Raw genomic sequence first — 58,985 nt, forward strand, 5'->3', positions numbered from 1 at the left:
TTGGATTTGTTTTAAGGTCAGTCACTGATTTTGATATAAATATAAATCAACAATGAAAGTTCTGAATTTGTTTAAACATTATCACGAAAGGATCACTATTATCTATTTGTTTACCTATTATTGGTGAATCACTCCCTGTAAATTAATACTGTATTGACTTTTCCTCTGACAAGAGTGGATCATGACTGATTGAAGGAGTCACAGTGGCAAAGTAATGTTGTGATCATAGAACCTCTAAATTATTATCGTCTAAACTGAATTAGTTTTCCCCATTTACATTGGCAATTGAGAATCCCTTTTACCCTCTATCGATATAGGTTTTAATGATTTTGCATAAAGATTTGTTAATAGTGGAAACCAAGTCGAGTTAAAATAATTGCAATAGTCAATGTTGTCTATTAATCCTATCATCAGTTAAATTTTCAATTACTCTGAATGATTTATTTGCTATATATTTGATGATACTGTTAGGGATAGATTGAAGGTTGTTATTTTAAAGAAAAATAAGTTACGATTTTAAAGAATAGTACTAACATGCAAGTACGATGTTCAAATGGTAAATGTTTTCCACTTATTGCCCTAATGAACTTTTGAAGTGTTAATAATATGATTATAATGATATTTTTCTTACTAAATTGGAACTCACCCCAATTCATCCCCCAGATGATGTTGAAGAAGATGATCTGCCTCTTGACCTGCCCTTTGATGCTTGTCTAGATCCATTCGTGGATCCTTATATTGTTAAGTGCAAAAGTGCGCCTTGTTCTAGAAGATAAATATTTTGTAATTATAAAAGTAGCTTGAACATTGTTTTGTATATGTAGATGCATGCTTAGGTTTATATGCTTAAATAAAATTATTATGGGTTAATGCATGTTTATGTGGACGTATATAAACTGATTATTTGCATGATTAACTAGATGATTAATTTATATATGATAAATGTTGATGCATGATATATTGAATGATGATGAAGTAACAAGCAGATGTTATACTTTAAGCATGAGAAAATGTATCGGTATTGGCATGCATGGTTCATAAAATATTTTTGTTAGACTTTTTATCTATGAGGGGTTTCTGTTTCTCCCCCATCTACTTTGAAAAGACGTAAGAGGACCACTCTATGTGGATGACGACTTACCCTCTAATGAGAGTGGTGATGCGATATGATTGTAGGGGTCACTTTTTACAAAGTACGACTGTGACTATAGTTTACATATAGGACCACTGTAGTTGGCACGGTTATAGATCGTATCATAGTTTGGCAAGTCGTAAATGTATTGTTCGTTTGGCAAGCCACAAATTATTGATATAATATAAAATAAATTAGTTATTCTACATGAGTAATTAGGAATCTGTATTACCCATAGTAAATAAAAGTCGGAATGACTTCACGCAAAAAATAAAATGAAAAAATAGCATATCATGATTTGTTTAATTTTATCCATTTTTCGCATGATTGATTTGTTTGACATGATATGACTATGACATAATGGATTTGATAATTATTTTAATAAAATAAATATTTTTATAATCATTGAATGGACCGCTGACATGATGGTAAGTAATTATGACATTTTATTTTAATTTAAATTATCTTTAAAATCTTGGTGATATTATTTAAATACTGCTTTCTTTATTGAGTATATGGAACACATCTTTTTCCATGCTCCCCTTAGATGAGGAAGACAGTGAGGAACCAATTATTGATCTACCCCTTAAAGCCTTTGATGATCCCATGGATCCATGAACCCTTATGAGTGCTTATTTTGTTTCGTACTTTGATGAGTCCATCTTTTATAGAGACTTGTAATTAATTTTTATTTCTACTTCAATGTTGTATGGAACTCAATTATTATTATTTTTTAAAGGATTGTAATTATTTACTCTACTGCATATATTTATCTTATATGCACTAGTATTTTTTTCTGTATCTGATACCCTTATACTTTAATTAGCATTTAGGATGTCACAGAGACTCTACCCACCCCTATCACTTGGGACCAATTTCTTAATGTGTTCCTTAAGAGTTTCTCCCCAAAGTATGTTCGTGAGAAAAAAGGAGAAAGAATTTCAAGACCTTTGTTAGAAAAGCATGTCAATAAATCATTGTGCTTATAGATTCATCTAGTTGTCCTATTTCGCCTCGGAATCGAGAGCCACTGAGAGTAAGAAGGTTTAGAAACTTTTGAAGGGCCTGAGGGCTGACATCTTTGACCGGGTAGCCATGATGAAAACAGCTACCTATGTTAAGGCTTTAGAAACTACTCAGCTAGTTGAAGAACTCTTTGCTACCCGTTACCTGCATATCGATCATGATAGGACACAGAATCAATAGAAGTGGAAATAGATTGATCAGGGTCGTGCTGATAAATGACCTAGAGTGGCCCCCTAATGTGGCAATATTTTCGCCTCTATCCTCACACTCAGGTAATAACTCTAATCCTGCTCAGGTGTGTTGACATTGCGGCATAAATCACGATAATTTCCCTTATTACAGGCTGAACAACACTTGCTTTAAATGCAGGAACACCCAATATTTTGTGAAGAACTGCCTTCAAAAGTTAAAGGATGTTGCCAAACCCATCATTAGAGGAAGAGCTTTTCACCTTGACGAGGCCAATGCCATGCCAACACCAGCCGTCATTTAAGATATGTTTTCTATACATGATTCCTTAACCCGTGCTTGATTGATGTTAGTGCTACTCATTTCTTTGTATCATGTAAGTTTGCTAAAAATTTGTTGGCAAAACCTGACCCCTTAGAGCAATCTTTAATTGTAGAAATCTCTTCCAAATTCATCTTAAAAGCCTATATTATACATAAGTCGTGCAAGGTAGATATTTCAGGAATAAAGCTAGCCACAGATCACATATTGTTAAACTTTCAGGGCTTCGATGTGATATTAAGTATGGATTGACTAAAATTTTATCGTGCTATCATAAACTAATACGATAAAATAATGATTCGTCACCTCCCTGAGAGGAGACTCTTTCATTAATGTATTGTATGAACCTTTCTTATGTTATTAAAACATGTATTTTGAATAATATTTATTTTTTAAATTTTATTCTATGCATATGTATTAAAATCTTAAAATAAAATAATTATTTTTTTAATGTCTTTTCTCCATATTAGACATCATGGATTCTGAAAATGTCATACGGTCAATTTTAATTGTTTGTGACTACCCAAATGTTTTTCTAGAAGAGCTTTTGGGTATGCCACCCAGGCGGAAGATTGAGTTCTTTATTGACTTGCTTTCAGGTACCCTTTTGACCTCCAAGACTCTTTACCGTATGAGTCGGGTGGAACTCAAAAAATTGAATTGTCAATTGACAGCACTACGAATTAAGAAGTTGATTAGGCCCAGTAGTTCCTCGTGGGGTGTACTTGTGTTATTTGTTAAAAAAAAGGATGAAACCCTTAGAGTGCGCATTGATTATCGAGAATTGAACCAGTTGACTATTAAGAACAAGTATTCTCTGCCCCGTCTTGATGACCTATTCGACCAGCTCTAGGGTGCAACTGTCCTTTTTAAGAGTAACTTTCAATTTGGTTATCTTCAGTTAAGGGTTAGAGGCGAAGACATTCCCAAGACGACACTCTGATGCAAGTATGGCCATTATGAACTTTGGGTTATACTTTCAGCTAACCAATACTCCTGTAGTCTTTATGGATCTTATGAACAGAATATTCAAGCCTGTACTGGACAAATATGTTATTGTCTTCATTGATGATATACTCATGTATTTGAAAGAACATAAAACATACTACCCACTTAGCACATGTTCTAGAAACCCTCCAACAGTATAAACTGTATGCCAATTTCAGTAAGTTTACTTTTGTTTAGATCGGATCTCTTTCCTTGGCCACATTATCTTCGATGAAGGTATTTCTGTAGATCCTTTTAAGGCAGAGATTGTGATCAATTGAAGACGACCAAATAATATTTTTGAAGTCCGTAGCTTCTTGAGTCTAGTGAGGTATTACTGCCGATTTGTTGAAGGTTTCTCAAACATCATTGCCCCACTGACCAAACTCATTAGGAAAGATACAAAATTTCTTTGGGGTCTAAAATATAAAGAAATTTTTTTCAAGCTCAAACAACGTTTAACCTCTACTCCGGTATTAGTTATTCCCAACAATACAGTAAATTTCAAGTTTACTATGATGCATCGTGCCTTGGTCTAGGATGCGTGCTTATGCAACATGGGAGAGTGTTAGCCTATGGTTCATGCAGTTAAATCCCATAAACAGAACAATCCCGCTCATGATCTTGAGTTGGCGGCCATTGTCTTTGCTATCAAAATTTGGCGACATTACTTGTACGATGAAACTTTTGAAATCTATATTGATCACAAAAGTTTGAAGTACTTGTTCACCCAAAACAAACTCAACATGAGATAGAGACATTGGATAGATCTCTTAAAGGATTATGACTACAAGATCCTATACCATCCCGATAAGTATAATGTGGTTGTCAATGCTCTTAGTAGGAAGGACTTGGCCTTATTAGCACATTTGATGATTTCTAGGTGGAAGATACTTGAAGTAACTCAGAATCTTCTCTTAAATCATTAAGGCAAAGGCAACTATCTTGCCCAGATTTAGATCCAACACACTCTCATTCAAAGAATCATAGAGGCCCAATTTATGGATCCTAGTATGGAAAGACATAAGGAAAATTTAGAAACAGGATATCAATCTAATTTAAAATGTATGATGATTGAACTCTTAACTTTTGAGACCGTTTATGGGTACCTAATGACCCCAAACTCAAATAGGATATTATGAAAGAATCTCATGCATCTAAGTTAGCTATCAGTCCCTATAGCACTAAGATATATTGATATTTAAGGCTCCATTTCTGGTGGCTGAGTATGAAGCGTGACATTGTTAACTATGTTTCTAGGTGTCTTACTTGTCAACAGATTAAGGTGAAACATTAGAGACTCAATGGTCTTTTATAGTATATCTTCGTCCCGTAATAGATCCGCATATAATAGAATTTAGGTAGTTAATAGACTAACTAAGTCGGCCTATTTCTTAGTAGCAAAGACCATTGATTCTGTCAGTAAATTAGCAATATTGTATGTATAAGAGATTTTCAGACTCTATGATATCCTAGTTTTTGTGGTGTCCAACTAAGATCCTCGTTTACCTTTTAATTTTCGACAATCTTTCAAGAAGCTCTAGGCGTCTTTCCTTTAATACTGCGTATCATCCCAAAATTGATGGTCAGTCTGAAAGAACTATTTAGACGTTGGAAGATATGCTAAAGGATTGTGTACTAGATTTTAGTGGTAGCTGGGATAGATATTTACCACTTGTGGAATTCACTTATAACAACAGTTATCACTCAAGTATCGAGATGATCCTTTATGAAGCACGTTATGGTAGGCCTTGCCGATTCCCAACCTGTTAGAGTGAAGTCAGAAATAAACATCTTCTTGAAGCAGACCTTATTCACGACATAATGGACAAGATTACCATTATCTGCAAGAATCTCATCACCACTCAGAGCCGACAAAAGAGCTATGCTTATAATTGAAGGAAGGACCTAGAATTCGTAATGGGTGACCATATCTTTCTCAAAGTCTTTATGGACAAAGAAAACATGTGATTTAAGAAGAGAGGGTAAATTGAGTCCTTGTTTTGGGGAACCCTTCAAAGTACTGAAATGTGTTGATCCTGTAGCTTACCGTCTTGCGCTACCTCTCAAGTTCTATGGTCTTCATGATCTCTTTCATGTCTTAATGTTCAGAAAGTACTATTATGACCTTCCCACACCATTTTTTATCCAGTCGAGATCACTGATAGGCAAAAGAGAGTTCTTAGATTAGAATGATCACCATTGTGACATCCTAGGTGCCAATTAAGGCAAATGGGCGTTAGGTACAGATTCAAAATAGCGAGTGCATGATAATATTTATGCAGCATAATCAAACCTTAATAAATCCCTTACAAATATATATAATATTTTAAATACATATATCACTGAGGCCAGAAGTGGCAACAAAAATACAAAATATGGGGGCCACTTCTTTCACTATACTACTGGAATTTATCAGAGTGTGGGAACAGTCATGCACTCAGACTTGTAGATTCACAGGATCTTGATAGACTTTCAAGGGTAGGTCTGCCTGATGTTCCTCATTTTTTTCCTCATTTGAGGGGGAGGAATGGAAAAAGTGAGTTTCATATGCTCAGTAAGGAAAACAGTATTAAATTAATATTGTAAGATTTCAAAAGTTTATTATTTTATCTCACTGTCTAGCTTCCTTGTTGACCTAACTCATTATTAGAAAAGAAAACTATTTATTTGAATATCAAAATAATACATTAGCATAGAATATCAAATATACACATATCATACCAAATAATAAAGAAAATCAAATAAATAATGAAATACACAGATATTTCATGTCATGCTTCACAAAGTCGTTATAAACTTCAATTTTTGAGGGTAGATACATATTTCTAACTACCTAAGTAGAATAACCAGATTAGATACAGATATGACAATTTGCTCATGCCCATTTTTGGCTGGCCAAACCATAACACGATATATGACCACGGCCATACCAATCATAGTGATCCTAACAAATATCTATAGTCATGATATTACTTAGCTATGAGTGACCCCTACAAATAATGCGATACCACTCTCGTTAGACGGCATGCCATCATCTATTGGGAGCGGTTCTCTTACAACTTTACAGACCAGATAGAGGAGGGAGAAACAGATACCTCGAAAAGTAAGGGGAATAGAAATCCCTAAGAGATAAAAAACCTAATGAGATACTTAATGCAATATGCATGTCAATACAAACATACTTCGAACGACACAAGCTTCATTCCACTTTTTTCTTTTTTTTTCTTTTACTATTACAGACTACATTTTATATTTATTATATGCAAATTCATCATGTGTCAATAATTCACATAACATGCTTGAAAATCAGAATAATTCGACTCATTTGAGCACAGAAGCATGCTAAACAGAAAAAATAACAATCATATTAAATTTACTTATCTAGAAATACTCCTTAAGATGTTAAAAGTAATACTAGATTCCTTACTGAAACCTTTATATTTTCTTCTTTGCAGTTTTTCTTTCTTTATCTTCTTCTCTCACTATTTTACTATCTCTCTCTCTCTAAATCTTTAAAAAATGGAAGAAATAGAAGTATGGAGAGGAAGGGAAGGGGAAGGGAAATTATAGAATTTTAGAACCGTTGGATTCGCACTAAGTAGCGAAATCTAATGAAAAGATAAGAGAAAAAGATTCTTGGCACGAAAAAAGAGGAAGAAAAATTTCCTCCACTAGTAGCGGCAGTGCGCCGCCCAAGGCAACAACGGTGCACTACCCAAGGTGGCAGTGCTCGGCCAGTGTGCTGCAGACTAGCCTGTTGGCGCACAGGGGCTAATTGGCGCACGTGCAGGGCTTAGGTGTATTGGGCACCGCATACGCAGGCCTACTGTGCGAAGGCCCCAATCACACAGGGCCTATCCGCAAAGGCCTACTGCGTCTACACACACTGTACGATGCCAGTCCATGAGTGAAGTGCCGCGTGAACAACCCACATGCGCGCGATAGGACATGCGCACAAGTCCTGACCCTGCACCATGTGCACGAACGAGATCTACGCGCGGTACTTATCTCGTGCGTGCGTGCGAGTGGAGGGAACATGCACGCTGTGCGCACATCCTATACGTGCATGCGGAGGAGACGTGTGTGCTGTGCGCATGTCCCGTGTGTGCTAGCGTGCAGATGGGACGTGCGCACTGTCTGCACGCCCCACGGCCACCGTTGGTGCATGTGCGCTGTACAGTGCTCACCACCCGCGCGAGCAAACAGTTTTCTCGCGAAATTTTTCCCGCAAGCTAGTTTTCTCTTATTTTATCCTTTTTTTATTTTTTTTCTAAATTTTTTCTTTGAAATAAAACGAATTAATTTAAAATATTTTAAAATAAAAATAATAAAATAAATAAAAATAAAAATATATCAAAAATTACGAATATCGAGAAATGTTAAACAATGTAAATTAACTTAAGTTTAAAGCGACCAAATGCCTAAATAAATAGAGTTTCCTAATCATTTTAGCAAAGTGATTGGGAGGGTGTTACAGTCCTCCCACCTAAAAAAATATGGTCTTTAAATTAGTCTCAAATAAGTCTGGATACTTTTTCCTCATTTCATTGTCCAATTCTCACATCGCTTCTTCCGAGGTGTGATGTTGCCAATCATACCTTCACCATGGGAGTCATCTTGTTACGCAAGACCTTATCAATCTACCCAAAAATTTTCACAAGAACCTCTTCATAGGTCATATCGGCCTATACCTGTACATCATCATAAGAAATAACATGAGAAAGATTAGGGTGGTACTTCTTGAGCATCAAGACGTGAAAGACATCATATAAACCTGCGAATTCTTAAGATAGAGTGAGGCGGTAAGCCACGAGTCAAATACGCTCGACAATAAAAAAAATCCCATATAACAAGGGCTCAATTTCCCTCTCTTTCAAAACTGCATCTTACCTTTGTAGGGGTAGACTTTAAGAAAAACTTGATATTTCACGGCAAACTCCAAGGCCTACGATTATCGACGTAGCTCTTTTGGCAGCTGCCAAATTTTTACAGATAATTGTGACATTTTTTATGGTCTCCTTAATGAAGTCTAGTCCTAAGTGGCGCTGGTTCCCGACTTCACTCCAGTAAGTAGGGGAACGACAAGGCCTTCGATATAAAGCTTCATACGGGGTCATACCGATGCTGTAATGATAACTGTTATTATAAGCAAATTCACAAAGAGAAAGATACTCATACTAGTTATCACCAAAGTCAAGAACGCAAGCACGTAACATATCTTCCAATGTCTAGATCGTATGCTCAGACTGACTATCCGTCTGCGGATGATAAGCGGTGCTGAAGTACAACCCAGACCCCAAAGCTTCTTGGAAGCTGTCCCAAAAATGAGAGGTGAACCAAGGGTCGTAGTCAGATACAATAGATGAGGGAACTCCATGAAGTTGAACAATCTTATCCACATATAAGCGGGCTAACTTACTAGTGGAGTCCGTGGTTCGAATAGGCAGGAACTTATTATCCGCAATGGCCCAAATGATATTTCGACTAGAATAGGTCCTGGTAAATTCAGTTACAAAATCCGTAGTCACATTCTCCCATTTTCATTCAGGAATTGAAAGACCCTGTAGCAAGCCACTGGGTCTTTAATATTCTACCTTTATCCATTAACAAGTATGGCATTAGGAGATACAGTCAGTTATATCCTTCTTCATTCCTGGCCATCAATATTGTTGTTTTAAGTTCCAGTACATCTTGGTACTTCTGGGATGATGGATAACTTGGAAGCATGGGCGGTCTTGAGTACATTAGTGCGTACTGCATTGGGGACCAAAATTCGGTTCTAAAATTTGAACAATCTGTCATCAGAGGTCCTGAAATAAGGAGATTCATTTGAAGTGAACTTATCCAGGTTCTTGATGAGTTCCAGGTCTATGGCTTATGCTTCCCAGATCTTCACAAAGAGATCCGGCAGGGCTTGAATCTGGGCGAGGTAGGTGCCTTTGCCATAATAGTTAAGCTGGAGTGATTGCACAATGTCCATCATCTTCCAACTGTAGGCCATGGTTTGGGCTAACATAATAGGTCCTCGTCGACTTAGAGCATCGGCGACTACATTCCCTTTTCCAGAGTGATAAATGATTTGATAATCATAATCCTTCAGAAGATCCATCCAGCATTTTTGCCTTATGTTTAATTCTTGTTATGAAAAGATATATTTGAGACTCTTATGATTAGTGTAGATTTTAAAACTTTGACCATACAGGTAATGCTGTTATATCTTCAGGGCAAAGACAATGGCTGCCAACTCCAGGTCGTGGGTAGGGCAATTCTGCTCATGAACTTTGAGTTGTCGAGATCCAAAGACGACTATTCTGTCATGCTGCATTAAGACACATCCCAAACCAATATGAGATGCATCATAGTAAACTTAGAATCTCCCTTCATTATTCAGGAGGATCAACACAGGGGCGGAGGTGATACGGTACTTTAGTTCCATGAAACTTTGATTACATGCATAATTCCAAACGAATGGTACACCCTTTTTGGTGAGTTGAGTAATGGGGGCAGCAATCATGGTGAATTCGTCAATGAATCATCAATAGTAGCTTGCCAAGTCAAGAAAACTACGCACCTCGACCATATTTGTGGGTGAACTCTAATTGGTTATTGATTCTACCTTCGATGGGTCTATAGAAACTCCTTCATTTGATATTACATGACAAAGAAAAAAAACTCGATCTAGTCAAAAGGGGCAATTGCTTAGTTTCGCATACAGTTGGTTTTGGTGGAGAGTCTCCAATAGTTCAATCAAATACACCACGTTTTTCCCGTGCCTTTCGGAATACACTAGAATGCCATCAATAAAAACGATGATGTATTGATCTAGTGCGTGTCAGAAAACTCGATTCATTGAGTCCATGAAAGTTGCTGGGGCATTGGTCAATCCGAACGACATCACCCTAAACTCGTACAATCAATATCTATACCGAAAGTAGTTTTTGGAATATCTTCCTCTTTAACCCTCAACTGGTGGTACCCGGTTATGAGATCAATCTTAGAGAAGACCGTGACTCTTTACAATTGATTGAAGATATCATCAATCCGAAGTAAGGGATACTTGTTTTTAATTATCACTCGATTGAGTTCCCTATAGTCCACGTACAGTTGGAGGGTACCATTCTTTTTCCTTACGAACAACACTAAAGAGCCTTAAGGAGAATGGCTAGGGTGAATGAATTTCAGGGTAATAAGATTAGAAAGCTAATTTTCCAGCTCTGTTAGCTCAGTGCGACTCATACGATACGCGAGCTTGGAGATCAGCTGGGTTCTAGGCAGTAATTCAATGATGACAACTACCTTACGTGGGGGAGATAAACTAGGGAATTCGATGGGAAAGACATTAGGAAAATTGCAAATAATGGGTATGAAACACACAACAGGATCAACGTCCATATTCCTGTTCATTCATCTATTAGAAAAAAAAATGGTAACAACTTTTATTTCTTTTTCGAGGTTCGTAAGGTTACAATTTTACTTTCACAGTCTATTATAGCTCTATACTTTTCCAACCAATCCATTTCTAATATTACATCAAATCCTACAAAATCTAATAGTATCAAGTTTACACATATTTCTATCCCTAAAATTTTTATCCTACAGTCCTTATATACATAATGAGCCTCTAGTAGTCTTTTAGAGGGAGTCTCCATTACTGATGTTTTTCCTAAAGTTTCTGGTCTAAATTCTAAGTTATAAGCAAATGTACAGGAAATAAAAAAGTGAGTTGCATCAGTATTGATGAAAGCCTTGGCAGGAGTATTATGAATAGAAAGCATACACTGGATGAGAACATGAGTAGGAAGCACTTCAAATTCATCTAAGTGGTACACTCAACCTTGTGCTATGGGTCAGGCTACATCCTTCGATTGCTGAGGGCAGTCTTTTATAAGGTGTTGGGTGCTTCTATACCAATAGCAGACACTATTGATACGCCGACATGACAGGTCATCATACGAGCGACGAAATGTTGACAGGGTTGGTTAGCTCGAACAGGTGGAGCCGTAGGTGGGGGCAAGGCAGAAGGAAGAAAAATTCTGGTTCGTTTGTCGGAAGGGTTACTTACTAGGTCAGGTAGTCTTTTTCTAAACTGTTGGGGTTATTGTTGGGCATGAACTCGAACAAAGTGTTGGTTCTTAGCTGAGATAAGATCTTTACAACTTAGCATGTTCAAGCACCTCTGCATACGAGCTGGGTCTCAACATAATAACCCGGTCATAAATATCGACACGAAGGCCTTTGAAAAACATCATAACTTTTTGGGTTTTCAAGGGTGACCATAAAAGGGACAAACCTAGATAGTTGAACAAATCAGGCTGCATATTGGGCTACAGACAAGCTTCATTGACGGAGGTCCTAAAATTCCTCATTTTTTTTTCCTGAACATAAGCAGAAAAAAAATTATCAAAGAAAGCATCTATGAAAACTTCCTAAAAAGTAGGGGTAAGTATGACTTCTTTCTTAAGTCGCCACTAGCATTCGACTTCCTCGTTTAACATGAAGGCTGCAAGAGGAATTTTTTATTCTTCGGTCAGGTCTAGTACAGAGGAGAGCTTTTCTATTTATAAGATCCAGGCTTCGGCTGCTAAAGGATCAAGGCCACCTTTAAAGTATGGGGATCTAAATTTCCTAAACTCTGCTATATTGTGGAAGATAGACCGATCTGTATTTTAGAATTCAAGAGCAGGGGGTGGACAAAGGTTGGCCTGGTTCTGTCTTACGGTTGTAATTAATCCTTAAATGGCTAAAAAAGGTTCTGTAAATTCAGCCCTGTTTAGATGATCCAGGGCTTCAGGTCGTTCAGTACGCTCTACGAATAGTCTTACCCACGTCATTTCTACAAAAGAAATGAAGACATGAGTTGGAGGTTTAGTTTTTGAAAAGATGACATTTTTCTTCCCTAGATAATCTAGAAATATTTATTTATCCTAGGAATTAGTACAAGGGATTTGTTCCGCGAAAATCTGCTCTGATACCACCTGTAACATCCTAAGTGCCAATTAAAGCAAATAGGTGTCAGATACAGATTCAAATTTACGATTGCGTAATAATATTTATGCAACAGAATTAAACCTTAATAAATCCCTTACAAATATATATAATGTTCCAAATACATATATCACTGAGACCAGAAGTGGCAATAAAATACAAAACATAATTGCCACTTCTTTCACTATGTTATTGGAATTCATCAGAGTGTGAGAACAGTCATGCACTCAGACTTATGGATCTACAGGATCCTCATAAACTTCCAAGGGTATATCTGCCTGCGGTTCCTCATTTTCTTCCTCATCTTGAGTGAGAAAAAAATAGAAAGAGTGAGTTCCATATACTCAATAAGGAAAACAATATTAAATTAACATCGTCAGATTTTAAAAGTTTATTATTTTATCTCACTATTTAGCTTCCTGTTGACCTAACTCATATTAAAAAAGAAAACCATTTACTTAAATATCAAAATAGTACGTTATTTATTATATACAAATCCATCAAGTGTCAGTAATTCACATAGCATGCTTGAAACTTATAACAATTCGACTCGTTTGAACACAAAGGCATGCAAAAAAGACAAATAATAATTATATTAAATTTACTTATCTAAAAATACTCCTTAAAACGTCGAAAATAATACTAGATTCCTTACCAAAACCTTGATGTTTTCTTCTTCACCGTTTTTATTTTTTTCTTTTCTTGTCTGACTATTTTACTATCTCTCTCTCTAAACCTTTGAAAAATGGAAGAAATGGAAGTGTGGAGAGGAAGGGAAGAAGAAGGGCAATTTATACAATTTCAAACTACTAGATTCGTGCAAAGTGGAAAAATCCGGTAAAGAGAGAGAAGAAAAAGATTCTTAGCACGAAAAAAGAGGGAGAAAAATTTTCTCCACCGGCGGCGGCAATGCACTGCCCAAGGCAGCGACGGTGTACTACCCGAGGTGGCAGTGCCCAGGTGGGGCGATGCGGGCTAGCCTGCAGGTGCACCTGCCTGCTATTGCGTGCACAGTGCCTAGCTTGCGCGCGTGTAGGGCCTAAATGTACTGGGCACCTCGCGTGCAGGCCTACTGTGTGCAGGCCCCAAGCGAATAGGGTTTGTCCTCGCAGGCCTGCTGTGCAAACGACGCACGCATAATGTGCGACCCTAGTTTGTGTGCAAAGTGACGCATGGATGACCCACCTGCACGTGACAAGATGCATGCATAGGTCCTAAACCTGCGCTATGCACGCGGAAGTGACATACGGTCACTATTTGCGCATGCATGCGCACATAGTGTCAAAAGTGTTAAATTTTTCCCGCGAGCTGGTTTTCTCCCGTTTTTTCATTTTTTGATTTTTTTTCTAAATTTTTCTTTTGAAATAAAATAAATTAATTTAAAATATTTCAAAACAAAATTAATAAAGTAAAAAAAAATAAAACAAATCAAAATTACAAATCTCGAGAAATGTTAAACAATATAAATTAACTTAAGTTTAAAGTGGTCAAAAGCCCAAATAAATAGAGTTTTCTAATCATTTTAGCACAATGATAGGTGGGGTGTTACACCCATGATCAAAGTCGTGTGACAATATCACTTCTTGATGAAACTTCTTGGGAACTTGAAGATGAGATGTGGGATAAGTATCTCGAATCATTTCAAAAGTTTCAAATTTGGAAGACCATATTTTTGTGAGGGGATGATGTGACAACTCCTCAGTTGTTTACAAAAACTTCAGATTATTCATATTTAATTTTATTTTTGAATCTTAATTTATATTTTAATTGTCTTGTAGGGTGTTTGAGAAAAATTTAAATGCATGTTTAAATTAAAAAGAAAGTGAAAATAGAAAAATTTCAAGAAAATCCCACGCAGGATTCAAATCTCGAAAGCCAACCCGTGCGAACCCGCAGGAAAGCCTCATGGGCATCTGCATGCCTCCCAGGTGAATATATCGCTTGCACAACATGACCTGCACATCTACACCTACACAAATAGGTCTTATTCACTCCTCCGCTGACTGGTTACTGTTCGGACAAACCATCACTAACTCCAGTATATTGTGCTGCCACTTGGCATGCATCAATCATGCACGGGCAGCCACTTAGCCGATCAACATCTGCTCTCTCTTGCATGTCATCCAACAGATCACAGTACTTTAATAATGTATATTTAAACCCCTCTTTCCCTCATTCTTTCATTTTTTCTACCATTCGAATAGAAGAAGAATTCTAGGGTAAAATAGAGAGAAAGAGAGAGCCTGAGAATGAGAAAAGAGAGTAGTGAGCTGCTACTATCTCCTCCGCTATAGCAAGCATGTCACTAAGCTCATCTTTTCTTCCTTGAGAGATAAACATCAACTTTGCCTTATTAATCTTTTCTTTCGATGCCACTGCACCTTACAATAACCATTTCTTCTTTCTAGAATTAAATACAGACAAGTTCTGCATTCTCAAGAGCTATGCTCCACTATCTACTACAATCTCTCCCTCTCTAAAAGATCGCAAGTTTCTCACCATGTTTGAAAGCTAAAATATCGTCAGTATTACGTCAGGAGGGGAGTAATATTTCGATGCTTTTAATGAGTTTTATAAACTGTTTAAAATTATTAAAATGCTAAGAAATTTGCATGCATGAACAGGTGTGATGTATTGGCGTTTGAATTGATTTGGTCAAATGTTTGATGGGTACCTTACCTTGATTTAGTTTAGAAATGTAAGTGTGATGTTTATGCATACTGAAGAATTATATTTGAATAGATAAAATGTATAAGGGTGATAAAAAACTAATAGGAAAGAGCACTGGTGTGCCATGATAGATCGCAAGAATAGACATAGTTGTATGCCAAACGTGCAAGGGACACTGTCCGGGTACACATATGTGCCGAGACTAAGCCCTAGGCATGCAGAGAGTGCTCATAGCTACACACTCGTATGGGGCCTCGCCAGGCACACATGTGTGCCAAGGGAGCTTGTAGAAGACCTACACGTGCATGTGTAAGGATTGCCTGACACGCCCACAATGCGAGGTCAGTCCCATGTATATATTGCAAACGTGCAAGCGTCCATTCAACCGAGCACCTAGGTGCGAGTGATTGTGCACAAGAGCACTCCATGTCGCACGGATGAGGGAATATAGACACACACTGCATCGTAAGCACGCACGAACATGCCAAGCTACATGAGCACTCACAGGCATGCCATGTTGTGTAAACGAGTGTGCAAGCATATCGTGCTGCGCAAGTGCACTTGTATGATGCCTCGTGGAATTGATATGCGTATCAACGCATGAAGGCCTGTTCTGACACGCCTAAGGTGTCCTGACTGTCTACCCTAGGTGTGCTATAACATGCAGCCTGCCGAGCTGTGCAACCTTGCCAAACACACCCTGTGGTGAGAAGGTCGCATGGCTAGCCCCCTATTTCGCCCATTTGCCTAGTGCAACGAGGTATTCCCTCATGGGCCTAACACAAAATTCATTATTGGGCCTTACTAAGCATAAAATTAGTATTATACCCAAAACGGTCCAGGTTAGGTTTTACGAGCCCAACGGGTCGAGAACAGGTTTGATATGCCTTATCGGGCCAGAAAATATTGAAAACATATTGATGGGCCCAATGGGCCGGACATTAGGAAATTATCAGGTCATCTGTAAAGGTATAACAAATTTGGGATTTGTTTTAGGGTCAATCACTGATTTTGATATAAACGTAAATTAACAAAGAAAATCCTAAATCAGTTTAACCATTATCACGAAGGGATCACTATTATCTATTTGTTTACCAACTGTTGATGAATCGTTCCTTGTGAATGGATACTATATTGGCCTTCCTTCTGACAACAGTGGATCATGACTGATTGTAGGGGTCATAGTGGTGAAGTAATACTGTGATCATAGAACCTCTGAATTATTGTCTTCTGAACTAAATTGTTTTTCCCCATTCATAGTGGCAGTTGGGAATCCGATCTGCCATCCGTTGATATAGGTATAAATGGCTTCATACAAAGGTCTATAAATAATGGAAACCTAATCGAGTCGAAATAATTGGAATAGTTATTGTTGTCCACTAGTCCTATCATCAGTTAAATTGTAAATTGCCCTAAATGATTTGTTTGTTATATATTTATTGATGTTGTTAGGGATAGATCAAAGATTGCTATTTTAAAGAAAAGTAAGTTAAGATTTTACTATGAAATAGTCATTAACATGCAAGTACGATGTTCAAATGGTAAATATATTTTCACTGACGGCCTTAATAAACTTTTAAAACGTTAATAGTATGGTTATAATGTTGTTTTCCTTGCTAAGTTTCATAGAATTCACCCCAATCCATCCCCCCAGATGATGTTTACGAAGATGATATGTCTCTTAACTTGCCCCCTTGACGTTTGTCTGGATCTCTTCGTGGATCCTTAGATGGTTAAGTGCGAAAGTGCGCCTTGCTCTAGAAGATAAATATTTTGTAATTGTATAAGTAACTTGAATATTGTTTTCTATATATATCTTTTAATAGCTAACTTTGATGCCTAAGAAGTGTAATTATACATCTTATAAAGAATGAATGTAACTTACACGTTATAATTTAAATCTACTTGCACTCAAATATGCCAAATATTAGACATTACTTTCTCTCGGATAGCGGGATGTCACACTTTTATTTCAATGTTAGTTACATGTGCAATGCCTACTTATCAAGACTCATGTAACAAAAAGAAAAGAGAATGACATATTCTAATTTCAAGTGCATCTTTTCTCGTACACTGTCATAAAAAAGTAAGGATTAATATATTGTTCAATTTTTTTTTATAATATATAGATGTGCACACTCTTTAATATCACCTCTTAAAATATTGTACCTATTTAACTTTAATATGCAAATTTTCTCTTACTTCTATTTTCTTATAATTTCATCTTCTATAACATGTTAAATTGTAATTTATTTTAAATTATTTTTATGTTTAACTTATAAGCCTATAAATAGAAGTCCTACAAAAAGTTTTTTTTTTTTTAACGAAAATGTAATTGAGAATTACATGTATTATTATATTATATAATAATAATAAAATAAAATGAAATAAATATAGAATAGAAAGATGTAACCTAGATAAATACAATGCTGATTAGAATGAAACATTCTCCGTTTAGTTTTCTTTCATGGAAGTTCAGACACAAAAAAAGAATCAATTGTTTGAGTGTCTACTAAATTGTAAATAAAAATGAGAATAAAAGAATATACATCTCTGAAAACCCTAAGCTATCTTCTTCTTATCTCAATCGCCGCCCCTAAACCACCAAAACCCTAAACTACCGATCCCAAGATGCTACTCTCTCTCGACGTCGCCTTAACGGAAAAAGGAGATACGCCGCCTTGCCCGGAAACAAACCGGTCCACAAAAAAGGTTAAGATAAGGTCGGAAGAAAATCACTCTTCATTTCTTGTTGAGCACCAGAGTATGGAGGAAGGGATGACGGACGGAGCGATGAAAGTAGAAGAGACGCCGCCCGACACGGAAGCAAGTTGAATACGGTGTAACGACGTGATTTGTGCTGGGGTCGACCATCTCGCGTCGATGGTAGGCGAATAAGGCCTGGTCCCAACGCTGATGGGAGGAGATCGAAATCAGGGGCGGTGGAACAATCTGGAGTGACCCACCCTGCGTGTCCGAATGAGACCTGGCCGCTCGCGATCTAAGGGATTTTTGCGGTGGATGAGCCGATGGTGGAGGCAACTATGGGTGTCGGTAAGCCGCGAACAGCGACGTTTCTCCCCTGTCCTGGTGCGACCCAACCGGCAGTCCCAACCTTGCTCCGGTCTGGTGTGGAAAATTTGAGTGTGGAAAATATGTATATGGTGGATCTTGGGGATGGGGCTTATGGAATGGGTGGAGAGGCAGTAAATTTTAAACAACTTACAAGTGAGAAATCACAAACCACGCACCTTGAGGAATCACTTTCGCCGCAGAAAGAATTGAATGTAAAATTCTCATTTAGAGATAAATTCATCAATAGTCATTAGGATGCTAACGGCCAAGACAAAATTGAGATCAGGGACGAGGATGTTAGTTTTGGCATGGAGAATGGAATACCAAGAATTAATTTTTCGAATAAGGTGCATAACCTCCTAGAACAAAATATGAAACTTACAGTGGTTACTCAAATGTTTGGGAAGCTGATTGGGTATAAAGCTGTGGGCAAAACTTCATAGCCTGTGGAAGCCCATTGATCGATTACACCTGATTGACCTCGATAAATGATTACTATATGGTCAAGTTCCACTCGACTGAGGACTACCTGTACGTTTTGACGAATGACCCATAGGTTATATATGGCCATTGCCTCACAATACAGCCTTGGTCCCCCAATTTCTCTACTGCTAACCCTAATGTAATTAACGTGGTTGCCTAGGTGCGTCTTCCTGGCCTCTCCATCCATTATTACCATAAGAGCATGCTTAGAGCTCTCTCCAAAGTGATAGGGAAGGTATTTCACATTGACTATAACACTAAATCCACAGAATGGGGCAAGTTTTCTCGATTGGTAGTGGAAATTGACCTGACCAAACCACTCATTTCTAAGTTCATGCTGGATGGGCGCCTACAGAGAGTGGAATATGAGGGTTTACTTACTATATGCTTCGATTACAGAGTTTATGGGCACCTTAAAGGCCAATGCAAGAAAAAGGCTGAGACAAAGATTGAGTTAGGCAATAGTGGAAGCACAGAGCCCAAGGAACAGGATAATGGGGCGGTGCTAGATGAAAACTATGGTCCCTGGATGCAAGTCCAACGCAAGGGGAGTAAAGTTAGAAGTAAGGCCCTATCCTACCAGGTAAAGGACCAAATATCCCAAGAGGAAATAATAAAAATGGGTGAAGATTTAGTATAATTATGGAAGGAGCCCTAGAAGGACCAAACTAGCTGGTGGTTAACACCCCTAAACATCTGAGGGTCTCAAGTGAGAGACAACCCCCAAGGAGCAAAGGGAAAGTGTCGGCGGTGGAAGACAGTAATCAAGAGACGATAGATGCCCTTTACGAAATCATGGGTTCTACCATGTTGGCCAATACTAAGTCCACAATTGCACGTATGATGCCATGACTAATATGGCTGGAGAATCTAGCAGGACAAAGATACACATAAGCCCCCATGGTGCTAGAATGACTAATAATGAGAAGTTTGTAATAAGTCAGGGCACTACTACACTGGAACCTTCTAAGAAAACCATTATAATAATTAAAGATAAGGTGGACCAAGACCACAAACTCAATCGGTCCTCCCCCCATAGCTCCATGCCACCAACGATCTCTTTGAGAGATCGCATCAGGCCGGCAGTCAAACCTCTTGATAGATTTGGTATCAATAAAGGCGTAAAAATTAATAAGACTTTCAAAAAATAAGGTAAGGATAAGAAAGGGGACGAGGCAACTACGTCCACTGATTCTACTACAATCAACCCTCTTTTGTCCAAAATTCAAGAGCTTGTCAATAAGGATATAAACCTCGTTTCGAGCGTTATCGATGTTCTTCAGAAGGAGTAAGCATAGTCCCTCTCCTGAGTATCAGTTCCTCTTTCCCTTACCCCTACCCTATGAATTTCTCATTTCTTGTATGGAATTGTCAGGGCACTCTAAAAGCTGGTCTCCGATGCACCCTAAAGTCATTTGTCAATATCCACAACCCTGCCTTAGTTGTGATAAAGAACCTAGGCTTCGACTACTTTCATAGAATTGAGGTAGTTGGGTTTTCGAGGGGCATTTGGATGATGTGGAGAGAGTCTATCCAGGTTACTGTTGATTACAACCATCGTTAGTTTATCCATTCCAAGATAAGTAGGAAGGATAGTTGGGAAGATTTTTCCCTCTCTATTGTCTATGGGAGCCCAAACCCCCATAAATGAAAAGACCTTTAGGAGGAGCTCACCACTATCAGGCATAACTTGGATTGCCTTTGGCTCCTTGTTGGGGATTTCAATGCCATCCTGGAGTCGGACGACCGAAGAGGGGGGGCGACTAAACGGTCTAAAGGCTGCTCTCTTTTTAACCAGTTTATTGATGTTAATTCTTTGCAGCAACTTGATTATGTAGGGCCAAACTTTATATGGTGACGTGGGACCCTTTTTCAACGGCTTGATAGAGCTATCTATAACTAGAGATAGTTCAACTACTTCTCGGAGGCCATCATTCACCACCTTCTAAAAGTACAATATGATCATAGATAGACCTATCTTGATTATCCCTTACACCCGTCACTCTCACAATAAAGACCCAAGCCCTTTCGCTTTTTAGCTGCGTGGCTATTCCACCCCGATTTCTCTAACTTGGTTAGGAAAAATTGGCAAAACCATCTTCCTATCCAGGAGAACATTAATAACTTCAACAAGACTATGCAGGACTGGAATAGAAATGTGTTTGGCCATATCACTAAGAGAAAACGTATCCTCCTAGCAAGACTGGATGGGATCCAACGAGCATTGGAGAGACGCCACTCTGTTCGACTCCAAGAGCTAGAAAATTCCTTGAAAGAGGAATTAGAGGGGGTGTTACTGTAAGAAGAGATGCTCTGGAAACAAAAATCTCGATGTAATTGGATTTCTCTAGGGGACAGGAACACCAAATACTTTCATGCCCAAACCATCTCTAGGAGAAAAAAGAACAAAATTAGTATGTTTAAGGATGGTGATGGTAACTAGAGTACTGATGAAGGCCAGCTTCAAATAATAACCTCCACCTTCTTTGGGAACCTTTATACGGTCGAAGATGGTCTCATACCACAGTACTCTGTTAGAGGCTTATTTTCGAAGTTCACAGCGACTATGGCCGCTCAGTCGGACTCTGAGATTACGAACCATGAAATTTACGACCATTTATTTGGCATGCACCTGTTGAAGGCCCCTGGAGTGGATGGCCTTCATGCAGCATTTTTCCAGAACTAATGGGAGACTGTAGGTAAGTCGATATGTGCAATGATCAACAAGACCCTTATTATTTTTATCCCTAAAGTTGTTATATCAGAGACTATTAAAGAATTTCGTCCGATCAGCTTATTAACGATATTATATAAAATCGTTACTAAACTCATTGCCAATAGACTCAAGCACCTAATGCTTTTTTGGTTTGCCCTACCCAAGCTAACTTTGTAGCCAGTAGGAATATCATGGATAACATTGTTATTGCCCAAGAAGTGGTTCACTCTATGCGACATATGCGGGGGAAAGACAAGTGGATCATTAAGGTGGACTTAAAAAAAGCTTATGATCGTATCTGTTGGGAATATGTAGATAACACTTTACTTGATGTTGGTCTCCCTCCTAACCTTATCAGAATCGTCATGTGGTGTATCTCCTCTTGTTCTACTCAATTGTTATGGAACGGCTATCTCACCCAGGAGTTCCGGCCTACTAAAGGCACTCGACAAGGGGACTCGCTTTCACCCTACATATTTGTGTTATACATGGAACGACTATCCCATTACATCAACACCCGGGTAAGAAATTGTACGTGGAAGTCGATCTACCTTGGTAAGAAGGGTCCTGCCCTCTCATACCTCTTCTTTGCGAATGACCAAGTACTCCTTAGAAAAGCCACTAAAGACCAAACTCAGGCTATAAAAGAAGTCTTAGAGGATTTTTGTGTCAGCTCGGGCCACAAAGTGAGTGCGACAAAAACCACAAAGTGAGTGCGACCAAAACCACAAAGTGAGTGCGACCAAAACACTTACTTTCTTTTCTCGCAATGTTACCACGAGTGAGGCTAGCTGTCTTAGTAAGATGTTTGGGTTTCAAGTCTGCAATAATCTTGATAAGTATTTAGGAGTTCCCTTGCTACATGAAAGAGTTAACAAAAATACTTATCATTAGATCCTTGAGAAAATTAACCAAAAGCTATCTGGCTGGAACGCTCACCTTCTTTCCTTTGCAAGGCGTTTAACTTTGGTCAAGTCCATCCTCATGACAATCCCCACTTATGTTATACAAACTATGGCCTTGCCTAAATCCCTATGCGATCATATTGAAGCGGTGATCAGGAAGTTTATTTGGGGTCAGGGGAGTGACAACTGGAAAATTAGCCTTGTCAATTGGACTAACATGTGTATACCTTACGATACTAAGGGGAACGAACTTCGATCTGTCCATAAGAAAAACCAAGCTTTCTTAATGAAATTGGGTTTTTCTATGGTTGTTAAGCCTGATCTATTATGGATCCAGGTCCTCACCCACAAGTACAGATGATCTGACTTATCACAGAGTTACAAGCCGACAGGACCAATATCTTATCTTTGGTGCAACCTTAACCATCTTTGGACAGACATTCGTATGGGCATCAAATGGTAAATTGAATTGGGAAAAAATATTAGGTTTTGGGAAGACTGCTGGTTGGGGGACCTGGGGCCACTTAAACTTTTGGCTTTCACACCTATTGCTGAACATGATCTCCATAGATGTGTCAAAGATTACGTGGTGTCGTCTGACCAATGAAACTCAGAGGCCTTGCACCGGGTGTTGCCGATGGACACGCTGCTCTAGATGGCTGCAATACCAACCCCTAGAGATGACATTATCCTAGACTCCTGCTTTTGGGGTACGACGAGCTCTGGATGTTTCTCTGTTAGCTCGACTTATGCCCTCCTGGAGAGTGATCATTGGCACCCGGAAGATAGGAATTGGAGATATATTTGACGTTGACTAGGTGCTCAACAGGTGCGTATGTTCCTTTGGTTAGTTGCTAAGGGAAAGATCTTGACGAATTGGGAGAGATACCGATGTCACATGTCCTCTACTACGGAGTGCAGTAGATGTGGAGACCCTATTAAGGATGTGGATCATGTCCTCGGTAATTGTAGCGTGGCTAAACTGCTGTGGTTAAAGATCATATCTGCTGAAGCCCATTCAACTTTTTTTTGTGGTACTGTTGACGAGTGGTTTGTGCTGAACCTCAAAAACAATTACCCCTAGTGCAAGACAGTTTAGGATTGGAGAGTGACCTTTGGCCTTACTTGCTGGAACCTGTGGAACCATAGGAATAAGTTTTTTTTCTAAGAGAGTAAGAGTAGAATCGATGAGCTTGCTAAGGATCACACCCTCATGATTGATTATACTTTTATGACTAATAATATGAATATTTATTTTTTTAGGTATGGCGCACAAGTCAGAAGAACTTGTAACTTGGCAGAAACCTCCCAGGGGTTGGTGGAAGGTGAACATTGATGGTGCTTATCGTGCGGCTACCAACCTCGCTTGCTGTGGCAGACTTATTAGGGATGAGGATGGTGCCTGCCTGAGAAGCTTCAACAGGAAAATTGACAAATGTTCTATGCTTCAAGCCGAACTTTGGGGTGCTTTCAATGACTTTCAATTCGCTTGGCATGCTGGGTTCCGTCGTATTATCTTGTAAATGGATAACGTTTTAGCGGTGCAGTTACTTACTAAGAAGGATTATGACGCTAATGCGCATGCCGCCTTCGTTCGTGAGATCAAACACTTGTTATTGTAGGACTGACAGGTTAGGATCCAACATGTTTATCGCAAAAGAAATAGATGCGTTGATTGGTTGGCAAATGTCGGCTTCTCTCTACCAATGAGTCTTTATTCTCATATTCAAGTGTCAAATGATCTCTAACAGCTCTTTACTGACGATATGGGTGTCTCATGACTTCAGAACGATCTCTTAATTTTCTTTTGGATTTTGCCTATCATTATACTAAAAAAAAGAATATACATATATGTTATGTAATATATATCAATGGATATTGAATTGTGAATATAAAAGTAATATAATTATTTTTTATTAGACCACATAAAATATGAATCTCGAAAATATCAATAGACACAAAAGATGAAAGACAAAAAAAATTAAATCATTTTTATTCGAATCAAATTAATGAATAATCATGGAGACTAGTTAATGAGGTTTAAAGTGGATTAAAATTAATTCTTTCTTCTTCGTCAATTCTTGTTGAAATGAAAAAAATTTAAGCGTACGTTTAAGATTTTCTCAGACCGCTGTGTACAGTACTTATGCGTAGTGTGTACGGAGATGTAGTAACAAGAAGTAATAACATGTGGGCAAGTAAGCTCCAATTCTGCAGAAGCACTCTAGCAATAGCCAACCCTATCTACTTCTCCAATCCTACCCGTCCCTGTTTCCTGCTCCTACCACCATTACACATCCTCAATAGAGCAACTACTGCCACCGCCGCAGCCATGGCAACCGCAGCAGCCGGCAATAATGGCCAGACACAGGAGCAAAAAGATATATTGGAATCCATCTTCAGGCAAAAGCGAATTCTCCGATCCAAAGTCCGCAAGACTCTTAGATCCATGAACCCCTCCCTCAAATCCCTAGAAGGTTTTCTGGTATTTCATAGTTGGTTTTGATGACCGTAATTCTTTTCCATTTTGTAAACAATCAAGTTGTTTTTTTATTTTTCAGACAATGCAATCCAAACTATTGTTTTAGGATCTCCTTGGTTTCAGTCTTGCCGGAGGTTGTGCGCGTATATAAGTTGCAGTTCTTTGCATGAAGTTGATACCTCAAAACTCTTATCACAAATTCTTCGAAGTCCAGTTTCAGGTGTTTGCCGCTTCCTGCTTCAATTAACTCTGTAATTTCTTACTTGTTTTGTTATATTGGATAAATGACAGTTGAGCCTGATTCATGGAGGCAGCAGAATAAGCCTAATCGAAATACAGCTTTCTCTTGTAGGCATTCTATGCGTAGGATTTGGCATTTCCTATTTTAAGTACTTTATCATCTGTAACATGTTTTGTTATATATAATCATGAGTTCAGAATTTTAACTTGTGGAGGCATGGAAGGATTCTGATCAAAAGCTTTTCCTTAGGAGTTCTATGCATAGGATTAGTTTATAAGATTGTTAATTTTAACACTCTCTGTTACAAGATTGTTTAGTGATTTTTTGTTTATTGAAAATATTTTTGCACCATTTGGAAACCGAATGCACGGTGTATGCTTTATTTATTGTTCATTTGGTAATCTTAGCAGAAGGGAATGGTCAGTTGGGGAAGAAGAAGCTTTATGTTCCCCGTGTGGAGGACAAAAATAGTAACATGCAGATGCTTCACATATCTCGCATTGATGATCTGATTGCAAATTCTATGAATATCCTAGAGCCAGCGCCAGTGGATGCTGATGGAAATGAGCGTGAAGATGGTACATTCTTATTGCATTTGCCTCATTCTTTTCATGACGTGGGTTATTTTCTCTCCTCTCCTATTCAACATAGAAAACCATCATTGCGTAGTGGATGGATATGTTGTATTCTGCAATTTGCATAATGATCCATATCTGTTGCACTATCTCAAGAAAATTCTTGGACGATATAACTCTATCACACAAACATAGTCAGGGACTTGTTCCTGAAAAAGGTAGATTATATAAAGGTCTAAGTTTTGGGTACACATATAACTGGTTCTATGGATTTTAAATAGAACAATCTAGTAATTGTATAAAACCTATTAAGTTCAGTTTCTTAATAGATGTTAAACGATAGTTTAATATCTATCACATGATCATGTAATCAAATAATGAGAACAGGAACATAATAAATAAGTTCTTGAGAAAATATAGAAAAAGTTGTGATTTTAGTTAATATAGTGAAAAAAACAACAGCTAGAGTATAAGGACACCGAGTATTTACATAATGTCTTTTCAAAACATTTCTAATAGTAAAATGATGAAAAGAACTATGTTGTTTTTTGTTTTTAAATTGTTGTCTCAATTGTAATTATATCCAATAACTTTTGTGCAACGCCCTTGAAGGATATATCCGAGTTTTCCTCTCAAAGAAATTTTAGAAAAAGGACAAACTCAAAATTTGTATGTTGAAGCTTCTCTGATGGAAGAACTACTGTTCTTTAATGTTAGCATTATTTTCTGTTTGCTGAATATATGATTTGAGAAGTTTTTTCTGGCCTTCTGTCATGAGTATTAAGCAGCTCTCTTTATGCAGTAATGCAAGCAGATGAACCAGTTGATTTGTTTGTATTACCTGGTAAATCTTCCTTCTTTCCTTACATGTTTCCTTCTGTTTTCTTATTATCTTTTTTCTTAGTGTTCACCATCTGAAGTGCAATCTAATGTCTTAGAAACTAATATTTTAGCAAGTCCATTTTATCTTCCTAATATTGGCAGGACTTGCATTTGACACATCAGGAAGACGCATGGGTCGAGGTGGAGGGTAAGTTCCTAAACCCTTTCAGAATTTAAATTCTTGTACAACTGCTGGTTCTCTAGGGATGCAAAAAATTTTCAAAACGCAGGCACGTGTGTATTATAGTCTGGTATCTGTTCAATTGTGGCCTGGGATTATATCTCTGTATCTTATTAATAAGGCAGTAACTATTGGTTGAAATGCTTGTTCATAGTGATTTTGCAACAGTCCTCTTTGTCCATGAGATAATTAGTAAATCCAATAGTATAGGATTATTAGCTCGCATGGTCGAATGTCTGTCTGGTGGCAGTACCTTAATTTCTAATTTAATGGCCTTTTCTTGCCTTGATCTGCTCATCTCCTTGTTTACATGTTGTGATGAAATCTCAAAAGCTACTATGATACTTTCTTGACAAGATACCAACAACAAGCGAAGGAGAGGAATTGGAGACAACCCCTTCTTGGTATAAATCAAGTTTTACCTCTTTCTCTAATACAGAATAGAAACTAGATGTCAGCACCATTATTATCCTCAGATTTTCTAATTAATTGTATTTAGATAAAGCATGCTCTTTTTCTGCAGTTGCACTGTCATATTCTTTACAGATCTTGGATAGAGGAATTATACCAATTACTCCATATGATGTCCCAGTGGACGCTATCGTAACCTCATCCGGAATTACTCCCATTAGCCCAGTTGCTATAGAGAGGTAAGAACATGTAAACCTCCCTCTTCTTTTCTTCTCTCTTGATTTGGTGTTACATGCTAGTCACATAATGAATGAGTTCCACATTTACAGAATGAAACTTTGACCTCAAAATTGGAACTCTCTGGTTCGCCTACAAGCCTTACTGTCTTAAAATTGTTATATTGTGGGATGTCCTTGAGAGAGACGATGAGAAGTTGTCAATGGCTACAGCCTTTGCTGTGACTTAATGCCGATGATACTTACTAGCATTGGTTGACAACAGTGATATATTTTCCGTCGCCTAAAGTTTTACATATAGCTCCTTTTAAAATAGCAGAAGGTTTAACTTTGCTTGTAGATTGGGATACTGCCGCCTATGTTGCTTGCAAATAAAACCTCCCTGGATTAGAGTAAAAAATACTTCATTCTGCCTAAATTCTGGGTCAAAACTCCCAAGTTGGAGAATTTATTATTCTAGGTTTCATGTGTTGACTTCCTAGTATTATGTGACTAAGATTGATTAATGATCCAAATTAATTTTTAAGCTACTTCTATTTTTAACTCAAATTAGGTATTTTTTGTAATTTACTCATTAACAAGTAAAAATTTATATCTTGTGGAATTAAATTCATAAGTGAATCCACTCAAATAATTATTAAATATTTGTGAAATTAAATTTATATCACGCAAATGACACATGATGTCCATGTAAACTCACTTAAAAAGGGTTGCATCTGTACTCTAGAAACCAACACAGGAAAGAAGCAATCTCTGTCTGGAGGTGAACTTGGCGACAATCCCCTCCTGCTGCAATGTCTACGAGTAAGATGTCTCCGGCTCTCTCTACCACTCAACTCATGCGACTTAGATGCTATATTTCTTTAGGTTCACATAAATTAAAACAAATGACATTATAGTTTTATTTGATGGTATTAATTTTTTTTAATTGCAAAAAAGTAAATTATATATTTTTAAAAATTAAGAATTAATTTAAATATAAAAAGAGTACAATTTGAATATTTTTTAAAAATTGAGAATGGAATCAGCCATTTTAACCACTTAAAAAAATCGCAAGTGTCGTTATCTTGAGGCAAGACAGTTTACTAGGTCTGCACATTCTGTAATTTCCTCTTCTAAAAGTCAACTAATCAAGTTCAAAGACACCTTTGCCTGGTTTGCAAGTATTTTGTTGGCTATAAACACCATTCTTGTAGGATTTGACTAACCAGAATCTTATAAAGAGCACCATAATCTTCAAAGCATACACCAACACACACTTTTCAATCATGAAATCTCCATCCACCTTCCTCCCCTACTTTTGTTGCCTCACTTTACTGTTGCTTCTTCCTTTCTGTGGCCGAGCTGCTGACTCTGATTCATTACAGGACTTCTGCGTTGCTGATTTTAAATCCTCCATCATCGTTAATGGCTTTCCTTGCAAACCAGTTTCTCAAGTAACTTCAGATGATTTCTTCTTTGATGGTTTTAGCAAACCGGTTAAACCAAACCAGTTTGGCATAGCAGGAATTGCAGGTAATGTTCTTGCATTTCCAGCGTTGAACACATTGGGAATATCAATGAACAGAGTAGAATTTTCTCCTCAAGGACTCAACCCACCACACTCACATCCTCGCGCATCAGAAGTTGGGGTTGTTATCCAAGGAGAGCTCCTTGTAGGGTTCCTAACAACCAGCAATGTATTCCACTCAAAAGTTTTGAAGGCAGGGCATATGTTTGTGGTACCTCCAGGTCTGATTCACTTCCAGATGAATGTGGGTAAAGGAAGGGCTCTTGCCTTCACAGCTTTCAACAGCCAATTGCCAGGTGTTGCAGCTAGCTCCTCTATCTTCAATTCGACACCTCCAATTCCTAACAAAGTATTAACCAAGGCCTTCCATGTAACGGATGATGTTATCAACATCATAAAATCTAAGTCTGCACACCCTTAGTTCCACAATGTATAAGCATCTAATAATGCATGGTATTGTTCCGATCTCATGCTTTGGTATTTTAAGTGCTATTAATTGTGATCCATGAAACTAGAAAGCTTACTCATGAAAAAAGAGTTTATTATGTTCTACATACCCTTATAATTTGGTATAATTATGTTAATCACAAGTTCTAGGAATGTAAGTCTGTACCATAGGTGTGGGCTTGTAGTGGTTTACAATCCAAAACAATGTATATTAATGTTCGACACTGTAATGATACGAGGAAAATAGATTGAAGAAATTCTAGAAAAGCACAAACTACACCCACTCTGAATGACCTTGTTCCGGAACTGATACAATGGGATAAGGTCGGATAATACACAAGGATTAGATGCATTTTCTACAAATGATGAGATATTACAAATTTAAGAAAGAAAAAGGTCTACAAATGGGTAAGACATGCCTGCACCAGAAGTGAAGACCAATAACAAATTTCTTCTTCGCCTAAAGATGACAGATACACACACTCTTGCTCAGCCTGGTTTATGAATGGCAATTGACAGTCCCCTAAAACTATGCTGCTCTTTCAAAAGTCCCACCAACCTGCATGTGCAGCCATTCAGATTCAGATCCTTGAGCATATTCCCTGGTTGGTTGAGGGCCAAATAGCATTCCGCTAGCATCAAATGGCTGTGAACCAAGCTAAAACAACAGATCAACCAGTTAGAAAAATAATGATAAGACACAGACCTGCTGCACATTCTAAAGAACTGATTGGAAAGAGGAAAACAAACCAGTCATTTAAGAAATATAGACAACAATATCTATATGAAAATAAAAGATCAAACATGAGTGCCTTTATCTTCATCACAGGAAACCTCAGAATGGCCAAACTTATAAGTGAGATCATAAGGAAAAATATAAGATATTTGTGATGATTGGTGTGGTGTAAGAATTGATGATGCCAAGACAAAAAAATGTCATGACAAATCAAAAAAGAGGAACCAATTGCTGAACAAGAGAAGTTTGCTTGACAGGCCATAACGTGAACCAGTGAGTCATCAATGAACAGATGCTGGGAAACAATAGAAGATGAAGGGACTAAACATAAAAACAATGATATAAAATCAAGCATAAGTTTTCCTTCAATGGTCTACTATAGTAGACATCCAACAGTATATTGGATGTTCCCAAAGTAAAAGAAACAGAAAATTTCCCAAGTCTACTCATCAATCATAAAAGACAGAAAATGTGCCATTATGCATTGATTCCTTAATCTAAACATGCATCTCCTATCTGTTTTTTTATGAAAACAAAGCCGAAGACTGAAATGTATAAGTAATTCGTAATAACTGCAGAAAATCAACATGCAACAGAATAAGATTTAACCAAGGATAAAAAAAAAACAGTAACATGCAACAGAATGAAATCTCAATTTATCAAAGCAGAGGTAGATTTCTTAAGCCAAAAAAGAAGGAACACAATCACATGCCAAATTTCAACAGTGTTGCTTGATAACCATGTTAAAACCCTAGAGATGAGCCTTGCTTCAATTGCAGTATCTTCCCATCCATTAGGGAAGCACCCAAAATAACGAGGTAGAAAACCCTAGGAAAAGCTTTGTAGACATCTCCATTTCAGCCTTTTGGTAAGAGTAAGCCAGTCAAGGAACTATTCTTTTTCTTCCATACAGTCTTATAAATTTTGAATAACCAGTATAGGTAGGACAAGAATACAAGATCAATGTAGCTTCAGCTATTATTCTATGTGGCTAATGGAAACTGAGGAGCCTAAGTGTCCTTTTCGTTCTTACTATTGCACAACAGAACATTGAGATAAGTAATGGTTTCAGTGACACCTAGAGACTGAATAATTTAAAAATTACAATTTGCATTTAGGAAGTTATCATTTCCCTCCAACTTTAAGGATGGCACAAGTTCTTCAAACTGTCAAAACAAGGAAAAGCAAGTATTTCAATTCTTTCCAAATAAAAAATGTTCAAACTAAAAAGAAGCATAAAAATGATACCATATAGACAATGACAAAGGATCTCAGCCATGGAATGTAAAGCTGCATAATAATTTAAAAAGAAACTCGGACAAGTTTATACGGTCAACCAATATATTCAGACTCACATCTTTAGAATGAAAACCTTCAATTGTTGGGTGCATGTTCATCCTTGAATTAACTGCTTCTAGCTTCATTGATAGGAACTGAGAGATTGAAACAACTCATTAGATATTTAACTCGAAGGCAAGCAAGAAAAAAGAAAATGTAGAGAAAACAGTAACAGCCACACGGGGACTTCATCATACCTCAACCTGACGCTGTAGTGACTGGATGTAATTGATAATCTCATCAAGCACAAGTGCTTTTCCGATAACCTGATCATAAGTACATTTTATCAATATCAGCGAGATAGTACTATCCTACACGAGATTGGCATTAGAAATCATACAAGCCATCACTTGATGCCAACATATCTTTACAAGCACTTCTTCTCAAAAAATATCTATATAAAGGACTAATCCAATAACAGTATCAGAAACAAAGTATTTAAAAAAAAAGAAATAACAAAATATAACATATGTGAGAATCATAAATCTTTTTGCACGTCAGCTTGTCTAGAAATAACCAAAAATCAATGAATACCTTACTACAACCAGGGACCAAATCTTGAAGGATTTTCATCCTCTCACTTATTTTTTCTCTCCGAGCCTGCCAAAAAAAATTGTAAAATAAGATATTCAAAAATTGGAAAATTAATATACTAATAATCTTCACTGCATAAACCAAGATGATAATAACAAAACCCCAAGAAAAGGAGAGAAGTAAACAAAAGAGCTAAAATGCACGATCTAATATCATTTTGAGCCCGGAGTTTGTTGTCTCTATGTGAAAGTATAATTGGCACACGATTGGAAACTGCAAACCAGTAGGATTAAAGCATTACTCTCTCTGCAAGACTATGGCTATCTGTAGCTTGACCCCTTCTTGCTCTCACATGAATATAGTCTTTTGGTGGCTCAGAAGGTTTACTGTTTTGTTCAGGTGGCTTCTTCCCACCTGCAGAACTTGCTTCTACTTCAGCTTTTGAAGCACTGTTTTCACTTTTTGATCCCACAATTTTCATCCGTTTCCCATTTGAATCATTCTGCCACCATGAAAAGTAAGCAATCATAGTCTAAATACAGAGTCAAGTAATAAAATTAAAAATGAAAAAGAATAAAAAAAAGTCCCTTCAAATAGAGAATCAGGACCATCTCTACTCTAACAACACAAATCCTTTCAAATAGATAACCTGAATAGGTTCCACCCTCCTACTCATTAAGTATGAAATTCACACTTCCATAACACAAGACAACAATCTACAAGCTCAATAACCTACTCATTAAGTATTTAAAAAGTAATTTTAACAACCAACGTTGAAGAAACAGAAAAAAAGAAAAATTGTATAGTTCCAAACATAGCCCTTCTTCTTCTTCAAGGTCAACTGTACCATAAAAAACTATTGCCAATCTTCTTCCTTGTTCTCCTCTTAGGAAACACAAGCCACTAACCAGTGTACGCAATCTCTGGTTTGCCGACAGCTGTCCATCCCTTTCTTGAACAACCCTTGATCTTCCCAGAAAGCAAGTTCCCCATCTCTCTAGGCTGAAACCCGCCCTCATACATAGAAGCAGCATGCATCTCTCCTGGCCGCAGGACCCAAGGTAACACTTCAAATTTCCTTCAAATATCTGTCTCCAAATGTCTCTGTATCTCTCTTCTCTGTATACGGGTATTTCCTTTTCTTCTTACTAATAGACTTTGGTAACGAAGAAATGCCGTTTCATTTATACAACATCAATAAAGAAGTGAGTTTTTTGAACTGTGATTGAGTTCAAGAATTACAGTGACTTTAATGATATTGAAGCTCCAAATGTTCAAGACAAGAAAGAACTTATTCTTCCCAACTCATAGGGAGGAGACTAGCTGCCATTCAGTAGCATTGCTTGGTTAACCCAAACAGGGAACCTCTTGAATGATATGATTTTTAGGAGGTCGTGGAAGCATTATAAATAAAGTGGATTTTGTTGTGGTTGTAGATTCAGTGGATAGACTGGGTTCAGGAAAAAGAAAAAGAAGGGACTTTCAAGATTGGAGTATCAGATCTTTGCATCTGGAGAATCTTTACGAGCACTTCAAAATGTTTCTTTGGAGGCGATTCTGGCTTGTTCTCTATCACTGTGTTCATGGATTAGAGAGAGAGAAATTCCAGGATTAGGAAGTAGTGGTGGCTCCAGGAAGTGGAAGTGAAGTTTATATTTCTGGGAGGCTTTTGAGAAGAACCAACAGCTCAACTTAGATGGCTGCCTGAGAACGAAAAAGCTAACAAGTAGTAGCAATTAGCATTGTAGTTGCTGCTGGTGTTTCATGTTTCTAAGTGGTAGTGTTTATGCTGATGTATTAGTGCAAGTTATGTTCCAAATAAATTGAAGTTTGATGAGCTCAAACAAAAAAATTTAGGAGTAAAATGGGTACTGTATGCATATACCTTGGGTAAAATAAGTAATTTATATTTTGATTACCAGCGTTCGTTCTTAGTAATGGCCAAATCTAGTCCAATCATGTTTTTACAATTCCAAGATGTAGTCAATTTCTGTAAAAAAAATTGTAAAATTTAATCATGTTCCTGTAATTTATCCTAATTTTAGGCCAAGCTAGCAAAGAGACCAGGTACTCCTATCGACATGAAAAGAAATTCATTCAAACCAATAGAAAGGAACCTAAAAGAACAGGCATGAAAACTAAAAATCAAGGATTCTTCTTTCCCTGTTTTTAGTGGTAAATGGAACTAATCAGAGAGAAAACACTCAATATCAACAGTTATTAATCTAAATATTAATGAGTACCATATAGGTATTAGGAACACAAATGATATACAAATTGAGCCCAACAAAAGCATTACAGTTTATCTATGCAAAACCAAGATGAGCTACAATAACTCAATAACTTTCTTTAATACTCAACTTTTCATGACAACCAAAGAAAGGAATGACATAGGCCTAGCAGACATAAACAATAAAAGAAAGAAAACAAGTGATAAACCATCAGAAAACATGAACCACATCAAATTAAGGTAAATTGTAAATAACTGCCGAGTTTAAATCTAACAAAGGAATTCAAAAAGAGACCCCTATTTCTCTTGCTTTGAATTCCCAATTGCTATATTGACTGAAAGAGAGCTAAATCAACCCAAAAGACTAATGCTAGAAAGAAAAACAAAAGTGAATCTTCTTCTCAATTAAGCTCAACTGTAATCACTCCACAGAATTTAAATCCAGATCAATGTAAAAACATATCACCCAAAAATGTTAACCTTTCCCTCCATTTACTCAACAAGAATTCTAAACCCAGAAAATGTAGAAATTTCAAATAAATAAATAAAAACTCAAAATTCTAAACCCATTTACTCACCAAGTCATTGCCACTGCTAGTTGTAGACACAATTTTAGAAGACTCATCCTCCGAGCTCAAATCCCTCCTTTTCCTCCGTCCGCTTCCACCGCCGCCTCCACCACCACCAACACTCTGGTCCGTCACTGTAGATTCCTCCAACGATCCATCCCGGTTACCTGAAGTCTCCCCAAACCCGTTACCACCTAAATTCTGACCCAAATTGCCCATTCGGAACCCCAATACAGCGACAGGACCAGCAGCCGGTTCGCCACCGCCGTTGATTGAGAAAGGCAAAATATCCACCAAGCTGTAAGAAGATGGGTTAGCTGCCGAGAAGGATGACTCGTTGATCAATGGAGTATCCATTTTGAATGAGCCGAATTCATCCAAAAGTGATGTCACTAGTTTCTGGATTTGGATCGGAATTGAAGATTCCGAAGTGGGAAATGGAGGAGTGAAGCTCAGTGTGCGAGGGGATTCTAGTGAGTTGAAGGATTATTTAACATGTGATTAGGAGAGAGATAGAGACAGCGACAAAGAATGAGAGAGTGTAGATGGATGATGAAGAAACTTGGAAGAGTGTAGAGCCAGTGAAGCAGGGGTTGATCTTCTTTTGCCTGAGAGTGGGCTGTGCGCAATGCGCACACGGCGCTTTTGAGTTTCCATCCGTGGATAATGATGAAACTCTATATAAAATTACTAAATTTTTAATTTTATTTAAGTTAATTAATTTTTAATTAATTAATATTTAATGTTATTTATTTATAATGTTAGTTTATATTTATTAATTAATAAATATTTAATATTTTTTAATTAAAATTATTTAAATATTTTATAATTTTTTTAAATTAAAAAATATAAATTGAGCAAGCAATATATTTTACATGCAAGGTATGTAGTAGAAAAATTATTTTTTTACTAACTTCAGTTATAAGACAGATATAAATTTGTATTTTTATTAACTAGACAAAGATTAACATACTAGTTTCACATCCACTTTGTGTCATTCTTATAAAAAAATTAACATATTTAAATATTCTTTTTTTAAACTATTTTAGTTAATACTATCCTACATATTTTTATTTTTAATTATCTATATTTTGGACTGTATTGAGTATATGAAAAATTATTTTAAACAATTTATAGTCAAACATATATTTATAGAGAATATACTTGTAAATGAAAATTAAAAATATCAAAAACATAAATATAAATATGTGATATATTTAAATTAAGCATTAATGTTAATTGTCAATATATCCTTGTACAGAGAAAAACTAAGAAATTGTACTTGCTGGAAAATATGTTGAATTTCAATTTAAGTAATAATGCCATTTTAAATCAAGTGGAATTTCTATTTTTCTTTTTTCTTTTTTTTTTTGTAATTTAGTGTTAAAATTAGAAATTTAAAATAATCGTATTATAGAGAAGAAGAAATTCAATTTTTGAAAATATGAATTACAAATAAGTAGTAAAAGATATTTATAGAAGACAATATATATATATGATTAAAAAAAATAGGAAAAAGAAAAAGCTCATTAATAATACGCTTTTATCTTCCTAAATGAAAATTCTAATTTCAAACTTACTTTTAAAAAATATTCTCAGTAATTTTAACAATTTCAAATGTCAAAGTTACTAAAAACTTTTAACTTTACATTAATTTTTAAGTTTGAAAATTAACTTATATGGGTTTATTTTTATTTTTTGTTTAATAATATAATCGATTACTACTATCCTTAATTTATAGTCATGATGATGATATTTTTCCAATTCACTATAAAATAGTAGAGAAATCCTATATTAGAAAAGCAATAATGTTCAATTATACCAAACATGAAATTATACGTGACGCACTGACATAATATCAAAAAAAGACACAACAAAACATGCAAATATACATAAAATATACATAATGAACTGAATATATATATATATATAATTTAAGCAAGACATAAAAAACAGTATAAATTATTAGCAAGACCATAAAAAAAAAATAAAAAATATGATAGGCAGCTTCATAAGCAATTCATGGCTACAAGAACATACATTTTATGTTTCTACTTGATTATATATATAAGTACCTAATGTTATTTAGATACTAAAATAATTAAGTCAACACCTTAATTACATATATATATTATTAACGTGAAATATACATGATTTAGAATTTATGAGTTTAAATTTCTAAATGTAAAAAGCTCTCATACATATCCAGTAGAGGAGAAAAAAAAAAAAAAAAAAAAAAAAAAAAACTTAAATGTATAAAAGTTTTATGCAATGAAGAACGTTCATAACCGTAATACATATTTCAAAATTGAAATTAAAAAAAAAAAAAATCAATTAACGAAAGCATACGTGGCTGAAAAATCATATTTTTGCCAAAGGCTTTTTCATGCTTTCCTCTTGCTGAACTTTTATACAAGAAATTCGAGGTAGGAGTTTAAGAGAATCCTTGCCAAAGTATCTATACCAATACTATAATGTTGAAATGTTTGTTATCAAGTTCACTTTCTAGTTTGAGTTTTGCACATATGTTCTTTTTATATTATCTTTCACAAAATCAACGACAAATGAAAATTTCATTCTTTTTAACTTTTGACTAAGAAGTGCTTATGAAAGAAGAGAATAAGAGTTTTTGTATGTATGTGTGTGTGTGTATATATATATATATGTATATGAAGTCATTAGAAATGAGTTTGACAAATATGAAATGTAATAGAAGAAAATCCTTAGGAACTCAGGATCAACATCATCTGTTCAAGATTGGTTAAAGAAAAAATTTATTTATTTTTCTTAATTCTCTTCCTTGTTTCTTCATATCATATGTAATCTAAGATTATCATGCTATGTACATCCAAAATAACTAACTTTTTTATATTAATTTTTAAATAATTAAGTCATTTACTTAATTTAATTGTAAATAAAATAATACTAACTTGAAGCAACCTTCAATTAGTCATCATATGATCAATTAGGAATAATCATTATTGATTTAATTTCTATAAAATTAACTTATATGGAAAAACGATTCAATCCCTATTTTATGTGTGACCCTCTAAGTTCATTAGTAAATAACATCAAACTTTAGTTGTTGAAATCTAAAGTTGTGGGTAGTGTTAGTATTTCATCCATGATTAATGCATTTGATAATGATTCATCTTTTTTTAAAAAAAAAAAATTATTTTTATTAATTCTATTATAACTAAATTTTTTGTGAATAGTTATCATGCAATTCAATACTTCTATATCTTATCTCCTAAATATAAATGATAAGCCAAACTTCATGTAACAATATAATTTTATTGGTTAACTTAGATGTTTTTAATTTAATTCGAAACTCCTTTGTAATTAATTTCATTTTTAGTCAAAAAAGTTTTTGTATCAAACTTTTCAATCACATAACAAACAATGTTTCTTACTTTCGAATTGATAAATCATCTGATAATTCTCACCACTATGAGCTTTATATGTCAAATGACCACGTATGTATAACTAAATTATATAACTACAAGTTTCTAATATTGAAATATGGTAGAACACTTATAAGATAGATTGTGGTAACCTTTGAGTTTAAGGACTAACCTTACACTTATCATGATGGATCTAACAAACTTGACACATAAGTAGACTTTCATGCTTGGAGTCTATATTGACCAGCTCATTAAACTCTTTCACCTAAATAATTGCTTATACACTGTATATAGAAGTGGTTAAGTGAGAAAAATCACATCCCTCAAAATAAGTATAGTGTACCAATCTAATTTGGATTATAAATTCATATATTTGTAGCAACATAAAATGTGACTACTTCATCAACAATGTATACGTAAGTTTAATGAATTTCAAAAGATTGTTTATTTTGATAACTTATTTGAATAAAATTTAAAAGTGTAGAATAAAATTGGACAGAAAATCAATATAAATATTTATTTAAAAAATATAAATTGTAGAAAGAATTTTATGATATTCATCAATTAAAAAATAAATAATGTGATGCACATGAAATAGAGGTTTTGAGACTTTTGCACGTTTTGGATTCCCAATAGTAACAAAAACAATGAATTCTTGATAAATTGAAAGGGGAAGGGAAAAGGGAGAGGTGGAGGATAAGATCTCTAAAATTCTAAACACACAGACTCTTACTTAGATATAGATATAAATATATATATATACATATATATGTCACAAAACAAAAGATAATTCTAATTATCATAACGTCTTAAACTTATTTATATTATAATATTGTTAATTAAGGGTTAAGGATTTTAGAGTTCATAATCATTTGCATAATATAAACAGAAGGTGGGTTTCAGTTTCAAAACCCACATCAGTGCCTAACCTTACTCATTTATCAATGTATACATACAGCTTGTTTACTTATTGATGATGTTAATTCAATCTTGGAAACATTACGTGCCAGTACTGATCACTCTTTTTGCCTAATTTGCCTAGCAAAAATATGCTGCATGGCGAAGCAAATATAATTAATCAACAAAAAGCTTCTTTCTGCCATGCCTAAAGTTGGTTGAATTAATCTGCTTCATGCATGTGCACGTCTATGTATATATATATATATATATATTCTTGATGGGTATGTTATGACTGATTAGTATATATGAATAATTTAGCCCATCATCATCATGGATTATGACCTTATCTATCTCTTTTCAATAAGCTGTTAACCTGGGAGTTTTAAGCACGTGGTTTAATTGAAAAGTACTTGTATTTTTGGTAATTGCATTGCATGGTTGGTCACATCTTGTCCATGTCACCTACATTTCACATGCAAATCAAAACCAATAAAAAAGGGATGTGCTTTTTTTTTTAAAAAAAAATATTGCTGATTTATTACTAAAATGTTTTCAACAATTATTTGTTATGCATTTGACTACTCAATATTTATTGTGGACATGATAATTGATACACCATATATGCGTTCTTTTTTATTCTCTCACATTATTAAAAGATCTTTTCAGTATTTTAATATCACACCGAATGTAACACCCCAAAAATAATTTTTTTATTTTTGGGTATTCGAATTTTTTTTTTAGATTTTATTTTATTTAATGATTAATTTATTTTATAATAATTATGTGTTTAACTTAATTTAATTTAATTTAATAGAAATAAAATTGATAAAAATAAAAAATTTGGTAAAATTATTTTTGGAATTTAATTGAAATTGATTTTGAGAAAAATGGGTAAAAATTTTGATTATGGGGGTGTTTTTAAAAAGAAAATCAGAAATCGGGGATCAAAACGTAATTTAACAAAGTTACGCCACGTCAGCAGCCCAGTCAGCGGCCCCGGCCAACCAGAACACGCCGCGTGACAAGGAAGCTAACGCGGAAGACCACGCGGACGAAGCCACGTGAGCGATCCATGTGCACTCGATCGAACGGCCCAGATCTCACGAGTGTAGACGGCCCAGATTAAATGACGCACGGACGGCCCAGATTAAAACGTGATAGACGGCTCAGATTAAAAGGGGAATGTTATAAATAACCTTACCCACACCCGACCCCAAACCCTAGCCCTTAGTGCCTTGCCGGAGAAGAAGAACCAGACGCCGGAGGAGCTGGCCGCCGCCACCCGCCACCGCACCGGAGGGTTTTCCAACCGCCAAACGAGGTAAATTTTCTCCCCTTGGCTCATTTTTTGATGCTGAATCTGCCTACAGCCAAATCGGAGCCAAACCACTGGCCAATCGGCAAATACTGCCCAAGTCCAGCGGCGCCGCTGCGGCTTCCCTCGATTTTTGCCTCCGATGAGGCCCTTTTCGGTTCCCGTTCGATGCAATTTTTACACCACTGTGATCACCGTCCTTTTCTCTATAAGTTGACCGGAGCAAAACATCAAATCGCGACTTGCGCCGGAGAAGCTGCAGCACCCGAGAGCGCCGCCACTGGTAAGTCTCGGTTTTTCGTGATTTTTTGGCCCACCGAGGGCCCTAGGGTTGTTTTGTCGCAGGAACCAATGCAAGTTTGGCCGAATTCGGCCAAAAACGGCCAACCCGAGGCGGATTGCCGCCGCGGGCGGCTGTGTCATTGTTGGTGCACGGCGGAGCCACCGTGCCGGAATTCTGATATTGGCCGAAAGGGGCCCTAGGTCTGATTTGAAAATTTTTGGGACACGTGCAGGTACCGTTAGTGTGTTTAAGTTTCCTGAAATAAATTTAAGAAATTTAGGGACAGCCTGTAGGCGCACTGTAGAGCCGATTTCAGACCCCGAAACTAGTAAGGATCTCTCACCCTATCTTCTATCACGGCAGTAAAGCTTAATAAATGATTAAACTGTATTTTATGGCTTTATAAATATGTATAATTGATTGAGGTTGCCAATAGAGCCCGAATCTGATATATTGTTGGTTAGTTGTTGTTGATCTATTTTTCAATATTAAATGCAGTATGATATTTGATGTATTTATTTTATGGTTTCGTATGCATGAATCATGGTTTCTTTTATTATGGTTTGAATTATGGTGAACCCGATGTTGTGTTGTTGTTTGCTGTTATTATTGGTTTATGTGTTTGTGTATGATTGAAAAAATTGAGACCAAGGAAAATGGAAAAAAAAAGGTTATGTGAAGTGATAAATGGATAATGTGGATAGCTTGACTAGATATCTTGGGAGATGGTGGACGGACCGGATCCGTAGGAAACCCTACCGGGAACGTGGTCTCTCATATCGGACGGGGTATGGAGACCTTATATGTTTTGGCGCCCATACCGGACGGGGTATGGAGACCTTATATGTTTTGGCGCCCATACCGGACGGGGTATGAGGACGGCCCATTTCACCCTCATACCGGATGGTGTATTGAGGTTTATAGTTTTGGCGCCCATACCGGACGGGGTATGGTGACGGCCCTAGAATCAGCTTATTAATGTTAATGGTTCACATGTAGCGAGGACCTCTTATGGATCTCTATGGATACTAGTAGGCTGGTAAAAAAGCAAATTTGTTGCCTGATTATTGAAGTGCAAAAGTATGACATGTGCTATGCTACTAAGTGTATATGATTTTATGATGGTTATAATGCTATTATCTTCATATGTTATTTTCACAAATCTCATCGAAGTAAGTGGACAATAAAGGTTTTTATTATTAATAAATGAGTTTGTTATAAATTATGCTCTATTGATTGTTTTTGTTTTCTACCAACCTTTACTTCTGTGGCAGTGAGATAGTGTGATATCTTTACTGGGGTAGTGTAGCTCATTCCTTACTTAACCATTTCAGATTAGGGAGACGTGGTTCCTGAGCCCGTTCCACAGGAAGACGGCGAGTTAGACGTCTAGAGACTTTATAGTTCTATTTATAGTTTTTATTTCGAGTATTTCTTTTAATCAGTTTATTCTTTTATATATTGAATACGTTTTTGGTTATTGTGTAAGGAATGTTAATCAAAATTTTTATTACGCTTTTGCATTTAAGATTTTTTTTATACGTACATCTTCATTTAAATTTTTGAGGCCGTTACAGTTTGTATCAGAGCCGCGTTCCTCGGACTCATCCCTTACACAATAATGCTTAGAGAAATACCCACCGATAAATCATTACTCAACTCTTCCGTGTGAAATGCAGGTGCAAAGAAATGAGGAGAGGAAGACCCCCACTAAACCGAACAGCCCGGGATGATTTGCTTCGGGAAGATGTGGACAGAATATTCAAGATGCTGGAAAGGATCATGACCGCCCAACAAGGTCGAGAGGAGAGAAGGGAGTTACCCGAACCTCCCCCACTACCACAGGTTGAGCCACCGCTACAGCAAGCAGATCCCGAGCCACCCTGACACGAGCCTGCTCCACCACAATACCACCCGGCACCACCGCCGCAGTATGAACCAGTGCCTCAGCCATCGTATTGCCCGACACCGCCACAGTATAATCCGGTGCCCCCACCATATCAGCAGGTGCCACCACAGGGCCCCCCAGTCTATCCCAAGCCGGGCCCAGTCCCTCTTCCACGGGACCCAACTCATTCCTTGATCGACCCAGGCTACATAGAGAGGTATAAGAGACTAAACCCTTCTACTTTTGCAGGGGGATCCTCTTTTGAAGATGCCTAGTACTGGTTGGCGAAGACTGAGAGAGCTTTCAAGACCTTGGGAGTAGTTCCCGAGCAGAGAGCTGCCCTTGCTTCCTACATGCTGGTAGGGGAAGCAGGTCGTTAGTGGGAGCTTAAGCAGGCCACCCTACCTACACCAACCACCTGGGAGCAGTTCTTAGCGGCCTTCCATGCGGAGTATCTCCCTGAGCACATCCGACACCTGAAGGAGATGGAGTTTGTTCAGCTGGTTCAGGGAAACATGACGGTATTAGATTATGCTAGTAAGTTCCTAGAGCTGGGCCGATACTCCCCGGAGACATTGATGGATGAAGGCAGGAAGGCCAGGAGATTCCAGTGGGGCCTTCGCCCAGAAATCAAGCAACACTTATTGGTATTGGAGCTCAAGACATACTCAGCCGTTCTAGCAAAGGCACAGATTGTGGAGAGGAGTTTCAACACCCGTCCTCAGTTAGCAGGGAGTCACCGACCCTTATCTCCACCCCGCAGACCAGCACCCACTGCGCCGGTCCAACCAAATAAAAGGCCCAGACCAGTGATCCAGGCCCCTCCTCAGGCTCCAGGGGTAGCACGTGGAAAGATCTGTCAGTACTGTGGCAGAGATCACAGGGACCGACCATGCTACTGCCTCAACAACACCTATCGCATATGTGGCAGCGCCCAGCACTATGCGAGAGAGTGCCTGAGGAACCAGAACCAAGGAAGACCTCCTTTTCAGGGCAGGGTTTACAACCTTACCCAACAAGATGTCGACACTGACCCAGACGTAGTACAGGGTATGTACACTATCTGTGACCATATTGCTCATGTTTTATTTGACACTGGTGCATCACATTCATTTTTTTCACATGTTTTTGCTTCCAAACTTAATGTATCACCTGATAAACTTGATTCATTGTTATTTGTGTCTACTCCTGGGGGTGAAACACTATTAGGGGAAGTTATCTATAGGGCTTGTGCCATGGAGATAGCAAATAGGAAACTGAGTGCAGACCTGATAGGTTTAGACACGTAAAATTTTGATGTAATCTTAGGAATGGATTGGCTAGCGGCGTATCACGCCACCATAGATTGCTTTAACAAGAAGGTTGTATTTAATCTTCCCAACGAGGAGCCATTTACGAATTAATAAAATCGTTTAATACCTATTCCTTGATGGTAAGTTTTCTTAATTTTTTAGTACCTTAATCTTGCTATTTTCTCTAACTAGGCAAGCCTAAGAAGGAAATTTATATCCAAGAGATTCCAGTAGTTCGAGACTTTCCAGATGTATTTTCGGACGAACTACCCAAACTGCCAGTGGACAGGGAAGTTGAATTCACTATAGACTTACAGCCAGGCACCCAGCCCATTTCGGTTGCTCCTTACCGCATGAGCCGTATTGAGATGAAAAAGCTGAGGAAACAGATCACTAAATTGCAAGACAGTGATTTTATTAGACACAGTGTGTCCCCTTGGGGTGCCGGAGTCACTTTTGCAAGGAAGGGATATGGAACATTGAGACTATGCATTGATTACAGAAGATTGAATAAGGTTACGATCAAGAACAAATATCCCATTCCCAGAATTGATGACCTCTTCGATCATCTGCAGGGTGCACAGGTTTTCTCTAAAATAGACTTGCGATCAGGTTACCATCAAGTGAAGATAAGAACAGAAGACATCCCCAAGACGTCCTTTCGAACCAGGTACAGACACTATGAGTTCCTGGTCATGCCATTTGGGCTAACCAACGCCCCGACAATCTTTATGGATATGATGAATAGAGTCTTCAGAGAGTTCTTGGATCAATTTGTTATCGTGTTCATTGATGACATCTTAGTCTACTCAAAAAGCAGAGAAGAACATGCTCACCATCTTGCCCAAGTTTTGCAGGTCCTAAAAAATAAGAAGTTATATGCAAAGTTGAGTAAGTGTGGATTCTGGCTTGAGCAGACCGCCTTCCTAGGACACATCATATCGAATGAAGGAGTATTAGTGAATCCCGAAAAGGTTGAAGTGGTACTTGGTTGGGAGAAGTTGACATCAGTTAAGGAAATCCGGAGTTTCCTAGGGATGACAGGTTATTACTGCAGGTTTGTTGAAGGATTCTCCAGCCTAGTAGCTCCTCTAACCCGACTCACAAAGAAGAATGTCAAATTTGAGTGGAATGAGGACTGCGAAAGAAGTTTTTCAGAATTAAAGAAGCGGCTGACTGCTGCACCTGTACTGACTTTACCGAGTGGATCGGGGGGATATACAGTTTATAGTGATGCCTCATATCTAGGCCTGAGTTGTGTCCTGATGCAGCATGGAAAGGTCATAGCATATGGGTCCAGGCAGTTAAAGAATCATGAGAAGAATTATCCCACCCATGACTTGGAGCTTATCGCAATCATACACACCTTGAAGACCTGGCGCCACTACTTATACGGAAAGACCTTTCAGATTTATACCAATCATAAGAGTTTGAAACACATATTCACTCAGAAGAATCTCAATATGCGTCAGAAAAGGTGGATGAAACTCCTTAAGAACTATGATTGTGATATCTTATACCATTCGGGTAAGGGCAACGTGGTAGCAGCTGCTCTTAGCAGGAAAAGTGCAAGTATCTTAGCCCATTTGATGGTTTCAGAATGCAGGCAAATTAGGGCCACACAACAGGTTCGACTCTAGGACTTCAGGAGAGCCACATGTTTGGACTGCCTGACAGTCCAACTCGGTTAATCCAGAGAATAAGGGAAGCCCAGTCAGTTGATCCCGCCCTGATAGCCCGCAAGAAGGATGCAGAATAGGGAGGGAGCTCAGAATTCTGAATCTCTGTCGATGGATTACTTCGTTTCTAAGACAGGGTGTGTCCCAGATGATAGTGAGTTAAAAAGAGACATCATGACAGAGTCCCATACCTCGAAATTTGCCATACATCCAGGAAGCACCAAAATGTACCAAAACATGAAACCCCTGTTTAGGTGGAATGGGATGAAGAGAGACATAGCCGACTTTGTATCGAAATGTTTGGTATGTCAGCAGGTCAAGGCAGAGCATCAACGCCCAGGTGGGCTACTTCAGCCTTTACCGATCCCGGAGTGGAAGTGGGAACATATCACCATGGACTTCGTATCGGGGCTACCCAAGGCCCGTTCAAAACATGATGCCATATGGGTAATTGTTGACCGACTTACCAAGTCTTCCCACTTCTTAGCGATCAAGATGACCGATCCCTTGGACAAGTTGGCAAGAATGTACATCTTGCAAATAGTCAGATTGCATGGAGTTCTAGTGACAGTGGTGTCCGACAGGGACCCCAGGTTCACTTCTCAGTTTTGAAGTAGCTTTCAGCAAGCTATGGGAACAAAGCTGTCTCTTAGTACTGCCTTCCATCCTCAGACTGATGGACAATCAGAAAGAAAAATTCGTACACTTGAGGATATGCTCCGAGCTTGTGTCCTTGACTCTGGGGGCCATTGAGACCACCATCTACCCCTGATAGAGTTTGCTTACAACAACAGCTACCAAGCGAGCATCGGCATGGCTCCGTATGAGGCGTTATATGGGCGCCCGTGCATATCACCGATTTGTTGGGAAGAAGTAGGCGATAGAAGATTGTTCGTTCCGGAGTTGGTAGAGGAGACCACGTCTAAAATAGTTAAAATCAGAAAGAACATTCAGATAGCTCAGAGTAGGCAGAAGAGTTATGCAGATACCCGGAGGAGAGATCTAGCGTTTGAGGAAGGCGACCGGATGTTTCTTAAGGTCACTCCTTTCAAGGGAATTAGTAGGTTCAGCAGGAGGGGAAAACTGAACTCCCGATTTATTGGGCCTTTTGAAATCTTAGATAGGATTGGTACTGCCGACTATAGACTAGCACTGCCTCCAGAGCTCTCCAAGGTCCACAATGTGTTCCACGTATCCATGCTACGTAAGTACAACCCGGACCCCTCTCATGTCTTGGCTCATGAACCGCTTCCACTCAAAGAGGATTTATCCTATGAGGAAGTACCAGTCGGTATCACGGACTGAAAGAGCAGGATACTCCGCAACCGGAAAATATCATTTGTAAAGGTCGTGTGGCAGAACCACACGCCAAGGGAGACTACTTGGGAGGTAAAATCAGACTTTAGAGCCCAGTATCCTCATTTGTTCGATCAAGAGCAAGAGGCAAATTTGAGGGACCAAATTTCTTTAAGGGGGGGAGAGTTGTAACACCATAAAAATAAATTTTTTATTTTTGGATATTGGAATCTTTTTTTTTGGATTTTATTTTATTTAATGGTTAATTTATTTTGTAATAATTATGTGTTTAACTTAATTTAATTTAATTTAATATAAATAAAATTGATAAAAATGATAAAATTTGGTAAAATTATTTTTGGAATTTAATTGAAATTGATTTTGGAAAAAAAGGGTGAAAATTTGGATTATGGGAGTGTTTTTGAAAAGAAAATCAGAAACCGGAGGTCAAAATGCAATTTAGAAAAGTTGCGCTACGTCAGCAGCCACGTTAGCAGCTCAGTCAGCGGCCCCAGCCAACCAGAACACGCCGCGTGGCAAGGAAGCTGACGCGGAAGACCACGCGGACGGAGCCACGTGAGCGATCCGCATGCACTCGATCGAATGGCCCAGATCTCACGCGCACGGACGGCCCAGATCTCACGCGTGCAGACGGTCTAGATTGAATAACGCACGGACGACCCAGATCGCATCGCGATGGACGACCCAGATTTATTTCTATTTTAATCGCGATCGGACGGTCCAGATTAAAACGTGATGAACGGTTGAGATTAAAAGGGGAAGGTTATAAATAACCTCACCCACACCCGACTCCAAACCCTAGCCGCCAGTGTCTCGCCGGAGAAGAAGAACCAGACGCCGGAGGAGCCGACCGCCGCAACTCGCCACCGCACCGGAGGGTTTTCCGACCGCCAAACGAGGTAAATTTTCTCTCCTTAGCTTGTTTTTCGATGCTTAATCCGCCTACGGCCAAATTAGAGGCAAACCATCAGCCAATCGGCTGAAAAACACCGCCGAAGTCCAGCGGTGCCGCCGCGGCTTCTCTCGATTTTTGCCTCCGATGAGGCCCTTTCCGATTCCCGTTCGATGTAATTTTTACACCACTGTGATCACCGTCCTTTTCTCTACAGGTTGACCTGAGCAAAACATCAAACTGCGACTCGCGCCTGAGAAACCGCCACACCCGAGAGCATCGCCGCCGGTAAGTCTCAGTTTTTTGTGATTTTTTGGCCTATCGATGGCCCTAGGGTTGTTTTATCACAGGAACCAATGCAAGTTTGGCCAAATTCGGCCGAAAATGGCCAACCCGAGGCGAATCACCACCGCAGGCGGCAGTGCCGTTGCCGGAGCACGGCGGAGCTGCCGTGCCGAAATTCCCATATTGGCTGAAAGGGGCCCTAGGTCTAATTTGAGAATTTTTTGGACACGTGCAGGTACCGGTAGTGCGTTTCAACTTCTCGGAGAAAATTCAGGGAATTTAGGGACAGCCCGTAGGCGCACTGTAGAGCCGATTTCAGACCCCGAACCTAGTAAGGATCTCTCACCCTATCTCCTATCACGGCATTAAAGCTTAATAAATGATTAAACGGTATTTTATAACTTTATAGATATGTATAATTGATTGAGGTTGACAATAGAGCCTGAATCTGATATATTATTGGTCAGTTGTTGTTGATCTATTTTTCAGTATTAAATGCAGTATGGTATTTGATGTATTTATTTTATGATTTCGTATGCATGAATCATGGTTTCTTTTATTATGGTTTGAATTATGGTGAACCCGATGTTGTGTGGTTGTTTGCTGTTATTATTGGTTTATGTGTTTGTGTATGATTGAAAAAATTGAGACCAAGGAAAATGGAAAAGAAAAGGTTATGTGAAGTGAAAAATGGATAATGTGGACAGCCTGACTAGATATCTTGAGAGATGGTGGACGGACCGGATCCATAGGGAACCCTACTGGGAACGTGGTCTCTAGCAAGGTTTGTTGAGGCTAGGGTTAGGATTTTTTGGGAAAAAAGGTTTAAATACCCTCTCCACGTCGATTTGGGTCATTCAAGCAAGGACACATGGAGCGCCGAGGCTTATTCAATCTCGCATGAAGGGAAAATAATCCTAGGTCGTCCAATCTGTGGCATGCGGGCCATTTGATCGAGCCTATTTAGGGAATCAATCTCGACCGTCCACGCGCGTGGGAGGAGATCTAGGTCATTAGATCTGTTGGCACGCAGATCGCCCGTGTGGCTTCCCACGTGGATGTGTATCCACATATCTGCCACACGGCGTACGATGACCAGCCAAACTATTGACGTGGCGGTCCACGTGGCCAAATTCCTGTTATTTTTACGTTTACCCTAATTTTTCAGATTTCTTCTCAAATAGGTCCTCTCTTATTTCTACTTTATCTCTGATTTTTGAAAATATTTTTAAATACATCCAAAACACAATTTTTTAAAAAAAATTTAATTAAAAATTAAAATTAAATTTTTTCTAATTTATCTTATTATTATAATTTAATTATCCTAGACTTAATTTCCTGGCCTGGATGTTACAACTCTCTCCCTCTTAAGAAAATTTAATCCATCAAATTTGCACTCTCTCACTAGTCAAATAATTAAGGGTACTATGCCCTGAAATCTAATTCTAGCTCCTAAGTGGTCACATCTTTCGAGTGATTCTGTCATAGTACCTTGACGAAAAAAATTTCTCTGTTACAAAGCACTCTGCTCTTTTGGTTCAAAATATCAACCCCTACCTCCTCGTAAGATAGATCTTCACGGAGTGGAAGTGGCTCATAAGACAAAACATGTGAGGGATCTGGGTAGTACTTATGTAACATAGACACGTGGAATATATTATGGACTCTGGATAGTTCTGGAGGTAATGCTAATCTGTAGGCAAATGTTATAATCCCGTCCAAGATCTCAAATAGTCTGATGAACCACGGGTTTAACTCTCCACTATTTCCAAACCTGCTGATACCGTTACAGGGGGTGACTTTAAGGAATATTCGATCACTATTCTCAAATTCTAAATCTCTTATTCAGGTGTTCGCATAACTTTTCTACCCATTTGGGCTATCTGGATGTTCTTCTTGATTTTAACTATCTTCATTGTGGTCTCATCTACAAGGTCTAGATTAATCAATTTTCTATCGCCCACCTCTTTCTAATAAATCGACAATCTACAGGGTCAACCATATAATACCTAATAAAGAGTCATGTCAATACTTGTTTGATAACTGTTATTCTATGCGAACTCTATCAGGGGTAGGTGGTGGTCGTTCCAATACCCTTCAAAGTATGAAACACAAACCCTGAGCATATCCTCCAGCACATGAATGGTTCGTTCTAATTGTCCATCTGTTTGAGGGTGAAATGTTGTGCTAAGAGACAGTTTCATCCCCATTACTTGTTGAAAAACTGGTCCAAAATCGAGAGGTGAACCTCGGGTTCCTATTTGATACCACTATCATCAGAACTCTATGTAGTCTGACTATCTCCCGAATATAGATTCTAGCTAGCTTGTCCAAGGGGTTAGTCATTCTAATGGCTAAAAATGAGAGGACTTAGTGAGTCAGTCCAAAATTACCCAGATTGTGTCATGCTCCAAGCGTACCTTAGGCAATCATGTTATAAAATCCATAGTGATATGTTCTCATTTCCACTACAAGATTGGTAATGGCTGAAGTAGCCCGCCTGAACATTGATGCTTTGCCTTGACCTGTTGACATACAAGGAACTTGAAGATGAAATCGACAATTTGTCTTTTCGTCCTACTCTACCAAAATCGGGGTTGCATGCTTTGATACATCTTAGTACTTCTTAGATGCATGGTGAACTTCAAACTGTGAGCCTCTGTCATAATATCCCTTTTTAATTCACTGTCATTTAGAATACATACTATGTCCTGAAATCTGAGCAACCCATTGACATAGACTCAAAATTCTGAATTTAAATTTTGTTATGTATCTTTTTTTAGGACGACTAGAGTGAGATCAGTCAGTTGAGCTTCCTTTATTCTCTTAATCAATTCGGGTTGAACTACTAGATGGGCTAGAATGTGGCCCTTTTCAAATCCCGGAGTTGTATCTGTTGCACAGCCTTTATTACTCTACATTCAGAAACCATTATATGAGCCAACATACTGGTACTTTTCTTGCTGAGAGCGTCGGCTACCATATTACCCTTATCTAGGTTATACAAGATCTTATAATCGTAGTTTTTGAGGAGCTCTATCCAACGCCTATGACATATGTTGAGATCTTTTTGAGTGAATATATATTTTAAGTTGTTATGATCTGTATAGATCTCAAATATTTCCTCATACAAGTAGTGCCGCCAGGTTTTCAAGGCATAGATAATGGCGGCGAGTTTCAAATCGTAGGTAATAGTTCTTTTCATGAGCTTTCAACTGTTTGGACCCATAGGCTATGACCTTTATGTGCTGTATCAGAATGCAACCTAGTCCTTAGTAGGACGCATCACTGTATACTGTACATCTATTTGTCCCACTCGACAGAGCTAAAATTGACGCGGTAGTCAATTATTTTTTGAGTTTTGTAAAGTTCATTTCACATTCATCATTCCACTCAAACTTGATGTTTTTCTTCGTAAGTCGAGTCAGAGAGATGGCTAGACTTGAAAACCCTTCTACAAATCTGCGATAATAACCTAGCATGCTCAAAAAACTTCGAACCTCCTTAGCCAAAGGCAACTTCTCATAACTCATCATTGCATCAACCTTCTCAGGATTCACTGATACCCCATCCTTTGAAATAATGTGCCCTAATAAGGTAGTCTGCTCAAGCTAAAACCCATACTTACTCAGTTTTGCATATAGTTTCTTTTCCCTAAGAACTTGTAAAATCTAAGTCAGATGCTAAGTGTGTTCCTCTTTACTATTTGAATAGATCAAGATATCATCAATAAACACTATGAGGAACTGATCCAAAAATTGCCTGAAGATCCTACTCATCAAGTACATAAAACTGACAGACGCATTGGTTAACCCGAATGACATGACTAGGAACTCATAGTGCCCATGTTGGGTTCTGAAGGTCGTCTTGGGGATCTCCTCTGCTTTGATATTTACCTGATGATAACCCGAACATAAGTCAATCTTGGAGAAAACCTAAGTACCTTGTAATTGATCGAAAAAATCATCAATCCTGAGAAAGTGGTATTTGTTCTTGATTGTGACTCTATTCAATTTCCTGTTATCAATACACAATCTCAAAAACCCATCACTTTTCTTTGCGAACGTGACTCTAGTAACTTAAGGAGATATACTTTGTCGGATGAACTCATTATCTTATAATTCTTTGATCTATTTCCTCAATTCTTCCATCTCAACATGACTCATTGGTCAGGAGCAACCAAAATGGGTTGGGTGTCAAGTTGAAGATCTATAACAAATTCAACTTCTTTATCCACCAACAATCTTGGTAGTTCATCAAGGAATACTTCCAGAAAATCTCAGACCACAAGAATCTCTTGAATGCAAATTTCTTTCTTAGGCTGCCTACCGTAGAAAAAAAAAACTAATTTAAAGTATCTGATAAACAATGCAGTAATTATGAGTGAACAATATCTAAAACTTTTATTAATTTATAAAGGACTCTTTGTTAGGAAAGTTGAATACAAGTTTCTTATGAAAATAATCCACGGTGGCATGATACGTTGCTAACTAGTTCATTTCTAAAATTACATCAAAATTTTTCGTGTCTAGTGCTATCAGATCTACACTCAATTTCCTATCTATTATTTCTACGATATAAGCTTTATATATGACATTTCCTAATAGTGTCCCATTCTCAGGTGTAAACACAAACAACACAGAATCAAAGCTTTTAGGTAGCACATTTAAATTTTTTGTAAAAATATGTGAAACAAAAGAATGTGAAATACTAGTATCAATTAAAACATGTGCAAGGTGATTACAAATAGTGTACATACCATGTATTACATCAGGATTGGCTTCAGCATCCTGTTGGGTGAAGGTATAGACTTTACCCTAGACTGGAGGTCTATCTTGATTCTGATTCCGCGGACACTCTTTTGCGTAGTATTGGACACTTCTGCATATGCGGAAAGTATTGTTGAGGCGATAGTAGAGTCGGTCCCCGTGATCCTTGCCATAGTGTTGGTAAGTCTTGCTGCGTCCTATTGTCGGGGCCTGAAGAGGAGTTTGAGTCACGAGGCTAGGTCTCTTATTCTGCTAAATTGGTGCAATAGGTGTTGGTCTGTGATGTAGAACCACGAGCCTGAAAGTGCCCACTACTGGAGGGAAGATGCGGAGGTTCATTTTTGCTTTGGCCAAAACTGCTGAGTAGATACTGAACTCGAATATATACAGTTGTTGTCTAATCTTAAGACGGAGACCCCACTTAAACTTCCTCGCCTTTCTCCCTTCGTCCATCATGCTCTCAGGAGAGTATTGGCCCAACTCTAAGAATTTTCGAGCATATTTAGACACTGTCATATCTCCCTGAACCAGATGTGTAAACTCCATCTCCTTTAAATGCTGAATGTGTTCTGAGAGGTTCTCTGCATTGAAATTTGTTAAGAACTGTTCTCAGGTGATTGGAGTGGGTAGGGTGGCCTACTTTAATTTTCACCAACGACTTGTCTCACTCACGAGCATGTAAGTAGCAAGTATGACCTTATATTTGAGAACTACCCAAAGAGTTGCAAATGTCTTCTCTGTCTCTATTAACCAGTACTCAGCTTCTTCAAAAGTAGATGCCCCAGCAAAAGTAGATGGGTTAAGTCTTTTGCACATCTCAATATAGATTAGGTCCATCATGGGTGGAACTGGATCTTATTGAAGGGGAACTGAATTATGCTGGGGAGGGGTCAGGTGACCTTGTGGCGGCACCTGGTTGTATGATGGAGGCACCGAATTGTACTGTGGTGGTGCTGGATGATACGGTAGAGGAGCAGGGTTGTACCGAGTTGACACTAGATACTCTAATTGTAGGGGTAGCTCATATTGTGGCAGTGGTGGAGGATTAGACAACTCTCTTCTTTCTTCCCTGGCCTGCTGGGCAAAGATGAGTCTTTCCAGCATCTCGAGAAGCCAATCGATATCCTCTCGAAACGACCTATCTCGGGCTGCTCTATTTAGTGGGGGGTCTTCTCTCCTCATGCTCTTGTACCTACATTTCACAATGAAGGTTGAGAATTGAGTTGTATTGAATGATTCTAACTTTTTGCATAAGAAATGGTTCTGAGGAACGCGACTTTGATATCAACCATAAAGACCTAAAATTTAATTAAAATGAAATATTAAATTAAATAATAGCGGAAGCAATTGAGAATTTAGGGTTAACAATAAGATTATAGGAATGTTCCTTAAAGGAGACTAAAATAATAAAAATATAAATATAACTAAAATCCTATAGGGTCAACCTCCGCAGAGCAACTCCAATGGGACGGGGAGGCAACCTTTAGCCACTAACTTTTTTACTATTTAGGATCCAGATCTTGATCTGCCTAATTTAAATTTGTTAAATAAGAGGAATGAACTACACTACCTCAGTAAAAATGTCAACACTTAACAACCAATACAGAAAATGAAAGATTAGTAAAAATTACAAAATAACCAATGGAACCATTTTTTCTTTTTAGGAAAACTCACTTAATGTGAAAACGTAAGTCTCATATCTACCTTCTAAGTTTTCAAATTCGACTAGTGAATACAATAATCAAGATAACAATTAATTATACATTCTAAGTAATAATAATAGTCAAACATTATATTTTTACCTACTTATCGGTATCTATGGGGGTCTATAGGGGTTTTCCCTATACGTGAACCCAATATTCAATCTATCATTTAACCGACCGTCTCCATACCCTCTCTAGTAATGGGCGCTATCGTACCACTATCTCGATACCCCATCCGGTATGAGGGTGAACAAATACTTCACAATCCCTTCCTGTATGAGACTTCTCAGTCTCGTGCGATTGAGGTAATATCCACGGTAAGGTTTGTCCTATGTATCGGGTCCGTACACCCTTTTCCATGATACCCAGTAAGCCTTTTACATACATATTTACATCATTAACCAACCACCAATTACACACAACTATTTCGTTTCATATTTACAGAATAATAGAACGACAACTAAACTGACAATATAAATTGATATTTTAACAACTAAGAAAAATGTGATCAGGTCATTTATTTCAAAACATTCGACGGATAAGAATAAACAGTTAAGTAATTAATAAACGAGAAGGCAAATAAACCTATGAATTAAAGTGCATGCGGTAGGCAACAATAATAGTCCAACAATAAGTGAACAATATAAATAAAATAAGTAATTTTGTACTAACCAGTTACCGGCTCCACTGGTGAACTGTATTTAATTAATTAGGGTTTCTAATATTTATAAATTTTACCATTTATTATTTATTAAAACTTTAATTAATCAGAATGAGAGAAAGGGTGAAGGATTCTTACCCCGGGTCGGTGTTTAAAATACTGCATTTTTTACTACACTTCCTCTAGTTATCAGATTTCTTAGATTTTTTTCTGAAAAAACTAAAAACACACGTCATGTATACCGAAATACCACAAAAGGTCAAAAATAAAGGTTTTTAAATTTTTCGGCTGGTTTAGAGTTCCGGCACCGTGGTGCCGCCATGCTCTGGCGCTGGCTCTGCCACCCACGGTGGCTTCTCTTCTCTGGCACTGGCTCCTAACGAAGAGTCATTTACAAGCTAATAAAGGCTTTGAATATTATTCTCTCATAGCAATTTTCTTATTACATACCACTTTAATTCGGTTATTTTCTCTAACTAGGCAAACCTAAGAAAAAAATTTGCATTCTAGATATCCCGATAGTCTGAGACATCCCGAATATGTTTCCTGATGAACTTTTTATACTACCAGTGGACAGAGAAGTTAAGTTCACCATAGACCTTCCGCATGGCACGCAGCCTATCTTAGTTTTTCCTTACTGCATGAGTCATGTGGAGATGGAAGAGTTGAGAAAATAGATCAAGAAATTGCAAGATAATGAGTTCATCCGACACAGTGTTTCTCCTTCGGATGCTGGAGTCACATTTGTAAGGAAAGGGGAAGCGACGTTAGGATCATGTATTGACTACAAGAGATTTAACAGGATCGCGATCTAGAACAAGTACCCCCCCTAAGATCGATGACCTTTTTAATCAGCTGTAGGGTGCCAAAGTTTTCTCTAAAATAGACCTGCATTCAGGTTACAATCAGGTAAAGATCAAGGCAGAAGACATTCCCAAAATAACTTTTCGAACCAGGTACGAACACTATGAGTTCCTAGTTATACCGTTTAAACTAACAAACGCACCAGCCATCTTTATGGATTTGATGAACAAGGTTTTCAGACAATTCCTGGATCAGTTCGTTATTGTATTGATCAATAATATCCTAATTTATCTAAAAAGCAGGGAAGAACATGTTCACCATCTTACTCAGGTTTTGCAGGTTCTCAAAGAAAAGAAATTATATGTAAAATTGAGTAAATGTGGGTTCTGACTCGGACAAACTACCTTCCTATGACACATCATATCAAGGGACGGAGTGTCAGTGAACTCCCAAAAAGTTGAGTCAGTGCTTGATTAAGAGAAATTGACTTTGGTCAAGAAGATTCGTAGCTTTCTGGAAATTACATATTATTATCGCAGGCTTATAAAAGGATTTTCTAGCCTAACTGCTCCTTTGACTCGACTCCCAAAGAAGAACGTCAAGTTTGAGTGAAACGAGAACTGTGAAAAGAGCTTTTCAGAATTAAAGAAGCGGTTCATGACTGCACCTGTGTCGGTCTTACTGAGTGGGACAGGTGGATGTCAGTTTATAGTGATGCTTCCTACCTGGGGTTGTGCTGTGTTCTGATGCAGCATGGAAAAGTCATTGTCTATGGGTCCAGATAGTTGGAGAGTCATGAGAAAAACTACTCCATCTATGACTTAGAACTTGCCGCAATTATCTACGTCTTGAAGACTTGGTGTCAATACTTGTATGGGGAGACTTTTTAGATCTATATCGACCATAATAGCTTGAAATACATATTCACCCAAAAGGATCTCAATATGCGTCAGAAACGATTCATAGAACTCTTCAATGATTATGATTGCAACATCTTGTATCACCTGGGTAAGAGCAACGTAGTAGCCGATGCATTCAGCAGAAAAAGTGCAGGTATATTAGCTCACATAATGATTTCAGAATGCAGGGTAATAGGGACTGCACAACAGGTATAACTTCAGGAACTGAAGAGAGTTACATGTTTAGCCCATCTGACTATTCAACTTGAGTTGATCTATAGAATAAAAGAAACTCAATCCACCGATTCCACCCTAGTAGCCCTAAGAAAAGATACAGAATATGGAGTAAATTCAGAATTCGAGTCTTTGCTAATGGGTTGCTCAAATTTAAAGACATGATGTGTGTTTTATGTGACAATGAGCCAAAAAGGGATATCATGACAGAGGCTCATAGCTTAAAGTTTATCATGTATTCCAGAAGCACTAAGATGTATCAAAGTATGCGATCCCGATTTTGATGGAACGAGATAAAAAGAGAGGTGGTCGACTTTGTTTCCAAGTGTTTTGTGTGTCAGCAAGTCAAGGCAGAGCATGAACACCCAAGCAGACTACTTCAACCATTACCAATTTTGGAGTGGAAGTGGGAACATATCACAATGAATTTCGTGACAAGATTGTCTAAGGCATGCTCGGTACATGATGTTATTTGGGTAATTGTTGATCGGCTTACCAAATCTTCCAACTTCTTGACCATCAAGATGACCGATCCCTTGAACAAGGTAACAAGAATGTATATTCAAGAGATAGTCATGTTATATGGAGTGCTAGTGACAGTAGTATCCGACAGGGACCCCAGGTTCACTTATCGGTTCTAGTCTAGTTTTCAATAAGTCATGGGAATAAAATTATCCCTTAGTATCACATTCCACCCTAAAACCGATTGACAATAAAAAAAGATAATCCGCACATTGGAGGATATGCTCTGAGCATATGTTCTTGACTTCGGAGGCCATTGGGATGATCATTTACTCTTAATAGAGTTCACCTACAATAACAGCTATCAAGCAAGTATCAGCATAGCTCCGTACGAGACGTTATATGGCCCGCCCATGCAAATCACCGATCTATTGGAAAAAGGTAGGTGATAAGAAATTTTTCAACCCAAATCTTGTGGAGGAGAATACAACCAAAATAGTTAAGATCAGAAAGAACATCCAAACGACTCAGAGCAAATAGAAGAGTTATATCGACACCAGGAGGAGAGATTTAGAATTTGAGAAAGGTGATTGAGTGTTCCTTAAGATCACTCATTTTAAGGGAATCAATAATTTTGGTAAGGGAAAAAACTAAATCCCCAATTTATTGGGCAATTTAAAATCTTAAACAGAATTTGTACTGCTGTCTATAGACTAACACTACCTCCAAAACTATCCAGGGTGCATAATGTGTTTCATGTGTTCATGCTACGCAAGTACAACCCGGACCCCTCTCACATCTTGTTCCACGAGCCCATTTCACTTCAGGAGGATCTGTTCTATGAGAAGGTACTGGTGGGTATTGTGGACCGAAAGAGCAGAGTATTCTGCAACCGAAAAATCCCCTTCGTTAAGGTCCTGCTAAAATAACACACACAGAGAGGCCACATGGGAGCTAGAATTAAACTTCAGAGCCCAGTATCATCAACTGTTTGATTGAGTGAGAGAGAGACAAATTTGAGGGATCAAATTTCTTTTAAGGGGGGGGGGAGAGTTATAATACCCGAGCATAGAATTTGGCCTGAAATTAATTTTAGAAATAAAAAAATATATAAAAATAAAATTTTTAAATTTATAAATTTTTATTTAACGTAAAATTAGGCAAAAAATAGGTGTATGATGAAATTAAAAATAATTTTGGAAAAAATGGGTGAAAATTTGGGTTCGAGTGGTATTTTTGAAAGAAAAATCAGAAATTGGGGATCGAAACGTAATTAAAAAAAATTACGCCACGTAGGACCGCCCAATCAATAGTCCCGATGAACCGGAAAGTGT

At 37.7% G+C, this 58,985-nt stretch overlaps 6 protein-coding genes across 6 annotated transcripts; 4 read left to right on the plus strand and 2 right to left on the minus strand.

The window, feature by feature from the left end:
- Positions 1-3,143: 3,143 nt before the first annotated feature.
- LOC148240112 (uncharacterized) lies at positions 3,144-3,816 on the plus strand. The gene is made up of 2 exons (XM_088212073.1): positions 3,144-3,267; positions 3,575-3,816. Exons 1-2 carry the CDS (start codon positions 3,144-3,146, stop codon positions 3,814-3,816), a joined length of 366 nt encoding a protein of 121 aa, XP_088068199.1.
- A 17,363-nt stretch (positions 3,817-21,179) lies between these two features.
- On the plus strand, positions 21,180-23,457 carry LOC148240113 (uncharacterized). The gene is made up of 5 exons (XM_088212074.1): positions 21,180-21,306; positions 21,433-21,521; positions 21,564-21,760; positions 21,946-22,273; positions 22,482-23,457. The coding sequence occupies exons 1-5, from the start codon at positions 21,180-21,182 to the stop codon at positions 22,851-22,853; spliced, it is 1,113 nt and encodes a 370-aa protein (XP_088068200.1). The 3' UTR covers positions 22,854-23,457.
- A 1,112-nt stretch (positions 23,458-24,569) lies between these two features.
- On the plus strand, positions 24,570-28,030 carry 5-FCL (5-formyltetrahydrofolate cycloligase). Its single transcript, XM_022031562.2, has 8 exons — positions 24,570-24,969; positions 25,054-25,194; positions 25,623-25,793; positions 26,593-26,634; positions 26,775-26,820; positions 27,187-27,257; positions 27,377-27,503; positions 27,594-28,030. The coding sequence occupies exons 1-8, from the start codon at positions 24,639-24,641 to the stop codon at positions 27,604-27,606; spliced, it is 942 nt and encodes a 313-aa protein (XP_021887254.2). The 5' UTR covers positions 24,570-24,638; the 3' UTR covers positions 27,607-28,030.
- A 142-nt stretch (positions 28,031-28,172) lies between these two features.
- LOC110806641 (germin-like protein subfamily T member 2) lies at positions 28,173-29,562 on the plus strand. Its single transcript, XM_088212075.1, has 2 exons — positions 28,173-28,304; positions 28,868-29,562. Exons 1-2 carry the CDS (start codon positions 28,173-28,175, stop codon positions 29,429-29,431), a joined length of 696 nt encoding a protein of 231 aa, XP_088068201.1. The 3' UTR covers positions 29,432-29,562.
- A 125-nt stretch (positions 29,563-29,687) lies between these two features.
- Positions 29,688-35,513, minus strand: LOC110806643 (basic helix-loop-helix (bHLH) DNA-binding superfamily protein). Its single transcript, XM_088210827.1, has 6 exons — positions 34,874-35,513; positions 32,367-32,567; positions 32,066-32,131; positions 31,729-31,797; positions 31,549-31,626; positions 29,688-30,115 (listed from the first exon to the last, which is right to left on the minus strand). Exons 1-6 carry the CDS (start codon positions 35,219-35,221, stop codon positions 29,987-29,989), a joined length of 891 nt encoding a protein of 296 aa, XP_088066953.1. The 5' UTR covers positions 35,222-35,513; the 3' UTR covers positions 29,688-29,986.
- Positions 35,514-53,140: 17,627 nt separating this feature from the next.
- LOC148240114 (uncharacterized) lies at positions 53,141-53,725 on the minus strand. Its single transcript, XM_088212076.1, has 2 exons — positions 53,557-53,725; positions 53,141-53,469 (listed from the first exon to the last, which is right to left on the minus strand). The coding sequence occupies exons 1-2, from the start codon at positions 53,723-53,725 to the stop codon at positions 53,141-53,143; spliced, it is 498 nt and encodes a 165-aa protein (XP_088068202.1).
- Positions 53,726-58,985: the final 5,260 nt, after the last annotated feature.

The sequence above is a fragment of the Carica papaya genome, chromosome 9 (assembly GCF_054855325.1).
Source record: "Carica papaya isolate Zhongbai chromosome 9, ASM5485532v1, whole genome shotgun sequence".
NCBI classification, from domain to species: domain Eukaryota; kingdom Viridiplantae; phylum Streptophyta; class Magnoliopsida; order Brassicales; family Caricaceae; genus Carica; species Carica papaya.

Bases quoted from the DNA above. Each gene is read 5' to 3' on its own strand.
- LOC148240113 (XM_088212074.1), top strand. From the start codon at position 21,180: ATGCTCTGGAAACAAAAATCTCGATGTAATTGGATTTCTCTAGGGGAC. The intron at 21,761-21,945 runs GTAGCCAGTAGG...TAACCTTATCAG, and splicing joins GCCCTACCCAAGCTAACTTT to AATCGTCATGTGGTGTATCT. The intron at 22,274-22,481 runs GTGAGTGCGACA...ACTTATCATTAG, and splicing joins GTGTCAGCTCGGGCCACAAA to ATCCTTGAGAAAATTAACCA.
- LOC148240114 (XM_088212076.1), bottom strand. From the start codon at position 53,725: ATGGACCTAATCTATATTGAGATGTGCAAAAGACTTAACCCATCTACT. The intron at 53,470-53,556 runs GTGAGACAAGTC...ATTTCAATGCAG, and splicing joins TGCTACTTACATGCTCGTGA to AGAACCTCTCAGAACACATT.
- LOC110806643 (XM_088210827.1), bottom strand. From the start codon at position 35,221: ATGGATACTCCATTGATCAACGAGTCATCCTTCTCGGCAGCTAACCCA. The intron at 31,627-31,728 runs GTATGATGAAGT...TCAATCTCTCAG, and splicing joins CACTACAGCGTCAGGTTGAG to TTCCTATCAATGAAGCTAGA. The intron at 30,116-31,548 runs GTGAGTCTGAAT...CTGTTGTTTTAG, and splicing joins AAGGTTTTCATTCTAAAGAT to CTTGGTTCACAGCCATTTGA.
- LOC110806641 (XM_088212075.1), top strand. From the start codon at position 28,173: ATGACACATGATGTCCATGTAAACTCACTTAAAAAGGGTTGCATCTGT. The intron at 28,305-28,867 runs GTAAGATGTCTC...GATTCATTACAG, and splicing joins TCCTGCTGCAATGTCTACGA to GACTTCTGCGTTGCTGATTT.
- 5-FCL (XM_022031562.2), top strand. From the start codon at position 24,639: ATGCGTAGTGTGTACGGAGATGTAGTAACAAGAAGTAATAACATGTGG. The intron at 25,195-25,622 runs GTGTTTGCCGCT...TGGTAATCTTAG, and splicing joins TCTTCGAAGTCCAGTTTCAG to CAGAAGGGAATGGTCAGTTG. The intron at 26,821-27,186 runs GTAAGTTCCTAA...AAATCTCAAAAG, and splicing joins CGCATGGGTCGAGGTGGAGG to CTACTATGATACTTTCTTGA.
- LOC148240112 (XM_088212073.1), top strand. From the start codon at position 3,144: ATGGATTCTGAAAATGTCATACGGTCAATTTTAATTGTTTGTGACTAC. The intron at 3,268-3,574 runs GTACCCTTTTGA...TCTTCAGTTAAG, and splicing joins CTTTATTGACTTGCTTTCAG to GGTTAGAGGCGAAGACATTC.